The sequence below is a fragment of the Lolium perenne genome, chromosome 3 (genome assembly GCF_019359855.2).
Source record: "Lolium perenne isolate Kyuss_39 chromosome 3, Kyuss_2.0, whole genome shotgun sequence".
Lineage (NCBI taxonomy): Eukaryota > Viridiplantae > Streptophyta > Magnoliopsida > Poales > Poaceae > Lolium > Lolium perenne.
The window spans coordinates 277,429,040-277,499,897 of NC_067246.2; the positions used below are offsets into that span (position 1 = coordinate 277,429,040).

Below are 70,858 nucleotides of genomic sequence, written 5' to 3' on the forward strand. Positions count from 1 at the left end.
ACCCTGCAACCACAAAGCAAGAAGTCTCTTGTGTCCCCAACACACCTAATAGGTGCACTAGTTCGGCGAAGAGATAGTGAAATACAGGTGGTATGAATATATATGAGCAGTAGCAACGGTGCCAGAAAATAGCTTGCTGGCGTGTAGTTGAGGGTGGTAGTATTGCAGCAGTAGTAACGCAGTAAAACAGTAAACAAGCAGCGATAGCAGTATTTAGGAACAAGGCCTAGGGATTATACTTTCACTAGTGGACACTCTCAACATTGATCACATAACAGAATAGATAAATGCATACTCTACACTCTTGTTGGATGATGAACACATTGCGTAGGATTACACGAACCCTCAATGCCGGAGTTAACAAGCTCCACAATTCAATGTTCATATTTAAGTAACCTTAGAGTGCAAGATAGATCAATTCGACTAAACCAAGTACTAACATAGCATGCACACTGTCACCTTCATGCATATGTAGGAGGAATAGATCACATCAATACCATCATAGCAATAGTTAACTTCATAATCTACAAGAGATCATGATCATAGCATAAACCAAGTACTAACACGGATGCACACACTGCCACCATTACATCGTGCAGGAGGAATAAAACTACTTTAATAACATTGCTAGAGTAGCACATAGAATAGTAGTGATACAAAACTCATATGAATCTCAATCATGTAAAGCAGCTCATGAGATTATTGTATTGAGGTACATGGGGGAGAGATGAACCACATAGCTACAGCGGAGCCCTCAGCCTCGGGGAGAACTACTCCCTCCTCATGGGAGCAGCAGCGGTGATGAAGATGGCGGTGGAGATGGCAGCGGTGTCGATGGAGAAGCCTTGCGGGGGGACTTGCGCGGTCCGGCGGCGTGCCGGAACAGAGACTCCTGTCCCCCAGATCTTGGCTTCGCGATGGCGGCGGCTCTGGAAGGTTTCTGTGGTTTTCGTCGAACCTCTCAGGGTTTTCGCGACGGAGGCTTTAAATAGGCGAAGAGGCGGCGCAGGAGGGTCGAAGGGGTGCCCACACCATATGACGGCGCGGCCAGGGCCTGGGCTGCGCCGGCCTATGGTCTGGGGGCCCAGTGCCCCCCCTCTGGTCCTTCTCGTGTGTTTTGGATGCTTCCGGTGAAAATAGGAACCTGGGCGTTGATTTCGTCCGATTCCGAGAATATTTCGTTACTAGGATTTCTGAAACCAAAAACAGCAGAAAACAGGAACTGGCACTTCGGCATCTTGTTAATAGGTTAGTTCCAGAAAATGCACGAATATGACATAAAGTGTGCATAAAACATGTAGATAACATCAATAATGTGGCATGGAACATAAGAAATTATCGATACGTCGGAGACGTATCAGACTTCATCCTTAAAGATCTACAACAACTGGGCCGCCCGATGGGCCACATGCCACATCACCATCTGTGGGCCACCCGGGCTTGCCGGATCGAGGCCATGTCGTTGATATACCCATAAAGTATACCCACAACAGTAGCCACCGAAGTTCTTCGAGATTCATCATTCTTCTGTCTTCATTTGACTCAGATCCGAAGAGAATCTTGGTGAGCTTCCAAACTTTACCTGTTTCCGACATCGTCTTCTCGGAAAACATATGTTCTTCAGTAACGGCAAGGTAGCGGAGTTTCCCCTTATCCCGCGCGCAATTTCCTCTTTTCTTGCGCTAAATTTTCAAAGATCCAAATCCTTAGCCGGAAATTTCGGAAGCGCACAGTTAAGTTACCTCCACGTCATTTTACCGCTTTTGACCTAAGACACGTGTCAGCCATCCAACGGTGCGATCGTTCCGTTTCCACCATCGGATCCGAATCACGAATTTCCGCGTGAGGTCTATAAATACCCCCCGCGCGGTAACTTTCTCACTCTTTCACCGCAATCCTCACTTCATCTTCTTCCTCGCGCAGCGTCGCCCACCAGATCTGAACTCCGGCGACCCTCCGCACAGAGAGCTTCGGACACTGCCGTTCCAAGGTCTCCTTCGACCTGAGATTCGCGCATTTGATCGGCAAACCATCTCCGCCACCGATTCGTGGTCATCGGAGGCTCAGCGCTGCAAGTCCGGCGACCTCATCCTCGTCGGTTTCCCGTCGAACCACCGCGCCATTAACGGTAAGTGCGCCGGTCTTGTAGAAGATGAAGTAGATTAGTGTAGATTCCGACTACTCAAACTAGTTTGCATGGGTGCAGCCGGAAGCATGTTGCCTAGTTCGCCCAAATGCACTGGTAGTTCTCCGAATAGTCCGGAACCTAGCACATTAGAACCAAGTTGTCCGGAGCCCCTTGCATTCTTGCCACCATATGTTTCCGACATCAACTTAGCTCAACCATTCTCCGCCTCTTCCAGCACTGTACTAGGCCGGATCCCCACCTTCAAACAAATCCAAGAAGAACTTGAAGGACAAGCTAGGATGGCTAGCAGGAGGCGGAAGCGAAGAAGGCTTCCAAGGCCCGGATCCGAGAAGGCGAGAAGGGACAGTGGTGGCCCTGCGCAACGAAGGATGGGGAACTAAAGGACCTCCAAAACAAGGGCATGATCTCTTCGAATTGGAGCTTCATGCGAGACTCCGACGTCCCCAAACCAGACACGGACGAGAGGGTCCTGACCAAAGCCTGGGTTGAGCGCGGTCTGTCGCTCCCCTGTTCGGAATTCTTTCTCTCCATCCTCACCACTTACGGAATTCAACCTCATAATATCTGTCCAAACTCATATCTCCTCCTCTCCAATTTCGTAACGCTCTGCGAAGGGCACCTTGGAATTTGCCCGGACGTCCGATTATGGCAATTTTTCTTCCGGGTGAAGAAAGAGACGAAGGACAAGGCCATGGTGAACTGCGGGAGCATGACCTTTATGCTCCGACCTGTTCGCATGTATCCACCTCATGATTCCCACGAGTCCGTCCGGTACTGGAACACCGGATGGTTCTACGTGAAGAACATCACGGTTCCGGGTGTCTGATACGTCTCCGACGTATCGATAATTTCTTGTGTTCCATGCCACATTATTGATGCTATCTACATGTTTTATGCACACTTTATGTCATATTCGTGCATTTTCTGGAACTAACCTATTAACAAGATGCCGAAGTGCCAGTTCCTGTTTTCTGCTGTTTTTGGTTTCAGAAATCCTAGTAACGAAATATTCTCGGAATCGGACGAAATCAATGCCAAAGATCTTAGAATCCCATTAATCATCCAGAACACACGAGAGGGACCAGAGGGGGGGCACAGGCCCACCACACCATACCCTGGCGCGGCCTAGGGGGGCCCGCGCCCCCCTATGGTTTGGCCAGCCCTTCGACCCCCTGGCGCCGCCTCTTCGCCTATATAAAGCCCCTGACCTAAAAACCTCGATACGTTCGACGAAAACCACAGAAACCTTCCAGAGCCGCCGCCATCGCGACGCCAAGATCTGGGGGACAGGAGTCTCTGTTCCGGCACGCTGCCGGAGCGGGGAAGTGCCCCCGGAAGGCTTCTCCATCGACACCGCTGCCATCTCCACCGCCATCTTCATCACCGCTGCTACTCCCATGAGGAGGGAGTAGTTCTCCATCGAGGCTCAGGGCTGTACCGGTAGCTATGTGGTTAATCTCTCTCCATGTACTTCAATACAATGATCTCATGAGCTGCTTTACATGATTGAGATTCATATGAGTTTTGTATCACAATTCATCTATGTGCTACTCTAGTGATGTTATTAAAGTAGTTATATTCCTCCTGCACGTGTGTAAAGGTGACAGTGTGTGCACCGTGTTAGTACTTGGTTTATGCTATGATCATGATCTCTTGTAGATTGCGAAGTTAACTATTGCTATGATAATATTGATGTGATCTATTCCTCCTACATATGCATGAAGGTGACAGTGTGCATGCTATGTTAGTACTTGGTTTAGTCTATTGATCTATCTTACACTATAAAGTTACTAAAACATGAGCATTATTGTGGAGCTTGTTAACTCCGGCATTGAGGGTTCGTGTAATCCTACGCAATGTGTTCATCATCCAACAAGAGTGTAGAGTATGCATTTATCTATTCTGTTATGTGATCAATGTTGAGAGTGTCCACTAGTGAAAGTGTAATCCCTAGGCCTTGTTCCTAAATACTGCTATCGCTACTTGTTTACTACTGCTGCGTTACTACTGCTGCGTTACTACTGCTTGTTTACTTGTTTCTGCGTTACTATCGCTGCAATACTACCACCATCAACTACACGCCAACAAGCTATTTTCTGGCACCGTTGCTCTTGCTCATATATATTCATACCACCTGTATTTCAGTATGTCTTCGCCGTACGAGTGCACCTATTAGGTGTGTTGGGGACACAAGAGACTTCTTGCTTTGTGGTTGCGGTGGTTGCATGAGAGGGATATCTTTGACCTCTTCCTCCCCGAGTTCGATAAACCTTGGGTATCCACTTAAGGGAAAACTTGCTGCTGTTCTACAAACCTCTCGCTCTTGGAGGCCCAACACTGTCTACTGAGGAAAGGAGGGGGAACGTAGACATCAAGCACTTTTAAGGCGCCGTTGCGGGGAGGAAAGGTAAAAGGCACTCATACTCCGGTTCCTGTGTAAAGTACTTTTTCTCGGCGCCATTGTGTTTGTGCTCGAAGCTATTTCCTTTAGATCCTGCAATTGCATCTTTTTGTTTCTTGTTTACACTAGTAAGGCATAATGGACAACATCTGTGAGCTTTTTATTCTATTTCCTGAGTCAAGACATGAATGGTTTAATGCGAAAATTAAAAAACCCATGGAACATGTTAGCATGAATACTTTGAACACCATTGTTGCTAATGATATGGAAAATTCTAAGCTTGGGGAAGCTGGTTTTGATGAGCATGATCTTTTTAGTCCACCAAGCATTGAGGAGAAAATTTTCTTTGATGATACTTTGCCTCCCATATATGATGATTATAATGATAGTGGTCTTTTGGTGCCACCTACTATGGAGAGTAAATTTTGTTGTGATTATACTATGCCTCCTACACTTGATGAGAATAATAATGATAGCTACTTTGTTGAATTTGCTCCCACTACAACTAATAAAATTGATTATGCTTATGTGGAGAGTAATTATTTTATGCATGAGACTCATGATAAGAATGTTTCATTTGATAGTTATATTGTTGAGTTTGCTCATGATGCTACTGGATATTATTATGAGGGAGGAAAATATGGTTGTAGAAATTTTCATGTTACTAAAACACCTCTCTATGTGCTGAAATTTTTGAAGCTACACTTGTTTTATCTTTCTATGCTTGTTGCATTATGCTTCTTGAACTTGTTTACTTACAAGATTCCTTTTCATAGGAAGCATGTTAGACTTAAATGTGTTTTGAATTTGCCTCTTGATGCTCTCTTTTGCTTCAAATACTATTTCTTGCGAGTGCATCATTAAAACTGCTGAGCCCATCTTAATGGCTATAAAGAAAAGAACTTCTTGGGAGATAACCCATGTGTTATTTTGCTACAGTACTTTGTTTTATATTTGTGTCTTGGAAGTTGTTTACTACTGTAGCAACCTCTCCTTATCTTAGTTTTGTGTTTTATTGTGCCAAGTAAAGCCGTTGATAGAAAAGTAAGTACTAGATTTGGATTACTGCGCAGTTCCAGATTTCTTTGCTGTCACGAATCTGGGTCCACCTCCCTGTAGGTAGCTCAGAAAATTATGCCAATTTACGTGCATGATCCTCAGATATGTACGCAACTTTCATTCAATTTGAGCATTTTCATTTGAGCAAGTATGGTGCCATTTTAAAATTCGTCAATACGAACTGTTCTGTTTTGACAGATTCTGCCTTTTATTTCGCATTGCCTCTTTTGCTATGTTGGATGAATTTCTTTGATCCACTAATGTCCAGTAGCATTATGCAATGTCCAGAAGTGTTAAGAATGATTGTGTCACCTCTGAATATGTTAATTTTTATTGTGCACTAACCCTCTAATAAGTTGTTTCGAGTTTGGTGTGGAGGAAGTTTTCAAGGGTCAAGAGAGGAGGATGATATACTATGATCAAGAAGAGTGAAAGCTCTAAGCTTGGGGATGCCCCGGTGGTTCACCCCTGCATATATCAAGAAGACTCAAGCGTCTAAGCTTGGGGATGCCCAAGGCATCCCCTTCTTCATCGACAACATTATCAGGTTCCTCCCCTGAAACTATATTTTTATTCCATCACATCTTATGCACTTTACTTGGAGCGTCTGTATGTTTCTTGTTTTTGTTTTTGTTTGAATAAATGCTTGTGTGGGAGAGAGACACGCTCCGCTGGTTCGTATGAACACATGTGTTCTTAGCTCATAATATTCATGGCGAAGTTCTTCGTTAAATTGTTATATGGTTGGAATTGGAAAATGATACATGTAGTAATTGCTATAAATGTCTTGGGTAATGTGATACTTGGCAATTGTTGTGCTCATGTTTAAGCTCTTGCATCATATACTTTGCACCCATTAATGAAGAAATACATAGAGCAGGCTAAAATTTGGTTTGCATATTTGGTTTCTCTAAGGTCTAGATAATTTCTAGTATTGAGTTTGAACAACAAGGAAGACGGTGTAGAGTCTTATAATGTTTACAATATGTCTTTTATGTGAGTTTTGCTGTACTAGTTCGTGCTTGTGTTTGCTTCAAACAACCTTGCTAGCCTAAACCTTGTATCGAGAGGGAATACTTCTCATGCATCCAAATCCTTGAGCCAAACAACACTATGCCATTTGTGTCCACCATACCTACCTACTACATGGTATTTTCCGCCATTCCAAAGTAAATTGCTTGAGTGCTACCTTTAAAATTCCATCATTCACCTTTGCAATATATAGCTCATGGGACAAATAGCTTAAAAACTATTGTGGTATTGAATATGTAATTATGCACTTTATCTCTTATTAAGTTGCTTGTTGTGCGATAACCATGTTCACTGGGGACGCCATCAACTATTCATTGTTGAATTTCATGTGAGTTGCTATGCATGTCCGTCTTGTCTGAAGTAAGAGAGATCTACCACCCTATGGTTAAGCATGCATATTGTTAGAGAAGAACATTGGGCCGCTAACTAAAGCCATGATCCATGGTGGAAGTTTCAGTTTTGGACAAATATCCTCAATCTCATATGAGAAAATTATTAATTGTTGTTACATGCTTATGCATAAAAGAGGAGTCCATGATCTGTTGTCTATGTTGTCCCGGTATGGATGTCTAAGTTGAGAATAATCAATAGCGAGAAATCCAATGCGAGCTTTCTCCTTAGACCTTTGTACAGGCGGCATAGAGGTACCCCTTTGTGACACTTGGTTAAAACATGTGCATTGTGATGATCCGGTAGTCCAAGCTAATTAGGACAAGGTGCGGGCACTATTAGTATACTATGCATAAGGCTTGCAACTTGTAAGATATAATTTACATGATACATATGCTTTATTACTACCGTTGACAAAATTGTTTCATGTTTTCAAAATAAAAGCTCTAGCACAAATATAGCAATCGATGCTTTCCTCTTTGAAGGACCATTCTTTTACTTTTATTGTTGAGTCAGTTCACCTATCTCTCTCCACCTTAAGAAGCAAACACTTGTGTGAACTGTGCATTGATTCCTACATACTTGCTTATTGCATTTGTTATATTACTTTGCATTGACAACTATCCATGAGATATACATGTTACAAGTTGAAAGCAACCGCTGAAACTTAATCTTCCATTGTGTTGCTTCAATGCCATTACTTTGAATTATTGCTTTATGAGTTAACTCTTATGCAAGACTTATTGATGCTTGTCTCGAAGTACTATTCATGAAAAGTCTTTGCTATATGATTCACTTGTTTACTCATGTCATATACATTGTTTTGATCGCTGCATTCACTACATATGCTTTACAAATAGTATGATCAAAGTTATGATGGCATGTCACTCCAGAAATTATCTTTGTTATCGTTTTACCTGCTCTGGGACGACAGCGTAACTAAGCTTGGGGATGCTGATACGTCTCCGACGTATCGATAATTTCTTGTGTTCCATGCCACATTATTGATGCTATCTACATGTTTTATGCACACTTTATGTCATATTCGTGCATTTTCTGGAACTAACCTATTAACAAGATGCCGAAGTGCAGTTCTGTTTCTGCTGTTTTTGGTTTCAGAAATCCTAGTAACGAAATATTCTCGGAATCGGACGAAATCAATGCCAAAGATCTTAGAATCCCCGGAAGCATCCAGAACACACGAGAGGGACCAGAGGGGGGGCACAGGCCCACCACACCATACCCTGGCGCGGCCTAGGGGGGGCCCGCGCCCCCCTATGGTTTGGCCAGCCCTTCGACCCCCTGGCGCCGCCTCTTCGCCTATATAAAGCCCCTGACCTAAAAACCTCGATACGTTCGACGAAAACCACAGAAACCTTCCAGAGCCGCCGCCATCGCGACGCCAAGATCTGGGGGACAGGAGTCTCTGTTCCGGCACGCTGCCGGAGCGGGGAAGTGCCCCCGGAAGGCTTCTCCATCGACATCGCTGCCATCTCCACCGCCATCTTCATCACCGCTGCTACTCCCATGAGGAGGGAGTAGTTCTCCATCGAGGCTCGGGGCTGTACCGGTAGCTATGTGGTTAATCTCTCTCCATGTACTTCAATACAATGATCTCATGAGCTGCTTTACATGATTGAGATTCATATGAGTTTTGTATCACAATTCATCTATGTGCTACTCTAGTGATGTTATTAAAGTAGTTATATTCCTCCTGCACGTGTGTAAAGGTGACAGTGTGTGCACCGTGTTAGTACTTGGTTTATGCTATGATCATGATCTCTTGTAGATTGCGAAGTTAACTATTGCTATGATAATATTGATGTGATCTATTCCTCCTACATATGCATGAATGTGACAGTGTGCATGCTATGTTAGTACTTGGTTTAGTCTATTGATCTATCTTACACTATAAGGTTACTAAAACATGAGCATTATTGTGGAGCTTGTTAACTCCGGCATTGAGGGTTCGTGTAATCCTACGCAATGTGTTCATCATCCAACAAGAGTGTAGAGTATGCATTTATCTATTCTGTTATGTGATCAATGTTGAGAGTGTCCACTAGTGAAAGTGTAATCCCTAGGCCTTGTTCCTAAATACTGCTATCGCTACTTGTTTACTACTGCTGCGTTACTACTGCTGCGTTACTACTGCTTGTTTACTGTTTTACTGCGTTACTACTGCTGCAATACTACCACCATCAACTACACGCCAGCAAGCTATTTTCTGGCACCGTTGCTACTGCTCATATATATTCATACCACCTGTATTTCACTATCTCTTCACCGAACTAGTGCACCTATTAGGTGTGTTGGGGACACAAGAGACTTCTTGCTTTGTGGTTGCAGGGTTGCATGAGAGGGATATCTTTGACCTCTTCCTCCCTGAGTTCGATAAACCTTGGGTATCCACTTAAGGGAAAACTTGCTGCTGTTCTACAAACCTCTGCTCTTGGAGGCCCAACACTGTCTACAGGAAAGGAGGGGGAACATAGACATCAGTGTCCACGAAGGGCTGCCCAAGTTCATCAACAAGCCTCCGAAGAACGCGACAGCTGGAGCTTCGTCCCCACGCTTGCCCAATTTCCTATATTGGAGAAAGCTGCGCGAAGAATCTCTTGGTTAGTCCACGATGGGATAACCGGAACTCAGCTCACTTTAAGCTGGTTTACTCGGCGGATACAGCCACTGCAGTACAATGCGCGCTTGATCTGCGCATACACCGGGGCGGATGACCTTCTCCGAGTAACCCGCCACGACCTTCCTGCTGATTCTCTCAAGAGGAGAATCAAAACACTTGTGTCGCTTGACCCCAATCCGTGCCTGGTGTCGCAGGTCAAGCAATAATACGAGATCATATCGGATGACATGGAGTTATTGGATCCAACCGACATCAAGGACGCCAACCGAGGAGTCGATGGCGGAGACGAATTCATCGAGTCTGTTAAACCAGTCGACAGATCGATTGACGATGACACGATCGATCCTGCAGCCGATGATTTCCTTGCTGATCTGGGGACAGACGGCTCGATCAGCCGAAGGATCCCTTCCGTGTTGACGTTGCAATGAACGCTCCCGAATGTTACGCCCAAGTTTCCTTGCAGATCTGAAAAGTTTGAACGGGACGAATCACTGTACGGGGTGAACTCGAAGGAGCCAAATCGAATCGGACTCCCTGAGCTTGGCGAAGAAGGTGCCGACGGTGACGCTGGCGGTGTCGACGAAGCTACCGATGACATGGCCAAATTTGCCGATGACGGATCTTGTGCCAACAGGTTTCCCACAGACGGCGCCAATTGTCGAGGGTACTCCTCGGCAATGCCCTCCGTATGGGGCTTAGGGTAGATGGAATCATGTGGGCTGACACAAGACATCGGTTATCAAACAAGCGGGGAGAGCGATTTACCAAGGTTCGAGGCCCTCGATGAGGTAAAACCCTTACGTCCTGCCTGTCTGACCTTGATTATGAAATATCGGGTTACAATGGGGTGCCGAAGGTTTCGGCTATGATCTCATCGAGAGTCTAAGTTCTGTAGGGACCTAGCTCTAGACTTGTGGTGGCTACGATTGCTAAGATTATGGATGTCCTCGGCAGCCTCTCTCCTGGCCCTTATATTGGGAGCCAGGTCTCGAGAGGTATGTCCGGGTCGACTAGGTTTACAAAATTTCCTTGCTCTAAGCTTTCCTTGTATTCTTCGTCTCCTTGTCTTGTTCTTCCAGGATCCTTCTTCGGCACCGACGTAGTGGTCCACCTTGCCATCGAGTGCCTTCATGGACCCCTGGTTGGGTCGCAAGAGGTAGTGCAATGTCAGTTACCCGAAGGGTAATGCCCACATCACACGGGGAAGCGCCTGGACGCGCAGTAGCGGAGGAGCTACGCGCGCAGGGGTGCCGCAGGCACAAGGTGGCTCGAGCGGCGATGCTAGGTGGCGTGGTGGTGCCGGCGTGGGGAGGCAGTAGCCGTTGAGGTGGGGGAGGCTAGCTGTAGAGTTGGGTGGGGCGGAGGGAGAGAGGTGAAGAAAAAAAAGTTAAGTGGGACCCACCAGTCAACCAGTGAGCAGGGGAAGACAAGCTGTGGAGTTGGAGGGTGTTTTTGCAAAAAAAAATCTCAGGAGACTGGCCAACATAGATGAGTTTTCATCTAAGTTGCTGGCTTGCCGTAGAGTACCGTATTTAGCGAAAAGTGTCTTTGGCTTATGGACACCAGTGCTCCTGCTGTTTTAAAAAATTTAAAAATCATACATATTTGTTTCAAAAAAATCTGAAAATAAATCTAGACATAATAAATAACGTAACCTACAAGCGTGTAAAATTTTAATATAAAATTCTTTATATTATAGACTACACAAAAAAGACAAAATCTATCTAAATTTGGAGATTTGAAATATGCATACCCAGATCAACACATTTGTTATTTTTTATGTAGCCTATAATTTTTTATTTTTGAAATTGAAATTTTGCTCGTTTATGGGGCCTAGAGCACCAAATCTCTGTCCCATATTTAGTGACTACATATTCCTAAAGTTCGGTGACTTCGAGCTCAAAAAAAAAAAAAGTCGGTGACTATATGGATTTGGCTCTTTAGGTACCACCGATGAATTTTACTCCCGAAAAAACCCCTCGACGCCGACCTCAACTCTCCTTCTCTCGTCTCCCTGTTTATCTCGTTCTGGCGGCGCGGCGCCCGGGAGCAGAGGCGAGGCGGGCGACCTAAGCGGCGACGGAAGGCAGGCGCGCGGTGTGCGGCGGGAGGGAAGGCAAGCAGCGGCGGCGGGCAAGCGGAGCGCGGCGGGAGGGCAGGCAAGCGGCGCGCGGCGGGAGGGCAGGCAAGCAGCGGCGGCGGCGGGCACGAAGCCAGCACCGGCGAAGACAAGCAGGCAGGCAGCGGTTTCTCTGCAAGGTGAGATGAAATCCATCCTGTTTTGATTGCATCGATTCCAGCTCAGATCTGTGGTATATTTGCATCAATGCCTCTTGATTTTGTGAGAAAAAATCAATCTTGATTGAAATTAGAGTCTGTAGAAATTTGATATGGCAGTTGTTCTAAAACTCCTAGTAGCAGCCCACACATTTGCGCACGTCCATTCACCTATCTAGTCTCTGGTTAAACTGCTTGGAAGCTGCATTGTGTTTGGGTGAGAGTATCTGTGCTTTCTCTGTTTGTTTGTCTTTGCTGCGCTCTGTGAATTATTTATGTGTGCCTTTGTTTGGGTTTTGCTTCTTTTCTTCAGGGAGGGATCATCCTTTTTGAAGACATTGTTCTTATGATCCACTCCATAATGCTTGTATTTTCATGAGTGCCAGTGTCTTGGTTGAGATCACGGGGGTGGAATGCATGTAGACAGTTAGTGTCTTGCACTGGCGAGGTTTAGCTCAATATTGCAGTCAAAAAGGTTTAGCTAAACATATTTGGTTAGCTGACTTGTCCTTTTACATTGCCCCTAAGCTGGGTCCTTGATATGTAGTTTTAGTTTTGAACTTTTGATGTCTGCATGCTAGGAGCTCAAGTTTGTAGGTGTTGGAGGAGTGTTTTGGTGTGTGCACTCAACCCTGGGTAATGCTGGAAGCCACCCTCCTATCTACATGCAGCACCTGTACTTATAGGGACTAGTGTATCTATATCTGATACTATATGTATGGCGGAGCATCTGACAACATAGCAGTAAAAATAAATGATTTTAATTCATATGTGATTTGGATGCCTCGCTGATACCTGATGGACACTTACCCCCCTTGTTTGCCTTGTTTTGACTCTACTTCCTATTTTAGGATAATGGCTCATCGCGGACAATCAGATGGACGAACTCCAGGCCTAATGCGCCATGGTGCATTCTCTACAGCCAGCCTCTCTGCCCGCCAACCTTTAGAGCCTTCTCCTCCCACCATTTTGGATATTCTGGAGAACAAGCTTGCCGCGCTGACCGGAGAGGCAGAAAAGCTTATCAGAGAGAATCATCGATTGGCATCAAGCCATGTGGTTTTGAGACAGGATATTGTTGAAACTGAGCAAGAAATGCAAATGATTCGCAGCCACCTAGGTGATGTCCAGGTAGAGACTGATATGCACATAAGAGATTTGGTGGAGAGAATCAGATTAATGGAGGCAGACATACAGGCTGGTGATGCAGTGAAGAAAGAACTTCACCAAGTGCATATGGAGGTAAAGCGGCTTATTACTGAGAGGCAGATGCTTACTTCTGAGATAGAGATAGTGACTAAAGAGATGCCGAAGTTCCCTGTTGACAATAATAACCTTCCGGAATTGGTTGCGGAGCTAGATGGGCTACGGAAAGAGCATCACAGTCTAAGGTTTGCGGTAGTGTCTTTTTTTTTTTAACATTTTCCGTGCCAACCTGAGCTTTGGTATTCAATATGGCTTTAATAATATGATTTATTTCTACTCATGTTAAGGTCCGCGTTTGAGTATGAAAAAAATACAAACATCAAGCAGGTTGAGCAGATGCGGACAATGGAAATGAACTTGATAACCATGACTAAAGAGGCTGACAAGTTACGAGCTGATGTGGCAAATGCTACAAACCGAGCACATGGTATTTGATTTCTCCTCATTCCCTTAACGTCTATGGCATAGATTGAACTGGGCTGCTATGTTTTCATGGAGAGTCGGAACTCATCAGGGACTATGCTGCATTCTTGAGGCAGGGGAGGAAGGGTATATGTGTTGGGGGTGGGGGCCATTATGTAAATAGTAAATCCCACAAGTTCTAGACATCTTCCAACAGTTTGTGCCTATGTTGTTCCTCTGCATTTGGATCATTCCTACCCCTTACCCATCACCAACTTTGTCGTTTCCAACAGAAATGGCAGATTGGTACATGTGTTTTTTTTTACCTTTTTTATTACTTATTATGTCAAAGTAGTTGAGCCATTATGTACATAGTAGATCCCATTAGTTTTTTTGTGTCTCAATTCTTTGTACCTATGCTTTTCCTCTTCTTGGATCATGGGTATCCGTACCCATCACTAGTTTTCTGATTTTCTGCAGACGTCGCAGATTGGTATTATCATGCCTAGGTACATGTGTTTTCTGGTTCTTTCTTCCGTGTTACTTGTGTCAAAGTAGATGAGTTTATGAGTTATTATGAAACTTGCGCACCATAGAAATTGTTTGATGTAGCGCAACAAATTGGTTAACTTGCTTCTACTAGCTCGTGTGATTAAGTTAGGTGCCTTGTTATTAGACTTGTTCGAGGAACTACTAAGAATGGCCAAATATACTTTGCAGTTATCTTACCTGCATATTTCACAACACTAGCGCTAAACGGCTAATGCCATGAGAAGTTACACTGCATGAATTCATTAAGCGCATGGCATGCGAGATTGCAACATAATACTTGATATGCTTCTACTGGTGTTTATGATTGGCTTCTACATTTCTCTGCATCCACATATTGAGATGCATATGTATGCATACTTTGCTCCTTTCAAGTTCAGTGGCACTTTAATGCTTCAATTGCATCTGATTTTCCACAAAGCAGGAGCACATGTGACAGCTCCACAGCCTGGGACTGCACAAGCTGCTGCGGCGTCAGCAGTCACAAATCCGTATGCAAATGCATATGCCAATCACCCCTCCACATATCAGCAAGGGACTGCTCAAGCAGCAGCATATCAGCAAGGGACTCCTCAAGCAGCAGCATATCAGCAAGGGACACCTCAAGCAGCAGCATATCAGCAAGGGACTCCTCAAGCAGCAGCATATCAGCAAGGAACCCACCAAACGGCGGCGTATCAGCAAGGAACCCCCCAAGCTGCGGCATATCAGCAAGGAAATCCCCAAGCCGCAGGATATCAGCAAGGAAACCCCCAAGCTATGGCATACCAGCATGGAGCATATCAGCAAGGAACCCCACAAGCTGGAGCGTATCAGCAAGGAACCCAACAAGCTGGAGCATATCAGCAAGGAACCCCACAAGCTGGAGCATATCAGCAAGGAACCCCACAAGCCGGAGGATATGCTTACCCAACCGCTTATGACGCCAATGCTTACCAGATGCATGCTAACGCGTACGCCGCCTATTCTGGCTATCCAGTTGCAGGGTATGCACAACCCGGTTATCCTGGCACGTACGCCGCACCTCAGCATCCAACAACCAGTGGCGCGGCTACTGATGGCACAAACGTGTACGGTGCGGCTGCTAGCACGGGGTATCCTGCTCCGCCGGTTCAGGCAAGCAGTGGAGCTGCTAACCCGGGACAGGCACCACCAGCTCCCTATCCTGCAACGTATGACCCTACAAGTGGAGCCCCGAGGTGAAAGCCGGGGTTGTAACATGAATGATGGTCTCCGTGCCATTCACATTTTATCAGACAGTGTCATGGGTATTGTTTCCCTTGTGTACATTCAGTATCATAGCTTTATGGAAACTGTCTAGTCTTTAAGAAGTTGCACGGTGAATTGCAGTTTATAGTCTTGAGGCTAGAATTGATGGGCACAATTGTTGGTTAATGGCGAGTCAATCTGTTCCAGTGGTTGGAAATGTCGGTACGTTGATAGCGCAGATAGAGAAGCCAACCTTTTCTTTGTCTTGTGATGAAAATCAGAAACGTTGGCTTCTCACTTGTCGAAGGAACCTGGTCGATTTGGTGAAATCTGCTCACAGCGTTGCCATAGTGGAGAGTTGAAAGTCGAGAAGCTGTACAAGCCATGCGTATTTTTTTTTGAGAGTAACTACCACTTTATTGATCAACATTTAGAATTACAAGAATCGACATAGTATTATGGGGATGAAGCAGCCACAGGTGGCGCCCCTGATCTAACGATAAAGCAAAACGAGCTAAACTATGAGCTTCCATATTTGAGCTTCTGCCTTCAAACGTAAAAGATGCCTCCTGAAAATCTGATCTCTTAATATTTGTCTCTTGCACTATTGCAGCATATTGGCCTCCAGTTCCAGCAGCAATATCTAACACCACCTGTCTACAATCTACAATCACTCGCGATGACAAGATGATGAAGTGCAAGATCCGTAGCCAAGGCAAGAGCTTCACGGCACGTCAGAGCTTCCAGAGTAGGAGAATCAGATGCACCCTTAAAAACAACATTTGATGATTCCATGTACTGCCCATCACCTCTCCTCATCACCACTTCTAACGAGCCAGTAGACTTATCCCTGGAAACAACAGCGTCAACATTTGCCTTGATTAGACCCTCACCCGGAGGGGTCCATCCTTGATTACTCACATGGTGAACTCTAGCCACTGCACCGGATGAGGGTTTAGGGATTAATGACAGCTCATCCAAGAAACGCCTCACAAAACAGTGGGTTGATAACGGACTTTGGAACTCCCCTCCATGGATTGCCTTCCGTCGCGCCTTCCAAATAGCCCACAACGACACACCCATTAGAACAAAATGCTCCGAGGTGAGAGAATCCATCATGTTAAACAACCAACTCCTTGCGTTTGGCTCTGTGGTAGCATGCATGTGTTCAACCACTTCCTCATCAGTTAAGGCCCAAGCACTCCGCGCCATTGGACACTCCAAAAGAGAATGACGCCATGAATCCGTCCTTCCGCATAACAAGCACGAACTAGAAGTGGCAATATGTCGATGGTGCAGCAAATCACCAGTGGGAAGGGACTGCTTAGCTAGTCTCCAAAGAAAGACTCTTATCTTTGAAGTTACATTAACCTTCCAAAGATTAGTCCAGCTTTTGACTCTCATAACTAGAGGCCCTTCCTTCTAACCAAGCTTCTCTACGGTTCTTTATATTCACCAACAACCTATAAGTCGACGTGACCGTGAAAATACCACATTTGTCAAAATTCCATGACCAGAAATCGCTTATATTCCGGGTACATAAGGGCATACCCAAGATCACATCACAGTCAGCATGAACAAAACACTCTTGGATCCTATCTTGCTTCCACGATGCAGAGGATGCATCGATCAATTCACTAACAAATTGTGGTGGCTCATCTGATAAAGATGCAATCGGTCTCATCATCTCACTCCTTGGAAGCCAATTATGGGTTCAGACCTTAGTGGGTTTCCCATAACCAATCCTCCGAATCAGGCCTAGGGAAAGAGCTTGCTTCCCTTCAACAAGTGCACGCCAAATTTGAGATGGCTGAGACCCCAATTCTGCATCAAGGAACTCTGTACCCGGGAAGTATACAACCTTTAGAATTATGGCACTTAGGGTATATGGGTTCTGCAGAATCCTCCACGCCTGGCGAGCTAGGAGGCCTAGATTAAAGAGCCCCGTGTCCCTGAAGCCCAGCCCTCCCATGTACTTTGTCATCTCATCCCAAGAAACCATGCAGTCTTGCGCTCGCCTGCCTTTTTTTTTTGCGAAAATTCCACCGATCTATTAGTAATCATCAACAGTAGTACAAAGATGCCTAAAAGTAATAAAAATTACAAAAAGGTCATTGGACCACCTAGCGACGACTACAGACACTAGCACGAGCCGAAGGCGCGCCGCTGTCCTCGCCCCTCCATCACCGGAGCCAGGCAAAGCTTGTCGTAGTAGAGCTTGTTGTAGTAGACAGACGCCCTTCGCCGACGCTAGATGCACCACCGGAGCGAGGATAGGACAGGGAGGACCTTATTCTGACTTCAGGAAGTAGCCGCCGCCTCACCATCCTGAAGAAGACACCGAGAACAAACTAAACGAAGAACTGAAACCTTCCCGCCGGCGAGAGGCTGCGGTCCGCCACACCTCCAAGGCCCCAAGGCCACCGGAGGCTGAGCGGACCGGCAGTGCTCGCCTGCCTTGCTACCCCACCAAAATTTTCGAATGAGAGAGTCTATATGCTTGCACAAACCCCGGGGTAATTTGAAACATGCCATAGAGTAAATAGGGACAGCTTGAGCCACTGATTTGATTAAGACCTCTTTCCCACCAGCAGACAAGATCATCTCCATCCACCCTTGCACTTTACTCCAGACACGGTCCTTCAAATATTTGAAAGCACCATTCTTGGACTTACCAACATCAGAAGGCATGCCCAAATATTTATCATTTTCTTTAGCCTGCCCAAATATTTATCTTGTAGGCTCTCATTTGGGACATTAAGAATTCCTTTCACCTCATCCTTCAGGCCCACTGCTTTCAGAATTTCCTCTGCTCGCCCAGCCTACAAACATAACGGGCTGCAGGGCCTCTACCAGGATGCCTTCACCACCCAACCCAAAAACCCTAGCACTCCCTCAGCTCACGAGTTAAACAAACCCACAACCGCCTTGCCGCGCCCGTGCAGCCGCCGCGCGCGGCGACGGTGATGCCGCCGCCGGCGCAGCCCGACCACGAGCAGCCGCAGCCGCAGCCTCACCACGAGACGCTCCCCATCCACCGCCTTCTCGAGCTGATCAAGTCCGATCCCGACCCGGCCGCCGCGCTCGCCCACCTGGAGCGCCTCGTCGCCACCTGGCCGGCCTACACCCCGCCGCAGCCGCTCCTCTTCCACCTGCTCCGCCGCCTCGCCACCGCCTCCCCGTCCCGCCTGCCGCGCCTCCTCGGCCTCCTCCCCAACCTCCGCCACCGCCCGCGCTTCTCCGAGTCCGCCGCCCTCGTCGTCCTCTCCGCCTTCTCCCGCGCGCTCATGCCCGACGCCGCGCTCGCCGCCTTCCGCCGCCTCCCCGCCTTCCTCGGCTGCAACCCGGGTGTCCGCTCCCACAACGCGCTCCTCGACGCCTTCGTGCGGGCCCGCCGCTTCTCCGACGCGGACGCCTTCTTCGCGTCCCTCTCCCACGGCGCCTTCGGCCGCCGCATCGCCCCCAACCTCCAGACCTACAACATCATCCTCCGCTCCCTCTGCAGCCGCGGGGACCTCGACCGAGCTCTCACACTATTCGACTCCCTTCGCCGCCACCATGTACTCTCTCCCGACCGCGTCACCTACTCCACTCTCATGTCCGGCCTCGTCAAACACAATCGCGTGGACAATGCGCTCTACCTGCTCGACGAAATGCCGAGCTATCAAGTGCAGCCTGATGCCGTCTGTTACAATGCGGTGCTCGGAGGGTGTTTCAAGAGCCGTGAATCTGAGAAAGCGATGAGGGTGTGGGAGCAGCTGGTGAGAGACCCTGGTGCAAGTCCCAACCTGGCCACGTACAATGTCATGCTTGATGGCTTGTGTAAACTCGGCAAGTTTAAGGAGGTGGGCGAGGTATGGGAGAGGATGGTGGCCAATAATCACCAAGGGGATATGGTTACCCATGGGATCCTGATTCACGGTTTGTGCCAGTCAGGGGATGTGGATGGTGCGGCAAGGGTGTACTCAGAGATGATCAAGACTGGGCTTGTTCCTGATTCCGCCATATATAATTCGCTCATCAAGGGCTTCTGCCAAGCGGGCAGGGTAGATGCGGCTTGGAAATTCTGGGACTCGGCTAGTGTTTCTGGGATCCGTAATGTGTCAACCTATAATATAATGTTGAAGGGGCTTTTTGATGGTGGTATGGTCGATGAAGCTAGAGACTTGTGGGAGCGGTTGAAGAAAGACACTTCGTTCTCCCCTGACATGGTGACTTTTGGCACTATGATCCATGGGCTATGCGAGAAAGGCTTTGTTAACAAGGCACTTCAAATCTTGGACGAAGCGCAAATTAGTGGTAAAGAATTGGATGGATTCTCATATTCATCCATGATACGTGGATTGTGCAAGGATGGGAGGCTGGATGATGCAGTAAGGTTGTATGAGAAGATATCTATGGATGGCTGCAAACTTAGCTCTCATATTTACAACGCACTAATAAGTGGGTTCTGCCAAGCATCTAAGTTTACTGATGCTGTAAGAATATACAATGAGATGACGGACAGTGGGTGTCCTCCTACCATCATCACGTACAACACTCTAATAGATTGTCTGTGTAAGGCTGAAAAGTATCAAGAAGCTTCAAGCTTTACAAGGAAAATGATAGAGAAAGGTTGCACACTAGATGTCAAAACTTATGGTTCATTGATTCGTGGTCTATTTAGAGATAAAAAGATTGACGCTGCCCTTGCTCTCTGGAACCAAATTCTTGATAAGGGTATTCGGGCAGATGTTATGATGCATAATATCTTAATCCATGGTCTTTGTTCTGCTGGGAAAGTAGATGAAGCTTCACGTCTTCTTTCAGAGATGAAAGAGAAGAATAACTGTCGCCCAAATCTAGTGACCTATAACACACTAATGTATGGATTTTATGAAACGGGTTGTTTTGACAAAGCAGCATCTATTTGGACAGCTATTATAAAAAATGGTATGGTGCCAGATATAATTTCGTACAATACAAGAATTAAGGGTCTATGCTCTTGCCACCGAACACCCGAGGGAGTCCAGTTACTGGAGGAGTTAGTTGCACGAGGCATTATACCAACAGTCATTACATGGAATATACTGGTCAGAGCTGTGATCAAATATGGACCTATTCAAATATGAGGCCTTCTAATTGCTCATGGTAACGTCTTCTTTTCCTTAATTCGGCATGATAGACTTTGGTTTTCATGGCCTACACTTTTCCTTAATGTCTTTCTACAGTATGATTATTTTCGGTTCCTCTCATGCCAACCATGAATGCTTGCTTGAGGGTATCATAACCAAGGATTGCAGATTAAGGCTGATGTTAGGAATTTCAGTAATCCGACTAATTTCCTGTCTTAATCACCAGCGTCCAGCAGTATGCCCTCTAAGCAGAAATGAAAGCTTTTCTGTTTTCACTACGTGCATTTTACGAAAAAATGAAGGATGAAAGCACTGAAGTTTGCCAAATCCTGCTGCATAGCTGTATGCTGGTTATTTTGGCTTGTTGAGACTAAGCTGTCCTTAAGGTCTGAGTGCATATCTATTCTTGTTTTATCACCCATTTTTTCAGTAAACAAGGTCAAGCAGTAGTATCTGACAATCTAAGTGGGCTTACATTAATAATTTTCAGTTTAGTTTTCTCTTTCTTATTTTTGTGCCGTATAATAGTTAGGAAGTAACCATAGAGGTCAAACATACATAATTGCTATCAATTGTGAAACATGTGGTTTATATCTTAAATGAAAGCTATATCGTGTTCACAGGTGACCTGAGCAAGAAACCAAAATGTCGATTAAAATCTACTGCTACTTTTCAAGTTTTTATGTGTGTTTTAGTGCAAGTATACACCTATTTTCTTCTTGTCTTGTTTCTATTCTCAGCTTCTAGCAGTGTTGTATCCTGTTCACAGATGACCTGAGCAACCAGGGCAATGAATTCGACTCAGAGCAGCAACCTTTGTACATTCAACCTCAATCATCTCAATGACAGCATTTGCCATTGTAAGACCGAGTACTACCATCAGCCTTAGGTAAATGTTGAGCCAAATGTTTTCCATGTTTAAAGAAAAATGTTCACCATTTAATACTGTTCTCTAAATTTCAAGTTTTTCAAATCAAAACTAGTGAAACCGTTTACTTAACCCCCTAGACCCATCCACACCCGTTTTCATCCCCCCGGACACATGGTCACTAGCTAGAATAACTTGGGAAAAAATAAGTAAAATGAAACACTGTGATCCACATCTCATACCCCAAGCCTATCTAATCTTCTCTCCCCTCAGATTGCAATTCATCTCCTTCCATCCAAGTCACCTCCATCTACCATGCTCTGTTCCTTGACACAATAAGCATGATAATCATGAGATCTGCCTCTTCCTTGGGCCAGTTACCACCACTTTGATTCCATCTATTCCAACGAGTTTCTAATCTCAGCCTGGCCTTCTCTAGCATTACATAACCCCCTTAGATCCTTTCTCCTCTGTCATTTCAGTCTGTTATGTCGCCGGATTTGAAACATGTTTTTTTTTTAAGTGCATCTGGACTGTAACACCGTTACCTTGTTTTGGCTTTTGAAAGTTACAATTGCTGAAACATATCTCTGATGCAATAGTGAAAACAGCTTGAGTTTATCAGATCTCAGGTTTGAGAAACCTGTGGTTTATAGGCCAAGCTACATTGCAAATGTCATCTTCAATTATAAAAATAAAACCCTGCTAATTTTCTAGTTATAACACGGTTAAACCCTGCTGCTACTTTTAAACTTTCATTCTTTTGCTCCCAACTAGACAGTTTAGCCGTTCCTTTTCCCCCACTCGTCAGCTTCTGGTGGTAGTATATCCTGCTCACAAATAACCTGAGCAACCATGCCCATGAAAATTAGAGCAACATTCCTTCATTCCACCTCAGGCATTTCAAAACTGCATTCACATTTGTAGGACCAAATATTGGTGCTGGCCAAAATTAGATGTTCATTTGAGATTTTACCCTGCAGTCTATTTTGCAATCTCTTGGTTACTCGCTTTGAATTGGAGTCTGAGGAACATGATTTTTCTAGCACATCAGTGCCGTAACCTGTCTTTTGAAAATTGTATTGCTTAAGCATATCTTATCTTTTTCAGACTTGTTTTTTTCTTACCACATCAGGATTGTAGCCATGTTACCTTGTTTTTGCATTTGAAAGTTGTATTGCTGAAACATATGTTTGATGCAAGATTAAAGATGGCCTTATTTTTACTAGGTATCTGGTTTAAGAAACCCGTCGTTTATAGGCCAAGTACACCTTAACTATTATCTTTGATTAAAAAAAATATAATTCACTATTTATTTAGAGTGTTCAATTGTTCATTCCTACGAAAAGTGTTGATTAAACTCTATCGCTACCTTTTTTATGTTTTACCAAGTATACAGCTCTTTCATTCTTCTTTTATCAGCTTCTGGTGGTGATATACCCTGAATGAGCTGAGCAACCAGGTCAGTGGAAATTAGACCCGGAGCAGCAACCTTCCCCGAACTCCAGTGGAGGCGTTGCATAGATGGCATCCACAGTTATAAGACGGAGTGTTGCCATCAGCCCAAGGTAAATGGTGTTTCAGTCTTTCAGGAACTATGTCCAAGCACATTTTACATGTCAATACCTCACCAGCTCTTTAAATTCATCCAGCTCTTTGACTCTTTGCCTGCTATTATAAATGTGCTTCTCTTAGCCATCTTGTGAACCACATTCCTCTGTCTTGCATACATTACCGACCTCAACTAGTGTGAATGCATTGAACATGAGTGTTGATATGGGTCTTTTTTTGTGGAAGGGTTACTTCATTCCTGACCATGGCCTATTTTTATCTGTCCACAAGTACCAGAATCACCTCAAAGCACAGTAGGTTGATTTTTTCTAGGTTGGCAAATTGTCTTCCAGTTGACTAGACTCAGTAGCGAATGGGCTCCCCTGACTTCTTCCAGGCTTCTCCTTGACTAAGAAAAATTCTTCTATATTTTCTTCATTATCCATTGTTGAACCTGCACTTTTTATTTGTCAATATCCTTGATACCCACTTTGAACCATTGCATTGCGTCATGAATTCTTAGAGTGCATCTGGATTGTAACCCTGTTTTGGCATTTAAAAGTCGTAAGTGCCGAAACATACCTCTGATGTGACAGTGAGGACAGCTTGAGTTTATCAGATCTTAGGTTTGAGAAACCTGTGGTTTATATGCCAAGCTACACCACAAATGCATCTTCTATTACAAAAACTATAAATATTTATATTGATTTTATGTACTTTAAATTTAAATTGCTAGTGAAAGTATTTATTGAACTCCACTGATACTTAAAATTTATAGTGAGTATATGGTTCTTCATTCTTCTTTTTTTCTCTGCTTCTATAAATCCTGTTCATAGATGACCTGAGCAACCAGGCTATCGTGAAAACACACCCATGAAGTGTTGGGTGCATCAATATTGTAACGATTCACGGTGGGCAAAAAAACCGATGACCGAAGACCGAAACCGAAAAGACCGAGACCGAACCCGAAAAGACCGAGACCGAAATAACCGATAAAATATTGGGTAGAAAATTTTATAGACCGAATTAAGTTTGGTAAATTCGGTCATTTTGTTCTAAGTAACCGAATAGACCGAACTGACCGAATTTTACGTAAGACTGTCCCAATCTTTAGATTTTGTGATATGCATGAGATGTGATATTGTTGAATGTTCATAAACTTCTCTAGCGTTGTTACATTTTTGTTTAGATTGTTGAACATTTATTCGTGCCAATTGATAATAATATATGCAATGAAAAAAACATCCAAAATACATCTAAAATGTTGCCAACCTTTTACTAAAATAATGTCTAAGTTTTGCATTGACAACGTCGGCCACACTGTTCGGTCATGACCGAACCCGAATCCGAATTATTAGGTACCCGAATTTGTCGGGTAGTAAAAGTAACAAGTATATTTCGGTCTTCATTTTTTTCTGACCGAATTTAAAATAGACCGGAATACAAAAACCGAATTCTCGGTCATGACCGAACGCCCACCCCTAGTAACGATGTTGGGTTCATCAACATTGTAACGATGTTGGATCCATCAACATTGTAACGATGTTACATTGTTTTGGCATTTAAAAGTCGTAAGTGCTGAAACATACGTCTGATGCAACAGTGAGGACAGCTTGAGATCTCAGGTTTGAGAAAAATGTGGTTTATAGGCCAAGCTACATGCCTACATTGCAAATGTTATCTTTTTTTTGCGAATGTTATCTTTGATTATACTACCTCCGTTCCAACGAATAAGGCTTATATATTTTCCAAAAGTCAAAATAAGTAAAGCTTGACCAAGTTTTTAGAAAAAAACCAAGGTTGGAAAGCGCTAGGCGTAAGCGAGGCGGTTGGCATTCGCCTAGTGCCTAGGTGATGCTTAAGTGCCCTAGGCGCAGCCTAGGCGGGCATAGTTTATACCATGACGTGTGTATATGGGTTACTATATGTGAATAAACATTAATTTAGAGCATGCATATGCGTATATTTCTAATAGCTACCTCTAGAAGAATGTCCGTCTATCTCGTGAGTAAAGTATGCATGATTTCTTATTGAGGAAGACAATTTATTGGTTACCCTGCCTAGACTTCCGCTTATGCCCTAGGCGAGGCGTTTGTCAATCGCTAGTGCCTAAGCGTGCTTAAGTGTTGCCTAGGCATCGCCTTGTCCAACAAGAATTTTTTTTTTGTACAATCCAAAATCAACAGGGAAATACATCATGAAATATATTTTCATATGATATCTATATAATATCATAGTTCTTGATTTTTTTAAGGTTGGTCAAACTTCACTTAGCTTGATTTTTTTTAAAAAGGCCTCATTCATAGGAACGGAGGGAGTAAAAATTATGACCATCGATATTTATTTTATGCTGCTAATTTTCTACTTATAGCACGATTAAACCCCTCTGCTACTTCTGAACGTTTCATTGTTTTGCTTCAATTAGACAGTCTAGCTGTTCCTTTTCCCCCACTCGCCAGCTTCTGGTGGTGGTATATCCTGTTCACAAATGACATAGCAATCATGCCCATGAAAATTAGAGCAACATTCTGCACCTCAGGCATTTCAAAACAGCATCCACATTTGTAAGACCGAATATTGGTGCTGGCTAAAATTAGATCTTCATTTGAGTTTTTACCCTGCAGTCTATTTTGCAATCTCTTGGCTATTCGCTTTGAATTGGAATCTGAGAAACAGGATTTTTCGAGCACATTAGCGCTGTACCCTTTATTTTGAAAATTGTATTGCTTAACCATATCTTATCTTTTTAGATACATGATTATCTCTTAGTGCAACATGATTGTAGCCATGTTACCTTGTTTTTGCATTTTGAAAGTTTTGCTGAAACATATGTTTGGTGCAAGATTCAAGATGGCCTTTTTTTTCCGAAGTATCTGGTTTAAGAAACCTGTTGTTTATAGGCCAAGTACACTTTAAATAATATCTTCGGTTACAAAAGCTATACTCATCAATATTAATTTAGAGTGTTCAGTTATTCATTCCCAGTGAAAAGTATTGATTAAACTCTATTGCTACCTTTTTATGTTTTATTAAGTGTACAAGTACAACTCTTTCATTTTTCTCTTATCAGCTTCTGGTGGGGATATACCCTATTATTAATGAGATGAGCAACAAGGTCAGTGGAAATTAGACCCAGAGCAACAACCTTCCTCGACTCCAGCTGGAGGCGTTGCATAGATGGATCCGCAATTATAAGGTGGAGTGTTGCCATCAGCCCAAGGTAAATGGTGTTTCAGTTTTTCAGCAACTATGCCCAACCTACATTTTACATGTGTATACCTCACTAGCTCTTTAAATTCATCTAGCTCTTTGGTTCTTTGTCTGTTATTCTAAATGCACTTCTTTTCTTAGTCATCTTGAGAACCAGATCTCTGTCTTGCATACATTACCGACCTCAACTATTGTGGATGCATTGAACATGAGAGTGTTGATATGGGTCTTTCTTGTGGCAGGGTTACTTCATTCTTGACCATGGTCTATTTTTATCTGTCCACGACTACCATAACCACCTCAAAGCACACTAGGCTGGTAGTGTTTCTAGTTTGACAAATTTTCTTCCACTTGACTAGACTCGGTAGGGAATGGCCTCCTGACCTTTTCCTGTCTTCTCCTTGACTAAGAAAAATTCTACTCCCTCCTTCCCAAAATAACTTGCTCAATTTTGTCCTGATACGGAAGTATATATCTGTTATGGTCGGTCTGACCTATACACGTAGGAAGCCCACTAGTGGCTAGTTATGGGCTTAGCCCAAGTAAATTAGGGGCTTAGCCCAAGTAAATTAGGGTTTCGAGGAGGCCGTCCTCCTATATAAACACTTGTATCCCTTCAAGATTAATCAGACAATAATTCAGTATCATCGTCTTGTCTCGTCTCTGAAGGAGACGGGAGAACCCTAGCCCCCGCCGCACCAACCCTAGCCGCCTCCTTCTTCCTCCGCGACGGCGCCCAGCCGCCGGCGCCGAGCTTCCCAACCTCTCCGCCCTCACTTCCACCCTTACAACCTCCGCCCTAAACCCGGTAGAACCCTAGTCTCTACCACTTTGGTATCAGATTGCCTAGGTCTCATGGGTTCCAACAGCCCCCCCGTCGACACCATCGCCGCCACGTCCACCGCCGCCACCAACATCACTTCCGCCGCCATGACCGGCGCACTCGCTGCAGGGGGCCGCCGCCGCCGCCAACGGAGACCAGCCGCCGCCGTCCCCACGGGCCTCGACCTCTCGCCCGCTACTTTGGCGAACCTCGCCGACGCCTCCGCGCCATCCGCTTCGAGCTCGCGGAGATCGGGCCGGCCAAAGACCGCCGCCCCACCGTCCGCCGCTGCTCGCCGCCGCTTTCACCGCGAGTTCCGCCGCGCCGCCACCGGCCGCCGCTACGCCGCCGCCACCGACCGCCGCTACGCCGCCGCCTACCGCCGCCTCCGCTGCGCCAGGGCCGGCACGCGTGGTGGCCGCCGTCGCCTCGCCGATTCCCACGTGGACCGACGCGGCGCCCGTCTACACCCATCTTGCGCCGCGGACGACGGTCCAGCCCGCCCGCCCATCGCCCAAGCGGTCCCGGCGGGTTTGCGGGGCCCTTCGCCGCAAGCACGTCCGTCAACCCAAGCCGCGGGCGGACACCCCGAGGTCCCGCCCGTGGCACCGCAGCCGCCCGCTTCACGAAGGCGGAGTTCGCCACCTACGACGGCGCCACCGACCCCCGAATCGGCCGAACCGGTGTGAGCGCTTTTTCGGGGCGGCGGACGCTCGGCACCGACCGCACATGGATCGCCTCCTATCACCTACGGGCGCCGCGCAGACTTGGTACTACGCCCTCGAGCAGACGAGGGCGGGATGCCGCCTTGGGTGCGTTTCCGTGACTCGTGCCTCCGGCGTTTTGGGCCGACCCTCCGTGGCGGCCGCCTCGCCGAGCCGGGACGCTCGCCTTCACCACCACGGTCCAGGACTTCGCCGACCGCTTTCGAGCGCTCGCGTGCCATGCCCTCGGGCGTCTCGGCACGCCCGGCGCGCCGATCTCTTCGTCGGCGGCCTCCCCGAGCTACATCCGCGTCGACGTCGAGATACGCGAGCTGGCGGACTGCAGACGGCCATGTACTACGCACGAGCCTACGAGCAGCGCGCCCTCGCCATGCAAGAGTCTCACGCAGCGTGCGGCGCTCGTCCCGCGCCCCGCCCGCTCCGACGCCACCGCCCCGCCACGCCCCGCACCGGCGCCGCGCCCGCAGCCCTCTGCGCCAACTCGCCCTTCAAACGGCCGACGGTCGCGGAGCAGCTTGAGCGGCGCCGCCAGGGGCTGTGCTTCAACTGCGACGAGAAGTACGCGCCGGGCCACACGTGCGCTCGCCTCTTCTACTTGGAGACCGTCGACGACGCCGACGTTGAGGCCCTCACCGCCGAGCTCGCGGCCGCCACCGTCACTGAGGCCGGTGTCACGACCTACGCGCCGCCGACGCGTCCGCCTTCGTCGTGTCTCTCCATGCTATGGCGGGCATCAAACGGCAAAGACGATGCCGCTTCCGGTGACGATCAAGGGGAGCGTCTCACCGCGCGGTGGACACGGGCTCCACGCACAACTTCTGTCCAACACCGCCATGCGCCGCCTCGCTCTCCACCGGCGGGATCGGAGAAGTACGGCGTCACCGTCGCCAACGGGGATCGTCTTACGTGCCGGGCGTGGCGCGACAGTTCCCGTGCTCGTAGGCGACGAGCCGTTCTCCATCGATCGCGTCGGCATCGACTTGGGCTGCTACGACTTCATCCTCGGCCTCGACTTCCCGAGCACCTTAGGCCCCATCCCGTGGGACCTCGACGTGCTGTCCCTCATCTTCTCGGCGCGAGGGCGGCCGCCGTGTTCACCGGACGGGCGTGGGCAGCACCGGCACATCCCCGCAGCCTACACCCGATGGCCGCCGCGCTAGACGAGGCGCATCCGCTCCCGGCCGCCCTATCGCAGCAAAGACGGCGACCTCTTCGACGAGCCGCAGGGCCTCCCTCCCTCGCGACCACTGTGACCACCGCATCCACCGCCGCCGAACACGGCACCCGTAGCTATGCGGCCGCACCGGTACCCCCACCGCAGTAAGGACGAACTCGAGCGCCGGTGGCGGTCATGCTAGCTCAGGGCATCATACGGATCTCGACGTCACCATTCTGCGCCCCCGTGCTCCCCGGTGCGCAAGACCGACGGCACGTGGCGTTTCGCATCGACTTCCGCGCCCTCAACACCGTCACGTCCAAGGACAAGTTCCCCATCCCCGTCGTGGATGAGCTCTGGATGAGCCGCATGGCGCGCGCTTTTTCACCAAGCTCGACTTGCGCTCGGGCTATCATCGTGTGCGCATGCACCCGGACGACATCGCCAAGACGGCGTTCCGCACTCACCATGGCCACTACGAGTTTTTGGTGATGCCATTCGGCCTCTCCAATGCGCCGGCGACCTTCCGTGCTCGATGAACGACGTGCTCAGCCCCTACTTACGCCGCTTTGTGCTTGTTTTCTTTGATGATATTTTGATCTACGCGCATCCCGGGCGGAGCACCCTACAAGCACGTGGCCATCATCTTCAACGAGCTTCGAGCGCATCGTCTTCACCTCAAGCGTTCGAAGTGCTCGTTTGGCACGACCTCCGTCGCATACTTGGGCCACGTCATCTCCGCCGACGGTGTCGCGATGGACGCGGACAAGGTCGCCGCTGCCGCCGCCCGGCCAACGCCCTGGGGCCGCCACGAGCTCTTCGCGGATTTTTGGGCCTCGCCGGATACTACCGGCGCTACATCCAGGACTTCGGTCTCATCGCCGCACCCTCACGCGCCGCCGCCGCGACGCTTTCTCCTGGGATGAGGAGGCGGCCACGGCCTTCGCCGCCTGCGGCCGGGCACTTACGACGGGTCCCGTTCTTCGATGCCGGACTTGACGAGCCGTTCGTGGTGGACTGCGACGCCTCCGCATCGGCTTCGGCGCCGTCCTTCACCAGGGCGAGGGTCCACTCGCCTTCTTCGATCCGCTTCTTCGCCGCGCGCCACCACAAGCTTCGCCGCATATGAGCGCGAGCCGATCGGGCTGGTCCAGTGGTGCGCCATCGGCGGGCGTATCTTTGGGGCCGGACATTCCGTGTGCGCACGGACCACTACACTGAAGTTCTTGTCGGATCGCCGCCTTTCCACCGTGCCGCAACACCGGTGGATCGCCAAGCTCTTCGGCTTCGACTTCACCGTCGAGTACCGCCCCGGCCGCCTCAACACAGCCGCCGACGCCTGTCCCGCCGAGACGTTGACGATGCCGCGGACGCACCCACAAGCCGGTGCAGCCCTCTCGCATCCACTCCGGGCCATCTTTCGCCTTCATCGACGAGGTTCGCCGCGCTATCGCCACGGCTGCGGATGCGCAGCAGCCGCGCGCGCCGGCCGACGGCGAGCTGGCCGCGCCCGGCGCTCGGACGAGGGACTACTCTTCCATGGCCGCCGCATCTTCGTGCCGGATCATGGAGACTCGCGCCACCAGGCCTTGTCCTTGGCGCATTCTCGCAGTCACGAGGGCGCCCGAAGACCTGCACCGTCTCCGCGCTGATTTTTACATTCCAGGGGATGGCGCCCTGGTGCGAGATCGGGTGCGGGCGTGTGTCACATGCCGGCCGGAACAAGACGGAGACGCTCCGTCCGGCAGTTGCTACGACCATCGGACGTGCCGTCCCAGTGTGGGCGGACATCTCGATGGACTTCATTGAGGGGCTGCCGAAGGTTGGCGGCAAGTCCGTCATCCTCACGGTGGTTGACCGCTTCTCCAAGTACGCGCACTTCATCGCCCTCGGCCATCCCTATCCGGCGGCGTCCGTGGCACGCGCTTTCTTCGACGGCATCGTTCGCGTCCACGGGTTTCCATCCTCCATCGCCGGTGATCGTGATCCAGGTGTTCACGGGTCACGTCCGGAGGGACCTTTTGGGTTGGCGGGCGTGAAGCTCCGCATGAGTACGGCGTTTCATCCTCGACGGACGGCCGCCCGAGGTCGTCAACAAGATCATCGCCATGTACTGCGCCTGCATCACCGGGGATCGTCCACGAGCTTGGGTGGGTAGGCGGGCGTGGGCCGAAATCTTGCTACAACACGTCCTACCACTCCGCGCCGCACGGTACTCCCTTTGAGGTGGTCTACGGAGGCCACCACCGGCGATGCTTCCCTATACGGCCGGCACGGCCCGTGCATCGAGACGGCGGATGACTGCTGCGCACCCGCGACGAGATATCGGCCGAGGCGCGCCGGCCGACTTCTTCGTGCTCGGCGGCTGGCCAGGAAATACTATGATGCACACCATCGCGAGGCGGAGTTCGCGGTGGGCGATTGTGCAGCTACGCCTTCTTCACCGGACGACCCAGTCCTTGGACCCACGCTCCAGGCGCAAGTTGGGACCTCGTTACGCTGGTCCTTTCCGTGTGCTGGAGCGCATCGGCACGCTCGCCTACCGCCTTGAGTTGCCTGCAGGCTCGCGCCTCCACGACGTCTTCAACGTCGGCCTCCTGAAGGCCTACCAGGGCGACCCTCCTTCTGCACCACCAGCTCTTCCACCTACTTCGGATGGGCGTCTAGAGCCTGCCCCGACGAGTGTGGCTCGCGTGTTGAAGGCCCAGCAGCGCCGTGGTGTTTGGCACGTCTTGGTGCATTGGACCGGCCTGCCCGAGGACGAGGCGACTTGGGAGAAGCTTGAAGATCTCCGCCAGCAGTTTCCAGAAGTTCAGCTCGAGGACGAGCTGTTTGAGAAGGCGGGGAGAGATGTTATGGTCGGTCTGACCTATACACGTAGGAAGCCCACTAGTGGCTAGTTATGGGCTTAGCCCAAGTAAATTAGGGGCTTAGCCCAAGTAAATTAGGGTTTCGAGGAGGCCGTCCTCCTATATAAACACTTGTATCCCTTCAAGATTAATCAGACAATAATTCAGTATCATTACTGTCTCGTCTCCTGAAGGGAGACGGGAGAACCCTAGCCCCCGCCGCACCAACCCTAGCCGCCTCCTTCTTCCTCCGCGACGGCGCCCAGCCGCCGGCGCCGAGCTTCCCAACCTCTCCGCCCTCACTTCCACCCTTACAACCTCCGCCCTAAACCCGGTAGAACCCTAGTCTCTACCAATATCTTGCTCAATTTTGTCTAGATACGGAAGTATATAGACAGATTTTAGTTATAGAGACATCCGTATCTAGAAAAAGCTTAGTAAGTTATTTTGGGACAGAGGGAGTATATTTTCTTCATTATACATTGTTGAAACCTATACCTTTTAGTTATAGAGACATCCGTATCTAGAAAAAGCTTAGTAAGTTATTTTGGGACAGAGGGAGTATATTTTCTTCATTATGCATTGTTGAAGCCTACCTTTTATTTGACAATATCCTTTCTACCCACTTTGAACCATTGTGTGACATGAATTCTTAGAATGCATCTGGATTGTAACCCTGTTTTGGCATTTAAAAGTCGTAAGTGCTGAAACATACCTTTGATGCAACAGTGAGGACAGCTTGAGTTTATCAGATCTTAGGTTTGAGAAACCTGTGGTTTATATGCCAAGCTACACCACAAATGTATCTTCTATTATAAAAACTATAAATATTCATATTAATTTTCTGTACTTTAAATTCCTAGTGAAAATATTTATTGAACTCCACTGATGCTTCAAATTTCTAGTCTTGAGTATACAGATCTCCATTCTTCTTTTTTTCTCTGCGTCTGGTACCGATATATCCTGTTCATAGATGAATTGAGTAACCAGGCGGTTGTGAAAGCATACCCATGATGTGTTGGGTGCATCAGCATTGTAACGATGTTACATTGTTTTGGCATTTAAAAGTTGTAAGTGCTGAAACATACCTCTGATGCAAAAGTGAGTACAGCTTGAGCTTATCAGATCTTAGGTTTGAGAAACCTGTGGTTTATATGCCAAGCTACACCACAAATGGATCTTCTATTATAAAAACTATATAAATATTCATACTCCCTCTGATCCAAATTATTTGTTGCAGATTTAGGCAAAATGTTGCGTAAAATCTCTGTAAGTTCATTGAATATGCTACAAGTAGTTTGGATCAGAGGGGGTATTTGTTAGAGTACGTCATGGGCCTGGGCCCGTTAGTCTTATGGTTTGCTTAGGGGTCAAGTAAGCCTTGCTTGGGAGTCAAGTAAACCTCTCTATATAAGGAGAGGAGATGTATCAATCTAATCAAGCAAGAATTAAGAAGGAAATCCCGGCCCCCGGCCGGCCTTCTCGCGCCCTCGCAGCCCTCTCTCTCCCTCCCAAACCCTAGCAGCCACATAACAGTATTATTTTTATGTACTCCTCTATCCCAAAATAACTTGCTCAACTTTTCTAGAGACGGATGTATCTATAACTAAAATGCGTCTATATACTTCCGTATTTAGACAAAGTTGAGCAAGTTATGTTTGGACGGAGGGAGTACTTTATATTGCTAGTGCAATTTTTTTTTGAACTCCGCTGATATTTAACATAGATGACCTGAGCAACCAGGAGATCATGAAAACATACCCATGGTGTGTTGGGTGCATCAACATTGTAACGATGTTACATTGTTTTGGCATTTAAAAGTTAAGTGCTGAAACATACCTCTGATGCAACAGTGAGGACAGCTTGAGTTTATCAGATCTTAGGTTTGAGAAACCTGTGGTTTATATGCCAAGCTACACCACAAATGTATCTTTTATTAGAAAAACTATAAATATTCATATTATTTTATGTACTTTATATTGCTAGTTTTTTGTTGAACTTCACTGGTACTTAAAATTTACAGTCTTGAGTATATGGGTCTTCATTCTTCGTTTTCTTCCTCTGCTTCTGGTGCCGATATATCCTGTTCATAGATGGATGACCTGAGCAACCAGGCAATCGAGAAAACATACCCATGATGGGTTGGGTGCATCAACATTCTAACGATGTTACATTGCTGTGGCTTTGAAACTTGTATTGCCGAAACACGGAATATATCCTTGGTGCAAGATTGAAGACAGCTTGAGTTCATCAGATCTCATGTTTGAGAAACCTGTGGTTTATAGGCCAAGCTACACCTTAAATCACAATATCTTTTCATATTACTGATTTATACAGTTTACATCGCTAGTGAAAATACCGATACAGGTCTATTGCTACGATTTTTTTTTAATCTGAGTGCAGCATCTTTATTCATCTCTTTTTTCTTTCTTCTCAGCTTCTGGTGGTGACATATCCTGCTCATAGATGACCTGAGTAACCAGGCCAATGAAAATTAAACCCAGAGCAGCAACCTTCCTCCATTCCACCTCAGGTGTTGCAAATACAGCATTTGCAATTGTAAGACCGAGTATCGTCATCAGCGCAAGGTAAATATTCATCCGAGCTTTCGACCCTGCACTCTCCTTTGTAATCTCTCTGATCTTCTGCGCTTCGATCTTGGCCTTCACCTTGATTTCCTCCTTGTTCTTAGGCTTTTTCTTCCCAAGGCTTTTGAAGAACATTCCTTCGTTTTTCTCCACCTCGATCCAATCTTCAAAGTCTTCCAACACCCTCTCGTTCATTTCTATCTCCTGCCTTTCCATTTCAGCTGTCTCCTCGTAGGCCTGCATCTTGCTGTCCAGCCTCTCCATTATCTACCACATCAGAAATGCAATTCTTTGTCAGACATCGAAGAAGCAACATGCTGTTTAACCTTCCATCGCACGAGATGCTCACCTGGTCCCCAATTTGATCGAGCTCTTTCATGGCGTTCTGTCCAATCATATCGAACTCGCTGTCGGCATCCTTAGTGAACTTGGTCAAGTAAGCTGACCGCTCGTCCAAGAAGTTTGTGATCCGGACCTTCTGCGTCTGAAGCATGGCGATTTTGGCAAGCACCTCCTGCTGACGGCCATCTCCCCCGTGCGGTAGGGGAGTGTCCGATCCAGCATCTTCAGAGCTGCAGGCACAGATGGAAGATCTTCTCCTGCTTGGAAGCGCGTGTTGGCGGTGCCGCGAGGATCTTCGCGGCGAGGGAAGAAGGGATGTCCGAACGGTGTGAAGAGTAAGCATCTCCTCTTGGTTGCTGTAATCTTTGGTATGCTGCTTTTGGTCTGCAGAGTAATCGTGCAGGGGTTTGTTTCTGCGCCCCTCGTTGCCGGAGCCTGAGAACGATATCCATGCTGTAGCTAGGTGACAAGACCAAGTTGCCCCTTGCGTGCCGTGTGTTCACTCAGGTCCATTTCAACCCATGCCACTTTCCCTGGGAATGGGACCCCACTGTCTCAACCAGTGCCTATCCATTGCACCTGTAGCGCTTTGTGCAGTAAACCGTGCAATCAACGGAGGGAGAGAGACCCCCACCCGCTGCCGTGCAATCATGAACTGGGCCAAAATAAGTGCGCTAGCTGGGCTGAGTCTACCTCTGTTGGGTACAGATAGAGCCGGGCTACAATGAATGGACACCTACAGCGAATCATTCGCCCTACAAGGCTGCGATCATGTCTGCAGATGCGAATTAGGCTCAGTTTTTTTGGCGGCTTCTCGGAGAAGCTGTTCTCCCCTAGCTTCCTGGGGAAGCCGGTTCTAAAATATTCCGAAACTTCTAGAATAGCTGAGGCTAAACTAATTTGGAAGCCTCACAAAATTTTGTCATCGGCTTCACCAGTAAGCTGGGGGTAGGGCAGCCTCTCGGAGAAGCCGCCAAAAGAATTGGGCCAGCAGGTTGTCGACAAGTACCGTGGCCATTGGGAGTTCACTATATTTCTTTTGAGGGTGGGAGTTCAATATTTGACTTAGCTAAGACGTGATTTCCTTTCGTATTTGTCGTCCTGAAAGTGATTTTGTCGTTTAACTGGCAGGAACACACTTGTCTGTCACTTTTGCTTCATCTTCTGTGAAATGGAAATGGGATCTGCCGCTTGATACTTCTTGTTAATCTGTCTGTTAAGCTTTGAGGCTTCTGCACACTTGTTACAGCTATTCCACATCCATCCTCGCATAATTATTAGGCTAGAAAAGGTCTCAGCGCTTAGTGATGTGTGTTTGCAATAGAAAGGGCAATTCAGAACTGCAAAAGGTGCTGTCAGTTCTAAATGCAGACACTTTCTCTCTGCACAAACCACATCATGAAGTTATTTCCCCTTGCAAATTCTCAGAGTGCACATGACTAGTTGAGTAGGATCCTTCCGTCTGACACACCATACCCGCTGGGTACTCGAAAGAGCAGAAATGGCCTGCACGATCATGAGACCCTCGTCCTTTGGCCCATACCTATCTCTATCTGCCAACAGGAGTAATGACGCAAGGCAATGGAACATGCAGATGCCGGCAGCTCAAGCTGCAACTAGGCCCTTACTTAATCTTATCGCAAACACTTTCGGTACACCTCCAAATCCTCCTGTTGCGTCGCTAAAAGATTTCAGTTTTTCTTGGGTCGCTCCATGCGTCGCTGTCCCCTGCACTGGACTCCGGACCGCGTCGTCGTCGACGATGGAGCCGCCCGGCAACGCACATACATCTTCTGCAACTTGCTTGCAGGCTGCCTTGCAAGTCGTGGACGGCAGGGTTAGTTAATTCGGTTCCTCATCTGCGAAGTCTCGTCATCTGCCTCCCCAGGAGCGGTGCGAGTTGCATCACGCGTACCGATCTTATCGCTTCGCCGTTCCACGGTAATGGAACCGTGCTACATGTGCACTGCTCTCGGGAGTGCGAGCGCAAGTCACATGACATTTTGATGCCGTGGTATGGAATACTTCTGCTAAACTCGAGCGGTCACGATACTCCAAGGACTTGAAAACCTAGCCCATTACTCATCGTTGCCAGGGAACGGTCGACGAGCACATGCATCTCCCATGTCTAGTTGTTCTTCTTTTTTTTTTTTCTTTTTTTTTTAAAAAAAAAAAATTCTCCCATGTCTAGTTGGGCACGGACACTTCTATGGTAATCACGTTGGTAGATACTTCCCCGGTTTTTATTTACCTTGCCTTTTGACATTAGTCAAAGTCAAGTTTCGTAAAGTTTGATGAACCATTTATCAAAAATCCATAAATATAAAAATACATTTCAAGATGATTCTAATAGTACATTACTAATTTTATATTTCAACTATTAATAGTTTTTCCTAATTTTTTAGTCAAAATTGGCAAAATTTGACTTTGACTAGACCTAGAACGTAAGGTAATTGTGAATAACGTAATTGTGAATAAAGGTAATTGTGAACCTAGAACATTTGTTCAAATGGGCTCGTTACAAAAAATGGGGCTGTGGGCTGTATTTGCCCCCCCCCCCCCCCTCCCCCAAAAAAAATCGGGTCCCTGTGTGAGGTACACTAGTCGTACATTTATCCGTCCAAGTTTGCTATTGGGATACTAGGATTGCGAGCCTCCTCCTTCTCTTCATCCATGTCTCAAGCTCAACTGGGAGCCATTCTAGAGTTACCTCCTCCTTGTCCGCCTTGGCCATGTGGGCGAGATATCCTAGGTTGTCGTCCCTATCATCGTCATCTCGGGCTCGCCAAAGAAGAGGTTCCTCTTGGGGTCTGGTGGCTTCTCCGTGGCACAAGGATGCGGCTACACACGCATTTGTGTGGCTTCTTCGGATTTGTCAATGAGGCCTGGCCTCGTCGTCGTTCTTCTTCGGCTTTTTCCATGGAAACTCCTTTTTGCCCATGGTGTCTTGTGGAAGTTGCCGATGAACTGGTGATACCTGGCTGATTTGTCAATGGGACGACGACATGAGCGTTGTCGATGATCTGAAAAAGGACGGCTGAGTGGTGACCTTCAATTTCCAGCGTGGGTCTTGACGCGGCGGTGGAGTCGAAGCGCGTTAGGCGTGCCCAAAGCAGCAGGGAGCGAACAAGCTGATCACTATGCATCGAGTGGTTGGTCTGAACTTTTACCCATTTTCTGTCTATTTTGTTCCCATCGGGCCACTGGAGGGCCTAAGACACTTGTAGGTCACTATCTTGTTCGACGATGGTGGTTCTAGAATGTCAACATTGGGGAAGGTCTACAAGTACGGACAAGAGAAGTACGGACGCGCAACTCTGCGTAGACTTTCCGCAATGCAAAAAAAAAGTTCGTAGCTAAACACGCAATTACAAGCTACCAGGCGGAATACACTGCATGAAGGCCGCATCTGGGAGAAGAAGCAAGCGTGTCGCTTGCGCGCGCATTGTCAACAACCTTAAATTCACCTCTATCTTCCGAATCACAAGACCAGGTCGCCTCGAGCATGTTTCTGAATGAAGACCGCGACCAAATCCCAGTATCATTATCCCTTTAAATTCACGCAAAAACCGTCTGATAATCCGAATTTATGTAGCGGCCATTGTCTCGGAGTATGGGAGTATGGAAGATGCGAATGTCTCGCTCGCTGCGTGGGGCCGTACATGAATTTACTCAGTGTGGTACCCGTATCTCTCGCGAAATTCATTACAGTACGTTCGGCAGAGCTCTCTGACGGACAGCGGAGCCCGGTCCACATGTCAGAGGGCGTGGACGAAACACATCCGACATGTGGGCCCGTCTGCGGCGACAGTAGCGGGGACCTCGCCAGGTGGACGGTGCAGAGAAGAAGTGCGCTGGATTCGCTCGGTCGAGATCCGGCACACCGCGCACTGCACAAGATTTTTGTTCCCGCTCCGAGATTCGCGCAGGGAAAAGATTGCGTCACCGCCCTTTTTCTTAGTCACCACTAATAAGAGAATAAAATTCAGTAAATATCGGAGCTCCATTTTTTACAGCATATCTGAGCTCCTGTGCAGGTCTCGATGGACGTGCTGCTGGCTGCTGCGATCTCTTTGTCTGTCCAGCCGTGGCCACATGTAAAAAAAAACTTCGATGAAGAATCTACTCTCATAAGATTACATGAACCTCTGCGAGCACAATTATATTTAGATCTTGGAACCCAGAAAAGTCAGTGATGCTCCCTGGCTGTACCGGCCACTGTCCACTAATTTAGAGCTCTTGCTGTTAAATTATCGCGATGCTGATGCAACATGATTTTGATAGGGGTGGTGCCGGTACGAACGTCCTCATTGAAGTAGGCATCTCGGCTTCGCCCTCTCCGGTACGTAGGATGATGGATGCAGCTACGAACAGGTGTCGCCGTCACGACCCGTCTGGGTGGGCAGTCACGAGCTCAACTGCCTCGCCCTTCATTGGCCCTAGCTAGCTCAACTGACATTATTTTCTCTCGGTTAGATTTGGAGGCTGATAGGCTGAGATTTGAAAAGTACTCCAGTTTGGAATCAATCGAAATAATGTTAGAATCTGGCAGAGCTAACAGAATCAAGGCATTCTTTTTTCTTCTTCTTTGGAGTAAGAACTTCATGTAATTTCACGTCAATTCATTTCGCACAATCTTTATTTATTTTTTACTTATTGGGAACCAAAGGAATTTGTCTTCACTTCGAAACCACGACTAAGTGCACACAAGTCATGAGGAATTCCAATGAACAAATAGACATGGCATGCCACCTAACCATTCCCGTCGACATCCAGCGTCTTCTTCGAGCATGTCTACCGCCCGACGCCCTGCTTCTTATCCTGTACGGAGGCATAACCCTCATCCTCATCCTCTCCCGCGCTTTATAATCGCCCTTCTAGTTTAGAACATTGCAATTGTTCTACCAGATCAAGCTAGGCAAGTTGATCACATGTCCAACTATGGTGTGCCATCACATGGTCATGGACAAGCTTGTCTCTCTCGGTATCGCTCCTTCGCCTCTTTCCACTCTTCTCTTCTGGCCACTCGCTTCATGCTCCGATTCTTTCGCTGTTGCGCGACAATGTTCGCAGTTTAGATCAATTTATGAACGCTCACACATTAAATTTGTTGCTACTTTTTCTATGTATGCTACTATTTCAGGATTGGAACTGGTCCTAATGTTCGACCAAGTTGTGGCATGATTTGATCCAAAGCCGGGTTAGCAAGTATGCGGCACACATTGGATAATCATGTTCCCACACAACACCTCTTCTTTGAGAGGTGTTGCTTGGCAACACATAGACGATCAATGCTGAAGGCGCTTCTGTCGTGTTAGATGAAGATGGAAGTTGAAGAGCTCCTCCAATTTGGTTGAGTCGACGATATTTCTTTCTTACTTTTTGTGTGTGTAGTCCCCTATGGTTCTCCTCCCTATTCTCATGTTGAAATTTCAATTGTTTCTTCTTTCTTTCTCAGTCGTGGATCACATGTATTCACACTATTCTTGTATTCTTCTTCACCCAATTTAAATGGTTGAAATCACGATTGGCACCTTTTGTACCCCCTTCAATGCATATTAACCGTCACCGATTTAGTACAAAATCAGCAGAACCCAGAGGGAGTAAAGAAACCTAATTAAATACTTGTTCATTATCCACACATATATATTTCTCGACACGAAAGCATGGCAAGACAAGAGCCACCTTGCAAGCATGGTTAGCAATTAAGCAACCGCGTTCTAGTGTATTGGCACACATCATGCTACCAACTGCCGTCTCTTTATACATGTCCCTGCCTTTTCCGTGTACACCCTGCTAATCCTAGCTTTGCAATAGACCGGTCTTATCCGATTTTGTAATGCCATTTTGAGCCAATTTGGTGGCCCAGTGAAAAAGACTAGGAGTACATCCGTATAAGAGCATGTCTAACAGGCCCCGTATTTCGCTGCCCCGTATAACTCTCTTATTTCGCCCCGTATCGAAAAACTGCTCCATTTCGAGCCATTCCGTCTAGCAGACCCCGTATTTCGCCCCGTATTTTCAAAAATAAAAACCCCGGGAAGTTCATCTTCATTGATCATACTACGGATCATACATACATTCCGATCATACTACGGATCATACTACATCTAACTACGGATCAACCTACGTCTACTCGTCAAGGATGACGTAGGGGATGAAGGCGATGGAGGCCGCCTCCTCCTGCGCCTGCCGCGCCTCCCGCGCCTGCCGCGCCTCGAACTCCTGGACGGCGGCGATGGCCGCCGCCTGCTCCTCTGCCTCCGCCCGAGCTTTCTCGGCGGCATCCGCCTCGGATTCGGCCACCGCACGGCGAAGGCCGCCTCCTCCTCTGCCGCCTCCTCTTCCTCCTCGCCGCCTCCGCTTCCTCCGCCGGCAGTGCCGCCGATGGTCGCCCTCCATGCCGCCATCGCCGCGCGGTCGCGCGCCATCGCGCGCGCCACTTCTCGAAGGCTTCGCCGCTCATCGCTTGAGCGGCGGGTCCGCCGTACCACCGCCCACCCGCGGCGTACTCCCGGAGCGGCTCCGGCACGTACAGCGCGCCGGCGTACTTGCAGGCCGCGCGACGGCTGCCGGCGGCGGAAAGCTTGCACTTGAGCCGCCAGGCTTCCTCCACGGTGTCCGGCGAGCGGGATCGCTTCGATCCGCTCGCCGGAGAGGCTCTACTGCGGCGGCGGGAGTCCATGCAGGATCTGGGGTGGAATGCGGCGCGGGGGAGCGACTAATTGCTCGCCGGAGCAGGATGAGGAGGCGGCGGCGCACGGCGGAGCTAGGGTTGCGAGTGAGGGGTTAACCCCTCACTCGCACCTGCGCCCACTATATGTACGGGGCGACGGGGCCGATTTCCTGGGCCCCGTATTCCGCCGAAACGGGGCGGCCCGAATACGGGGCCTGCTAGACGGCCCAAACCGCGCCTGCCCCGTATGTCGCCGGAATTTTACGGGGTGGGCGGGTTATACGGAGCCTGTTAGACATGCTCTAAATAAAGGTAGATGGGCAGGCAGGCAGCCACAAGCCCGCAATAATGCTGTCCACAAGACTATACGCAACTATGCAGCAACGCGATCTTGCACAGGATCGAGGGTGATTATCCACTAGTTGTATAAAATCCACTCGCCGCTATATACGACCACATGAGCAGCTGCCGTGACCACACTATCTTTTCAATTGATTTGCACTTTCTTTTTGGAGGAAAAACTACGGATTACTCCATTTCCTACGACTGCTTCCTTGGCTGATAATGTGTCAAGTGGGATTATGTCAAATTCCGACTTATAGTTCGTTTGAAGATTTACAATTTAAATTTGGCCCAAATTTTGGCCAATAAATCTCTAAATGAGCTACTATCTTTTTTTTATATTAGTTATCGCTGATTTGCATGTATCTAGACACATTTTATGTGTAGATCCATCAGAATCTGTGGCAATTAATATGAAACAAGGGAGTATATAAGTGGGATTTTGACGGGAGGCTGCAAATGGAGGCGGAGCTAATGTAGTTTTTTACATTTATAAATTCAGAAATCATATTTTAACTTTTTTTTAGATTTTTCAAAACTAAAAATATAATTTCTGATTTTTTTAAAATAAAGTGCTATATGTAGCTCGGCTTCCATTTGTCCGTCCGATTTTATTACTTGCATCTCTATTCGCTGGCGCAAGTAAATTCAAATAAATGCTTTTCTGGAAAAGAAAAAAAAAGTCATGTAATCCGTGGAGATGAGGATCGGCAGCCGGCTCATCATCAGAGTAGAGCGGTACAGGCTAGTGAGCTAGGAGCAGTAGAGTGGTAGGGGTAGTGTGTTGTACCCGGTGGGCGAAGCCATTTGTCGCCTCCACCGGCGGGGCTTACGTGGCGCCGCACCACCGGACGAACCGCGCAGCTAAAAACAAGTAAACGCTCGCTGCCTCCTCTTCCTCCAAAAGCCCCTCTTCTGCTTCCTATCCCTCCAATAATTCCCTTCCCCTCCTCGCCCACACCGGAACACAAGGAAAGCCGCCTCCCCAGGAATCTCCATGCTCCCTCCTCCCGCCGGACTCCCCCCAGATCCCCGCCGCCCGCCGCACTAGCACCCGCCCCCGACCCGTCCGATGGGCGGGGAGGTGCCGTCGCCGCGCCGCCTCACCCGCGCGCTCAGCTCCGACAGCTCCTCCTACCTCCCCGACGAGATGCTGCACCTCGTCCTATCCCACGTCGACGCCCCGCGCGACCGCGCGGCCGCCTCGCTCGTCTGCCGCCGCTGGCACCGCATCGACGCGCTCACCCGCAAGCACGTCACCGTCGGCTTCTGCTACGCCGCGCGCCCCGCCCGCCTCCTCGCGCGCTTCCCGGCCCTCGAGTCGCTCGCGCTCAAGGGCAAGCCCCGCGCCGCCATGTACGGCCTCATCCCCGACGACTGGGGCGCCTACGCCGCGCCCTGGGTCGCCGCCCTCGCCGCCCCGCTCGACTGCCTCAAGGCCCTCAAGCTGCGCCGCATGGCCGTGTCAGATGATGATGTGGCGGCCCTCGTGCGCGCGCGCGGGCATATGCTGCAGGAGCTCCGGCTCGACAAGTGCTCCGGATTCTCCACCGACGCGCTCCGCCTCGTCGCTCGCTCATGCAGGTACGGACTCTCCTCGACCGCTGAGCCTTCTCGTGCTGCTGCATCTCTGTGCTGTGCCCCCCTGTTTTCTCCCTCTTGCATGTTGATGCGTGCATGCGTAGTTGGTAAATTGGGCAGTTCATCTGCTCTGCCTTATCTTCCTACTGCTACAAGAAGAACCAGGATTGGTGATCTGGTGAAACTGTGGAAGCGATTACCGGTGTTAGCTGGTTTCGCCAAATCGAGTAGTAATGGATAAGGACGAGCGACGTGTCAGCTCCTACAGTTAGATATTTGTTCTCTTCTACCATGGACTGTTATAAATACACAGCCATGTGTCGCTCACTCACTTTCTAGGTTCATCGGAGGCAGGGAGGTGTCAAGTTGCCTTCCACACACACACAATTTGTCATGACATTTCTAGTTTTCTACCAAAAAATACATACGATCGTTTTATGAAGATGGCTGCCGGTGGGAGATTTAGGAGATCTGGTGCAATTCTATTGCTTACCTCTCTTCTGCTCCTAACATATGCCTGATCCGGTTGTGTGTGAAGAGTCTAGTTTGTAGCTATCCATTCAAAGCAGCTCCAAAGTCACAACCCAAGTCAGCGGTTTAAGAAAACTATATTTCGAGGCTGTACCAGGCAGGTGATCTATCTTCCCCAGGAGTGCTATCGAGCAACTCCGATGGCAAGTTGCAAGCTGGTGGTTTCAGTTAACAATCACTCAATCAGTTCTATCATGATCAGATTAATGTGGCACTATGTCATGCTGTCATGTCTTTCAAGCATCATCTTCTCCTTCATTCTTCTCTTCTGGTACAAGCCTTTCCCACGGACCAATCAATTCTGCAACTATGTAGCTGTGTCAGGGAAATTATTTTCCCCTAGAATGCAAGTATGATGTGTGCAGAACATACAGATCTATTTTCAACGTTTAAGCTTGTCAAGTTCACATTTGGAGGTGGGCGACTAAATTTTAGCACTATACAAAGGAAGTAATGGGTTAGGCAGAATTGATGTGCAGCATGCTCTTATATGGCTGGAAATGCCTCATAATGCAACCATGAATTGATAAAACAAACTGGCTTGGTTTTTTATGGTTTTTGCTGCCCTCTCCTACTAATACTATTAATGAAAGAGGACATAACATGGGCACATGTTCATTAGGTTTGCACGTATTTCCTGGTTCATCATCAGTCCACTTTTCGACTGCTCTGGTCATATATCGCTTCTTACTTTCCCTTCTCCCTTTGTTCGTAGCAAGTCATTTGTGTGTGGTTATACATTATTTCACAGCGATTCCATTATCATCACTGTTATGATTGCGAGCTATCACTGCATTAACATGTTATTCTAAATTATCTTGGCAGATCCTTGAGAACTTTATTTCTCGAAGAATGCTCGATAACTGATAAAGGTGGTGAATGGCTTCATGAACTTGCTGCCAACAATTCTGTTCTGGTGACACTGAACTTCTACATGACTGAGCTCAAAGTGGCGCCGGCTGATCTGGAGCTTCTAGCAAAGAACTGCAAATCATTACTCTCTTTGAAGATGAGTGAGTGTGATCTTTCAGATCTGGTTGGTTTTTTCAAAGCAGCCAATGCATTGGAAGATTTTGCTGGAGGGGCGTTCTATGAGGTAGGAGAGCTCACAAAGTATGAAAAGGTCAAGTTTCCACCAAGAGTATGCTTCTTGGGGCTTACGTACATGGGGACAAATGAGATGCCTGTTATCTTTCCATTTTCTGCTTCACTTAAGAAACTGGACTTGCAGTACACTTTTCTCACCACCGAGGATCATTGCCAGCTTATCTCAAAATGTCCGAACCTATTTGTTCTTGAGGTAATGTTTCTCATATACTGCTGTATTTTGGGTGTGTGAAATTTGTGGTACTCTCATTTTATTGACAGTAGGTTCTGTCTACAGGTGAGGAATGTAATAGGAGACAGAGGGCTGCAGGTTGTTGGTGATACATGCAAGAAGCTACGAAGACTTCGAATTGAGCGGGGGGACGATGATCCTGGTCTAGAAGAAGAGCAAGGAGTTTCTCAGTTAGGTCTGACAGCTGTAGCTGTTGGTTGCCGTGATCTGGAGTACATAGCTGCCTATGTATCTGATATCACAAATGGGGCTCTGGAATCTATTGGGACTTTCTGCCAAAATCTCTATGACTTCCGGCTTGTCCTACTTGACAGACAAAAGCAGGTAACTGATCTGCCACTTGACAATGGTGTCCGTGCTCTGTTAAGGAGCTGCACCAAGCTCCGGAGATTTGCTTTCTACCTGAGACCTGGAGGTCTCTCAGACACGGGCCTTGAATACATCGGGCAGTACAGTGGAAATATCCAGTACATGCTGCTGGGCAATGTTGGTGAATCTGATCTCGGATTGATTCGGTTTGCAATAGGGTGCACCAACCTGCGTAAGCTTGAACTGAGGAGCTGCTGCTTCAGCGAGCGAGCTCTGTCCCTCGCTGTGCTCCAGATGCCCTCACTGAGGTACATTTGGGTGCAAGGCTATAAAGCCTCTGCAACAGGCCTCGAGCTCCTCCACATGGCGAGGCCCTTCTGGAACATCGAGTTTACGCCTCCCAGTCCGGAGAGCATGCTACGCATGGCAGTTGATCGAGAACCGTGTGTGGATGCTCAAGCCCAGGTTCTTGCCTACCGCTCCCTTGCTGGACAGAGGTCGGACTGCCCTGATTGGGTGACCCCATTGCATCCAGCTGCATGATTGTAAATACATCCAAGTTGTGTACCTTATGTTCCCTTGGGTAACAACCTTGTCCAGTATGGTAATTTGTACGGATATAGATAATTTTAGCTACTCTAGCTGTTTTGTGCCGTAATAAGATAGTATAGTGCTGCTGTAGCTGAGGTGTATTGCAATAAGTTGCTGTTGTTACTTTGTACCACTATGTAATCCTGGGAATGTGTATGTAAACTAAGTTGCTCTGTGCTTCGAGCGTTTGAACTTGCCACTTCGTGCTACACTATGTAAATATGTAATCCTGGAAGGCCACAAAGGTGTGTTTACTAAGCTGCTCTGTGCTTTGATCCTTGATGAGAGGTGTGCTCCATCCCATGTCTCTCAAATCATGATATATGGCTTTAGGGTCTGTTCGGTTTCAGAACCGGATGAAACAGAATGGAATCAAGTCGTTCCTCAGGGCGATTCCTGTGTTCGGTTATGGGATGGAACGGAACCAACGCGTTCCTCAAAAGCGAATATTCGTTGTAGATCCGGAACGAGGCCGTCCGGCCGAATCGGTCGAACGAAGTGGAACGGGCTCCGTCATCGGGCTAATCGTGTCTTCCCCGCGTATCGCTCTCCCCTCGACCTCCCCTCTCTCTCGACCGGAACAAGGCGGACGGAGCACGAGCATGGCGCGGAGGCGGATGGAGCAGGGCGGCCGCGAACGAGCATGGCGCGGAGGCGGCCTCCCCTCTCTCCCCTCGACCGGCCCGAGGCGGACGGAGCGGCGCGGCCGCGCCGGGCGAGCAACGCCGGTGGACGGAGCAGCGCGGCGGACGGAGCAACGCCGGCGGCGGACGGAGCAACGCCGACGGATGGAGCAGCGCGGCCGCGGATGGAGCAGCGCAGGCGAGCAACGCCGACGGACCAGGGCAGGCGCGGACGGGGAGGAGAAGGGCGGCCCTCCGTGCTCGCGGCCAGGACGGTGGGAGCCAGCGGCGCGGCGGCCGGCGAGGTCCCCCTCATCCAGGCCATGGTGGAGACGAAGCCTAAATTAGGCCAATTATTGCTAATCCCTCTAAATTAGGCTAATTATTTACATGTTTAGATTAATTACATTTGATTCCATTCTATGCTTTCTCAGATCAACCAAACAGGAGGATGGATGAGATGGGATGGGATGGGATGGGATGGGATGGGATGGAATGGAACCATTCCATTCCATTCCACCTTGTCCCAAAAACGAACACATCCTTACTGATTATGCATGTGCTTAAACTTTGAGCCCGCTGCTCTGTGCTCTCCTTGTCGTTGACAACTGAGAAGAGAAGGTGCAACTAAGAATGGCTGCATTTCTTCCATGGCCTATCAACACGGCCTGGGAATAGGACGGCCACCGATAGCGAAATAAATAGCCGCTTAGCATCTGGATTTTCCGACGTGGACTGGGTTATGAGTACCTGGTCTCGGACCTCTCGCCCTCTCGGTGGCTAGCAGGCGGATGAACAAGTGGCCGATCGCCCCGGTGATTAGTGCTACGTCGTGAGGAAGGCGACAAGGTTGCGTGGTCAGCTTAACAGACGGACAAGAATGTACGAGTATAAAACCCACCTGTTTGGTGGTGAGTAGGTAGGCTAGAAAACAAAATGCGTAGATTCGAGGCCAGCCACTGAATTGGCAAGTGAAGAGAGTGATGTTTTCTGTCGGCTTGTTCAGAAAATGTACCGTAGTTGAGTACATATGAGCGAGGTCTTTGATCTAAATGGGCTCTTTTCAAACTTTTAACTATTTTTGGCCCCTTCTCGAACTTTAAAACTTCCATGGCCCATTTTCATCATAGTATCCTTGATGGCTTAACTGAAGTATATGACCTGGCTGAACCTTCCCACCAGGGGCAGCCGCCTCACCCTCAGCCGCCTCCATGCCTTCGACGGCTCCTGCCTTGGCGCTCGGCGCCCCTGCAGCACTTGTGGTTGCCGGCCAGCAGCCGCTCGCAGCTTCTCGCTTTCCCGATGGATATCTGTGTGACACTGTTGTGTTAGGATTGATCTCCACCGCACCAGAGCCCAACGGCTCTGGCACGACCCCTTGACCTCGTCCGCGCCCTGATCGGGGGCGCCCAACCGTTCGCTGGTTGGTGGGCCCCTATCGCCTGCACTATATAGAGTGGTGGGGGCCAGTGGCACTCGGTACGAGGTTGCCCTGAGCTGCCACTCGCCCCACCAGACGACCCACCGATTAGGGTTAGTGCAGTGCCGACGGGAAGCTCCGCCGCCACCACTCCCTCACCTATCCGCCGCCGTCACCATGTCAACGTCGACGGGTTCGTCCTCCTCCAAGTGACAAGGTAAATGCTCGCAGTCCCTCTCCTGCCCGGCAATGATCTACACTAGTCGATCTAGCACATATAACATTGGTATCAGAGCCACTAATGTGTAGATCTTTGTGGTGACCCTGCATACCACTGCATGTTGTAGTATGCCAGTCGTTGATATAACATTCACGAAGTACCATTCCGCAAATATTACATCCCTCAGAGTAGTACAACAGAACATAGCAGGTCCATAACTCATTCATTTAATATTACAATAATCATACATATATCGTCTCGGAGCTCCTCTTGGGTCCTAAGAGGAGTACTCCTGGGTTCGAGGCGAACCCAACTTAGCTTACAATATAGATGTCTCATTAAGTTGTACATTTATTCTCTCGAGCAGCTAAATACTAAGAGTTCGGGCTGCTCGGCTACTACTATTACTTGATGTTCTAGGCTTGATCTCCTCCGGAAGCCTCCCCGGTTCCGTAGACTATGAGATAGTCTACGCCTTCGATACCTCCAGAGAGGTCTGGTTCTTCATAGCCGATGATCTCGGCTCCTTCATTGTTGTCGTAGTCCTCCTCCAGACGATTCAGACAATCTAAGCAAGGGATTTAAGATTGGGATGAGTACGAGCGTACTCAACAAGTTCATTATAGATAAGAGGTGTTTAATGCACTAGCTACGATATTAGACCAGAAAGTCTAATACCAATGCAAGTTTTGATAAACATTTCTTCAAGTGATTGCTTTTATTTCCAAGAGCTATGTCCGTCAGCCTTCACCGGTTTACTAGAACTTCATGGAGCTCCTTTCCGGCCGCGTTCGCAGTTCCTTATCCCGGAACAGGGAGTGACAGGTCACAGTTCTTTACACTCTGCAGAGGTGTGTTGCTTTACCCATAAGAGATCTTAACCTTGGTGCCAACCGGGGCAGCTTTCCCGTCCACACTTCCTTCGGTGTGAGGCCCGGTATAAGGTCATAGCCAATCATATTCCTCCGCTACCTCGCACACCCACCCTTTGTTGCAAACCCCGACCCTGGGTCCTCGTCGGTCCACTTACACCATTTAAGGACGGACCCCGACCACGACAACAGTCTGGGATCGAACCAAACTCCTTCGCCGTAGTCGCAACCCATCATAGACCACATTACCGTGGGGAATTAGAGTGGGATCCCCACCCTCAAGTTGTTCCGCAAGCCGCAACCGCTACGGTATGCACAGCATAACCGTGGGGACTTAGAATGGGTTCCCCACCCACAAGTTGCTCCGCAAGATACAACTGCTACGGTAAGCGCATCCGTTGATGTACAAGAGGTGGAAATACGATTGACTAGTCCGTCCCATTTCAGATCTTATGGTTAACACGGTTACTACGGCACAAGAATCACTGGCGACATTTGTTGTTTAATCCTAGATGGATATAAACCCTTGCAATGGAACCTCCACCATATCAACACAATCCATGGTTCCATTGCCCACCACATAGTCATATTCATAGTTATGAAAGTAGTGGTTTTGGTTTTTATGCAATAGTGATAACCATAGTACTTTGCAAGTAATTTGATAGAAATACACAAATGACATGAGCAAGTGATGAACTTGCCTGAACACTGCAAAGTTTTGCAGTTGGAAGGTGTGGACTGACCCTTGTCCTCTGTCTCTGAAAAATAGCATCATTGTCCGATAAGGGCAATGGTTAAAAAGCAGTTATGCATGATTCCAGTTTTAGGGTTTGTTCCCCCCTTCCGATGTCGTTATTATTTCATGTAAGAGGTTGATACTAAGAATAATTTGAGGATACTTGATTTAAAGTAAAATACAACCTTGAAATGTTGTCAAGGTGTTTTTTAAAGTCCAAATACATTAATGGACTTATTTTTATTATTGAAAATAATATGTGTGATTTAAATCATTATTTAAATCCTTAAAATAGGACTTATTCTTAATTGTCTTCAAAAATTCTCTTTGATATTTTATTTAAATAGAGAATTTTATGCTGATCCTTTTTCATATTTTTAAGTTATTTTTAAGAGCTTTTAATAATTTTCTATTGAATTTCAAAATTTCATGTTTTTATTGAATTGTGAAAAGTCCTTTTTGCCCCTGGGCCCACCTGTCAGGGTGGCCCAGTGGGTTGGGCTAAACCAGCTCGGGTCCAACCGACCCGAGCGGTCGCTCACTCGCCCACCACCTCGCGTCGCTTCGACCTAACCCTAATCCCCAATCTCGCTCTGGCGACCTGCGTCGCCCGCATCGTCGCCGGCCGATTCCGGCGATCCCCGGCCGCCATGGCCCTCGCCATGGGTGCATCTGCACCGCCACGCGACGGCGCACCAGATCCACGGCATCGATCTGGTTCTTAGCCGCCCCTTCGCTGATTCCCCTCTCGTTTGTCCGCACGGTGGTGCGGAGCTCACCGGCGCCTCAGGCGTGATGGCGCCGCCGGGCCTTCGCCGCCGTGATGCGGAGCGCTGCGGCGCTAGTCGGGCCTGGCATGGCACGGCCAGTGCCGCCGTGCCTTCGGCGCACGCCGCCGTGGCCGCCACGGCCACGCCTGCCGTCTGCTCGCTCCAGGTACATGCGCCGCCTCTCTATTACCCTCTGTGCTTGTTCTTCCTTCTCTTCTATGTGCTCTGGCCATGGCTTTCCTCCTTGTGGAGGTCTGCCATGCTGTTGCTGCTGCTCTGCTGCGCTTAGCTCGCTGTGTGTGCGTATGTTGCTCTGCTGCTGCCTTGATGCTTATGCTGCTGTGCTGTGCATACGGCTCTCTGCTCTAGCTAATGCTTGTCTTGCTAAGCCTATGCTCATATTCATGCTCGTTCTTCTTCCGTGCCGCCTCCATACTTGCTCATGAGCCATTGTGATGCTCATGGCTTGCCATGTTGCTCCAAATTTGTTGTTCTGGATTTGGATAATCATGTTTGGCCCTGGGTTCTTGCCCCTGGCTTGATTGTTGTGATTAATCCTTGCATATTTGCAAGTGCCAGTGCCTCTGGCTAATTTATTGTGTTCAAATTCATGATTATGCTCAAGTGAGCATTACTGTTGGCTTATCAGTGTGATTCAGTGATGAATTGATATGTGCTTTTCTTGTGTATTATGATCCTTTGGTTCATCAAGCCTTTGATGTGCTTCTGGATACAATTATAAAGTCATTAATTCAGTTATCTAATTATTCAGTTATGACTTGGTTGGATTTCTTCAGTAGCTGGTTAATTCCTGTTGTGGTACTAGGCTATGGCAATCTGTAGCAAGAGCTAGCAAGCTCTGATGATCATCTGATCATCATATGCTTGATAGTTAGCTATTTGTGTTCCTTTCTGTGACTCTCTGGGCTCACTCTATGCTGTGTATGCATCACACAGGCTTGGCCTGATGTGTGTTGTTGCTTGCTTAAGCATCAATTGATGCCTGCCATGATCTATTTGATCATTTGCAAGACCTTGGTGCATCAATTGCTTGTCTGTTTCATTTATCTGTTTATCCTTGCTTGATTAGATGGATAAATGATGTGAACTGTGATTCAGTGATGATCATTTCAATGAATTTGTTAGGGCTAGCTGGATGCCAACCACTGGTTGGGTACCCTAGCCCACTACTGAACCTTTTTGGTGATGATGTGGTGGTTCTAAGTGTTGGCTTGTGGGTTGAGGTAGCCCTGGCAGCACTGTGATGCTGTCAAAGGTAGCTCCCCCTTTCTATGGCTTGCTGTGTATGGACAAATGCTTTCTGGCTGATCATGTTTGACTGCCAGAAGCCTTTTGATGTTGACAATACTGGTAGAAACTTGTATTTCTACCATTTTGATGGTGTAGCTAGACTGTTAGGTGCTTGGTGACTTGGAATGGCTAATTAGGATCAAATCCATGATGGATTTCTCTGGTTGTGTCACTGTTTTGACACAACCAGTGTTCCCTTAGTTGTTTTCCTTCTAGCCTTTGCTTTATTTACTGGCACCAAATGGTTTTGCAACCAAGTGATGATACATCCAGGGTTTCCTACCCTTATTTGATTCTGTGATGCATGTGTATGCTTGTTGATGAGCAAAGCATGTGTTTGCTCAGGTTCTTTTGTGTATACCTCACTCCAGCTCCTAGAAAATGAGTGTTGGTGTAGAGGATTGCTTCTGTGTTGTTCTTGTGGTTGATTTACTTGCCCTGCTCCTCCTGGTGATCTTGTGGGGCTTGATTCAGTGCTGTGGTGAGTTAGCAGATTGAACAGCAGTGGCTGTTCTTGTGTTCTTGTGTTCTTGTGTTCTTACCAGTGAAGCCTGTTGATGGATATGGCTTAGGGTTTGCTTCTGAAAAGCTTATATGTGGTGCTCCCTTGCTCTCCCTGGTCGACAGCTTGGGTCTGCACACTTGGTGACTCACTGATGATGTGTGTGTGTGTTATGCTACATGCACACTCAGTGGCTTGGTGTTGAGCATGCACACATGCTGTGTGTGCTGCTTGTGTGTATGTGTGTACCAGATCCTTTGAACTTGGCTTGGAGAGGATCAGCTCGGCAGAGCTGTGATATTATCCACCATATTCACTTCTTTTCTAATCTGCCAAGTGGCTTTGCCACTTGGCATAATTTGTTCTTCTTCTTTGTGTGTGATTTTGTGCAGGGATCAACAATTGATCAAAATGGACATGGAGGTCATCAAATCCAAGATCAAGTGAAGATGATCTTGTAGTATTTAGACTAGGATACATCCTTGTACTTTTCTTTTTATTTTCTTTTATTTTTCAATTTCACCAATTCTTGTAATGTGTTGTAATATTCATTTATTTCCATTATGAATATTGTAAAGACAATGTATCTTGTGTGTTAATCAATAAAACTCAAAGTTTTCCCTAATGAGCTTTACTTTATTATAATTATTCATATTGTTTATTATTGATTATATACTTAATGAATTTCCTCACAATTGAATTATTTAGGTTAAGTATTTAATGTTTGAATTTGAAATTCAAATTCAACATTGGTTTGAATTAAACCATGTCACTTTATAAATAATTCAATCATGCAAACTCTCCCCTCTCTTCTCCAAACCCTAAACTAGTTGAGTGAGATGCAAGTTTGTCGCACTCTCGAAACCCTAACCCTGTAAGGTGTCGAGAGAGAAACTTGTCCCCCTTCGATGCAGTTTTGTTTTAAAAACGCGAAATTTCCCCGGAATTTACAATGCAATGCACATCCCTTTCTAAAATCTACCCCTCGATCGTCTCTAAACCTGGGACATTACAGCCTTTCCCCCTTAAAGAAAACTTCATCCCGAAGTTGTGGTTGTAATACCTGAAGAGTTCGGGGTATGTTTTCCTCATGTCTTGCTCCTTTTCCCAGGTGGCTTCCCTCTCGGGATGATGCTTCCATTGTATCTTGCAATACTTTATAGCTCGATTCCTGAGTTGTTTCCAGTTTTCCTCGAGAATCTTCGCTGGCTTCTCGATGTATGTCAAATCTGGTTGTAACTCAAGCTCTTCATGTGATACTGGCTCATCTGGGGTCTTTAAACACTTTCTGAGTTGTGACACATGGAATACGTTGTGAACCTGAGATAACCTTCCCGGTAGTTCCAATTCAAAGGCTAACCCTCGGTTTTGACTCAAAATCTTGAAAGGTCCGATGTACCTAGGGCTTAGCTTTCCTTTTACTCCAAACCTCTGAAGTCCTTTCATCGGGCTCACCTTAAGATATACCATGTCTCCAACTCGTGGCTCCCAAGTTCTCCTCTTTTGATCGGCATAACTCTTCTGTCGGCTTTGGGCTATCTTGAGCCTATCCCTGATAATGTCAATGATTTGTTGCTTTTCCTTAACATAATCAGGGTTGAACTCTTTGCTTGCTCCGGCTTCATACCAACATATCGGTGATCTACACTTTCTTCCATACAGAGCTTCAAACGGTGCCATCTTGATGCTGCTTTGATAGCTATTATTGTATGAAAACTCTGCTAGTGGTAAGTGCTCCTCCCATGATCCTCCGAAGTCTAGGGCACAAGCCCTAAGCATATCCTCTAAGATCTGGTTGGTTCTCTCGGTTTGTCCCCCTGTCTGGGGATGATAGGCGGTGCTATAGTCCAACTTAGATCCTAAAGCTTCGTGTAGTTGCTTCCAAAATGCTGACGTGAACACGGATCCTCGATCTGACACGATCTTCTTGGGTACTCCATGTTTACTCACGATCTCTTTGATATAAAGATCGATGAGTTTCTCTCCTTTATCTTGCTGGTTCACCGCTAAGAAATGTGCACTTTTCGTCAACCAGTCCACGATTACCCATATCATGTCCTTCTTTTTATTGGTCATGGGTAGTCCGGTGATGAAATCCATTCCTATCTCCTCCCATTTCCATTCTGGAATGGGTAAAGGTTGTAATTTCCCTGCCGGACTCTGATGTTCAGCCTTCACTCTTTGGCAGGTATGGCATTCCGCCACGTATTGTGCGATTTCTCTCTTCATGTTATTCCACCAGAATAGCTCCTTTAGGTCCATGTACATCTTTGTACTACCCGGATGAATGGATTATGGTGTTTGATGGGCTTCCCGGAGTATTACTTCCTTGATTTCAGCAATATCCGGAACACAAATTCTCTTCTGGAACCATAATGATCCCGATTCTCCGCGGTGAAATTCTGATGGTCTTCCCTCATCTATTCTTCTCATCTCCTCCACGATGAATGGATCGTCCAGCTGACCCATCATTATCTCATTCTTCAGGTTAACATTTAGCTCATCGGCTACTTGCAAAGCCGATAATCCTTCATGAGCTTCCTTCTCCCAAAGTTGTATTTGAGCTTGACTTATTTCCTTCCTCAACTCCGGTGATATTTCTTGTTCCACTCCTCCGGTGCTCTTCCTACTCAAGGCATCTGCTACAACATTGGCCTTTCCTGGAGTATAATTGATTGTCAAATCATAATCCTTGATCAGTTCAAGCCATCTTTTCTGCCTCATATTGAGCTCCTTCTGAGTGAAGAAGTATTTGAGACTTTTATGATCCGTATAGAGCTCACACTTGGCTCCATAGAGAAAATGTCTCCAAGTTTTGAGTGCAAATACAACTGCTGCTAATTCCAAGTCATGTGTTGGATAGTTTACTTCATGAGGTCTGAGTTGCCTCGATCCATAAGATATCACTTTCCGATCTTGCATGAGTACGCAGCCCAAGCCATGCTTGGATGCGTCACAGTACACGGTGTAATCCTTACCAACTTCAGGAACTGCTAACACCGGTGCTGTGGTGAGTTTCTCCTTCAGAGTTTGAAAACTCTTCTCACACTCCTCTGACCACACGAATGGTGTGTTCTTTCTTAACAGCTTTGTCATTGGTCCTGCTATCTTGGAGAATCCTTCAATGAATCTCCGATAGTATCCTGCCATTCCTAGAAATCCTCGGATTTCCTTGACAGTCTTGGGTGCTTCCCATTCTAGAACTGCCGCTACCTTGCTCGGGTTAACAGCTATTCCATCTTTACTAATGACATGACCAAGAAATTCTACTTGATCTAGCCAAAATTCACATTTGCTAAACTTGGCATAGAGTTGATGTTCCCTTAGTGTTTGCAACACTAACCTCAGATGTTCAGCATGTTCGGCCTTGTTCTTGGAATAGATCAAGATATCATCAATGAATACGATGACAAACTTGTCTAGTTATGGCATGAAAATCTTATTCATGAGATTCATGAAAATTGCTGGGGCATTGGTTAATCGAAAAGGCACTACAAGGTATTCATGATGTCCATACCTTGAAACAAAGGCAGTTTTAGGAACATCTTCCTTCTTGATCTTTATCTGGTGATAACCGGATCTTAGATCAATTTTGGAAAAGACTCCCGCGCCTCTAACTTGATCGAATAGATCTTGTATTCTTGGAAGTGGATACTTGTTCTTGATTGTGACGTTGTTCAGATTCCTGTAGTCTCCACACATCCTTCTTCCTCCATCTCTTTTATCCATGAAGATCACAGGTGATCCCCATGGTGAAACACTTTCTTGTATAAATCCTTTCTGTTCCAAGTCATCCAATTGCTCCTTGAGTTATTTCAATTCCTTAGGCCCCATCTTATATGGTGCTTTAGCAATCGGAGCTGTTCCTGGAATTAGGTCGATAGTGAATTCTATCTCCCTATCTGGTGGCATACCTGGTAATTCCGCAGGAAACACATCCTGGAATTCATTCACTACAGGTATATCCTCTAATTTCACCTCCTTCATGCTGTTCAGCTGTAGCTCAACATCTATCTGTGTATGTTTGTCGCCTTGGTAGATCATTCTACTTCCATCGGGGCTTTTCAAAGATACGGTCTTGTTCACACAGTCGATCAATGCTCCGTTAGCTTCTAACCAGTTCATACCAAGAATGACATCAATGTCCTTCATCGGTAAAATGAACAGGTCCGCGTCAAACGCGCACTTATTGATCATGATGACTTGTTTTTGTTTAGTATGGGTTACTACTATCGTTCCCCCCGCAGAGAGTATGGTTATGGGTGTATCTAACTTAGTGCAGCTAATCCCATGTTTGATGATGAATTGCTGGGAAATGAATGATGTAGTTGCACCAGTATCAAAAAGTACTTTGCCAGGATGAGTGAGTATCTGGAGCGTACCTATCACAGCCTGATCGGAGTTGACCACCTCCTCCAGACTAGTGCAGTTCAGCTTGCCGAAGGGCTTCTTATTCTTCCAGTTCCCTCCATTATTTCCTCCTCGGTTTCCTCCTCCTCCAGATTGACCTCCTCCATTCTTCTTATTGGGGCAATCCTTCATCATGTGCCCCTCCTGACGGCACCCGAAGCAAATGATTCTGGGTTTACGACAATCCTTTGAAGCATGTCCTTTAAACCCGCAGATGCGACAAACTATTTGATTTGCAGTTTGAAACGCTTGGTTCTTCCTACTATCGTAGTAGTTGCTGTTGTTGTTGCTGTTGTTGTATCTTGGCTTGAAATTCAAGCTGGTGTTGGGCTTGTTACTGGAAAACCTTTTAGGCTCAAACTTGGCCTTCTTCCTCTTTTCCTCCTGCAGTTGTTTGAAATCATCTTCCAGAGTGATGGCGGCATCCACCAACTCTTGAAACTCCGTCGCTCTCATCATCCGGAGCTGTACCTTGAACTGGGGACTTAACCCCCTCAAAAATCTCTTCTTTTTCTTGTCCTCGGTGTTGACTTCTTCAACAGCATACCGGGACAGCTTTGAGAATTCCCTGACATAAGTCAGGATGGCCTTGTCCTTCTGCTCGAGACTTTCGAATTCTCGCCGCTTCAGTTCCACAATACTTTCAGGGACATTGGATTCACTGAACTTCCTCGCGAACTCCTCCCAGGTGAATACCTTTCCAGCCGGATAAACGGCTACGATATTATCCCACCATGATGCGGCGGGTCCACACAATAAGTGTGTAGCATAACGGACCTTCTCCTGGTCATTGCAACCAACCATGTTGAGCTTTCGCTCAGTGTCCATAAGCCAATCTTCCGCGTCCATTGGCTCGGGCGCGTATGCGAAAGATATAGGCTTGGTATTCTGGAAGTCTGCTAGGGTGACTCCCGGATTCTCGGGTCTCTCCACCCTGTTCTGTTGCAGCAATTCTTGGAAGAATTTGTTCTGCTGCTCCAACGTTACACGTTGTCTTTCCTCCACCAGCTGCATGTACTGGATGAAGTTCTGCTGCGTCATGGGTGGTGGTGGTGGAAACTGATTCCTGGCTGCTTCATCAGCCTCTTCCTTTTGCTTTGCTTCGCGCTCCATGCGCTGCGCTTCGGTCTCCTCTCCTAACGCTCCCGACATAACCCCCTAGTTCTGCAACACAAGATGATACTCATAATTACTCCATGCGCAAGTTTTCTGAGCTCAACTTTGTGCACAGAACTAGTCACGCAATGGAAATCAAGAAGCAAATCCAAATCATACAAAACATATACCGTGTATATACATACTTAAGTGGTCTTATTACAATACTCAAGTCGATGTGAGTATGCAAACTCACTTATTAAAGTATATGTACAAATTTCTACATATATTACACACTACAATACACGTGGTACTTGTGTATTGTAGTCCTGCCTTCCTTGGTGGACTCTAGTCGATCTTCACTCCCGGTACATTCCAGGCTTCCATCCGGTCGAACGTGTCGTCCTCCTGATAGACCCTGGAACATAAGGTCTCCCCGTCGGCTGGTAATCAGAATCGGACGATGATCCTAGGGAGAAATCAGTGTTCACAAACTGGTCGTTAAGTGCATCATAGTCCACCCATCGGGTATACTCCCCTGTAGCTCCACCATAGGTGTTTCCAACATTTGTATCCGACTCAATCTGTGTCGGATACCCTCCATCAACTCCTCCATTACTGGGATGACTTTGGTTCTGGGTTGTGGCGTCATCATTCATCTCTCCGTCATAATACACTGAAGTACTATGAGTTCCCGTATCAGATCCCCAACGCCAACCCGTGGAGTTTTCTATAGGAGTCACGGAACGCTGATTGTTTCCGGATTCCTCTCCACCCTCATATCCCCCATAGGAACTACCCAGATAGTTCCCAGGTGTAACAGGTGTAGGTTCACGCTCAAGAGGATCAATACTAATGTAGTCACCAGCTGAGTAAACTGGTGTGTGCACCACATTCTCCATAGGTTCTTTCCCCCTAATCTCCTCCTTGGGTTCAGTAAACTCCTCTAGCATCGTATCAATTGCTCCCGTCAGATGATGGTTCAACTGAAAGAGCAATGATATTAAGTTGCGGCTATTATCCATGTATTTTGCAGCTGCTATTGGTTTGCGTTTTGCATATTTGTAGTGGTTAAGCATGGGATCTTCTTCCTCCTGATTATGAGGAATATGAGAAAACTCGGAATCCGTAAGCTCTTTTGTCTTATGTTCCCGTATGTCGGTTATGGCTCTCATAACAGCTATATGGTAGGCTGTGTTGGTTGTCCTAGCTTCCCCAGCTGGCATGACTACGCTCATTCCCAAAGATTCGGGAAGTCGCAGTCCTACCCTGCACTTGGCCAATACCGGACCATCATAGAACATGTATTTCTTTACTGGAATCTGGGGATCGCACCCAAATTCCAGTAACATGGCTCGTAAGATGTCTGCAAGTCCTCCTTGGTATTCGTTCAGTGTGGAATCCATAACTTTCATGTTTCTTCCCGGTCGTGAACTTGCCATGTTGGCTGTAGAAATAGAAAGATTATAAGATTAGTAATAATGCATCATAATAGAGATAATAAAGAATTATCGCACTAAAAGATATGATTGTTGTATTCTCAAGTGAATATACACCATATTTTTAGAGAATTCTTTACTAGTCCTATTTGACTCCTAACGTTTGGTCCCATTTACTAGGTTCCAACCTAAGGTCAAAGCTTTTGCTCTGATACCAACTGTGGTGACCCTGCATACCACTGCATGTTGTAGTATGCCAGTCATTGATATAACATTCACAAAGTACCATTCCGCAAATATTACATCCCTCAGAGTAGTACAACAGAACATAGCAGGTCCATAACTCATTCATTTAATATTACAATAATCATACATATATCGTCTCGGAGCTCCTCTTGGGTCCTAAGAGGAGTACTCCTGGGTTCGAGGCGAACCCAACTTAGCTTACAATATAGATGTCTCATTAAGTTGTACATTTATTCTCTCGAGCAGCTAAATACTAAGAGTTCGGGCTGCTCGGCTACTACTACTACTTGATGTTCTAGGCTTGATCTCCTCCGGAAGCCTCCCTGGTTCCGTAGACTATGAGATAGTCTACGCCTTCGATACCTCCAGAGAGGTCTGGTTCTTCATAGCCGATGATCTCGGCTCCTTCATTGTTGTCGTAGTCCTCCTCCAGACGATTCAGACAATCTAAGCAAGGGATTTAAGATTGGGATGAGTACGAGCGTACTCAACAAGTTCATTATAGATAAGAGGTGTTTAATGCACTAGCTACGATATTAGACCAGAAAGTCTAATACCAATGCAAGTTTTGATAAAAATTTCTTCAAGAGATTGCTTTTATTTCCAAGAGCTATGTCCGTCAGCCTTCACCGGTTTACTAGAACTTCATGGAGCTCCTTTCCGGCCGCGTTCAGCGATTCCTTATCCCGAACGAGGAGTGACAGGTCACAGTTCTTTACACTCTGCAGAGGTGTGTTGCTTTACCCATAAGAGATCTTAACCTTGGTGCCAACCGGGCAGCTTTCCCGTCCACACTTCCTTCGGTGTGAGGCCCGGTATAAGGTCATAGCCAATCATATTCCTCCGCTACCTCGCACACCCACCCTTTGTTGCAAACCCCGACCCTGGGTCCTCGTCGGTCCACTTACACCATTTAAGGACGGACCCCGACCACGACAACAGTCTGGGATCGAACCAAACTCCTTCGCCGGTAGCTGCAACCCATCATAGACCACATTACCGTGGGGAATTAGAGTGGGATCCCCACCCTCAAGTTGTTCCGCAAGCCGCAACCGCTACGGTATGCACAGCATAACCGTGGGGACTTAGAATGGGTTCCCCACCCACAAGTTGCTCCGCAAGATACAACTGCTACGGTAAGCGCATCCGTTGATGTACAAGAGGTGGAAATACGATTGACTAGTCCGTCCCATTTCAGATCTTATGGTTAACACGGTTACTACGGCACAAGAATCACTGGCGACATTTGTTGTTTAATCCTAGATGGATATAAACCCTTGCAATGGAACCTCCACCATATCAACACAATCCATGGTTCCATTGCCCACCACATAGTCATATTCATAGTTATGAAAGTAGTGGTTTTGGTTTTTATGCAATAGTGATAACCATAGTACTTTGCAAGTAATTTGATAGAAATACACAAATGACATGAGCAAGTGATGAACTTGCCTGAACACTGCAAAGTTTTGCAGTTGGAAGGTGTGGACTGACCCTTGTCCTCTGTCTCTGAAAAATAGCATCATTGTCCGATAAGGGCAATGGTTAAAGAAGCAGTTATGCATGATTCCAGTTTTAGGGTTTGTTCCCCCCTTCCGATGTCGTTATTATTTCATGTAAGAGGTTGATACTAAGAATAATTTGAGGATACTTGATTTAAAGTAAAATACAACCTTGAAATGTTGTCAAGGTGTTTTTTAAAGTCCAAATACATTAATGGACTTATTTTTATTATTGAAAATAATATGTGTGATTTAAATCATTATTTAAATCCTTAAAATAGGACTTATTCTTAATTGTCTTCAAAAATTCTCTTTGATATTTTATTTAAATAGAGAATTTTATGCTGATCCTTTTTCATATTTTTAAGTTATTTTTAAGAGCTTTTAATAATTTTCTATTGAATTTCAAAATTTCATGTTTTTATTGAATTGTGAAAAGTCCTTTTTGCCCCTGGGCCCACCTGTCAGGGTGGCCCAGTGGGTTGGGCTAAACCAGCTCGGGTCCAACCGACCCGAGCGGTCGCTCACTCGCCCACCACCTCGCGCCGCTTCGACCTAACCCTAATCCCCAATCTCGCTCTGGCGACCTGCGTCGCCCGCATCGTCGCCGGCCGATTCCGGCGATCCCCGGCCGCCATGGCCCTCGCCATGGGTGCATCTGCACCGCCACGTGACGGTGCACCAGATCCACGGCATCGATCTGGTTCTTAGCCGCCCCTTCGCTGATTCCCCTCTCGTTTGTCCGCACGGTGGTGCGGAGCTCACCGGCGCCTCAGGCGTGATGGCGCCGTCGGGCCTTCGCCGCCGTGATGCGGAGCGCTGCGGCGCTAGTCGGGCCTGGCATGGCCTGGCCAGGTGCCGCCGTGCCTTCGGCGCGCGCCGCCGTGGCCGCCACGGCCACGCCTGCCGTCTGCTCGCTCTAGGTACATGCGCCGCCTCTCTATTACCCTCTGTTCTTGTTCTTCCTTCTCTTCTATGTGCTCTGGCCATGGCTTTCCTCCTTGTGGAGGTCTGCCATGCTGTTGCTGCTGCTCTGCTGCGCTTAGCTCGCTGTGTGTGCGTATGTTGCTCTGCTGCTGCCTTGATGCTTATGCTGCTGTGCTGTGCATACGGCTCTCTGCTCTAGCTAATGCTTGTGCTGCTAAGCCTATGCTCATATTCATGCTCGTTCTTCTTCTGTGCCGCCTCCATACTTGCTCATGAGCCAGCTGTGATGCTCATGGCTTGCCATGTTGCTCCAGCTGTTGTTCCGTATTTGGATAATCATGTTTGGCCCTGGGTTCTTGCCCCTGGCTTGATTGTTGTGATTAATCCTTGCATATTTGCAAGTGCCAGTGCCTCTGGCTAATTTATTGTGTTCAAATTCATGATTATGCTCAAGTGAGCATTACTGTTGGCTTATCAGTGTGATTCAGTGATGAATTGATATGTGCTTTTCTTGTGTATTATGATCCTTTGGTTCATCAAGCCTTTGATGTGCTTCTGGATACAATTATAAAGTCCTTAATTCAGTTATCTAATTATTCAGTTATGACTTGGTTGGATTTCTTCAGTAGCTGGTTAATTCCTGTTGTGGTACTAGGCTATGGCAATCTGTAGCAAGAGCTAGCAAGCTCTGATGATCATCTGATCATCATATGCTTGATAGTTAACTGCTGTGTTCCTTTCTGTGACTCTCTGGGCTCACTCTGTGCTGTGTATGCATCACACAGGCTTGGCCTGATGTGTGTTGTTGCTTGCTTAAGCATCAATTGATGCCTGCCATGATCTATTTGATCATTTGCAAGACCCTGGTGCATCAATTGCTTGTCTGTTTCATTTATCTGTTTATCCTTGCTTGATTAGATGGATAAATGATGTGAACTGTGATTCAGTGATGATCATTTCAATGAATTTGTTAGGGCTAGCTGGATGCCAACCACTGGTTGGGTACCCTAGCCCACTACTGAACCTTTTTGGTGATGATGTGGTGGTTCTAAGTGTTGGCTTGTGGGTTGAGGTAGCCCTGGCAGCACTGTGATGCTGTCAAAGGTAGCTCCCCCTTTCTATGGCTTGCTGTGTATGGACAAATGCTTTCTGGCTGATCATGTTTGACTGCCAGAAGCCTTTTGATGTTGACAATACTGGTAGAAACTTGTATTTCTACCATTTTGATGGTGTAGCTAGACTATTAGGTGCTTGGTGACTTGGAATGGCTAATTAGGATCAAATCCATGATGGATTTCTCTGGTTGTGTCACTGTTTTGACACAACCAGTGTTCCCTTGGTTGTTTTCCTTCTAGCCTTTGCTTTATTTACTGGCACCAAATGGTTTTGCAACCAAGTGATGATACATCCAGGGTTTCCTACCCTTATTTGATTCTGTGATGCATGTGTATGCTTGTTGATGAGCAAAGCATGTGTTTGCTCAGGTTCTTTTGTGTATACCTCACTCCAGCTCCAAGAAAATGAGTGTTGGTGTAGAGGATTGCTTCTGTGTTGTTCTTGTGGTTGATTTACTTGCCCTGCTCCTCCTGGTGATCTTGTGGGGCTTGATTCAGTGCTGTGGTGAGTTAGCAGATTGAACAGCAGTGGCTGTTCTTGTGTTCTTGTGTTCTTGTGTTCTTGTGTTCTTACCAGTGAAGCCTGTCGATGGATATGGCTTAGGGTTTGCTTCTGAAAAGCTTATATGTGGTGCTCCCTTGCTCTCCCTGGTCGACAGCTTGGGTCTGCACACTTGGTGACTCACTGATGATGTGTGTGTGTGTTGTGCTACATGCACACTCAGTGGCTTGGTGTTGAGCATGCACACATGCTGTGTGTGTGCTGCTTGTGTGTATGTGTGTACCAGATCCTTTGAACTTGGCTTGGAGAGGATCAGCTCGGCAGAGCTGTGATATTATCCACCATATTCACTTCTTTTCTAATCTGCCACTTGGCATAATTTGTTCTTCTTCTTTGTGTGTGATTTTGTGCAGGGATCAACAATTGATCAAAATGGACATGGAGGTCATCAAATCCAAGATCAAGTGAAGATGATCTTGTAGTATTTAGACTAGGATACATCCTTGTACTTTTCTTTTTATTTTCTTTTATTTTTCAATTTCACCAATTCTTGTAATGTGTTGTAATATTCATTTATTTCCATTATGAATATTGTAAAGACAATGTATCTTGTGTGTTAATCAATAAAACTCAAAGTTTTCCCTAATGAGCTTTACTTTATTATAATTATTCATATTGTTTATTATTGATTATATACTTAATGAATTTCCTCACAATTGAATTATTTAGGTTAAGTATTTAATGTTTGAATTTGAAATTCAAATTCAACATTGGTTTGAATTAAACCATGTCACTTTATAAATAATTCAATCATGCAAACTCTCCCCTCTCTTCTCCAAACCCTAAACTAGTTGAGTGAGATGCAAGTTTGTCGCACTCTCGAAACCCTAACCCTGTAAGGTGTCGAGAGAGAAACTTGTCCCCCTTCGATGCAGTTTTGTTTTAAAAACGCGAAATTTCCCCGGAATTTACAATGCAATGCACATCCCTTTCTAAAATCTACCCCTCGATCGTCTCTAAACCTGGGACATTACAATCTTGTGTGTTTCCGGGTAGAATAGATGAATACCTATCCTAACCCTAGATCCCCACCGCATAGAAACCCTAGATTGAAAAGGGAAAAGAAAGTTTCTTAAAGGCCCGGGCCTTGGGCTCGCAGGCGAGAAAGTACAGGGGCAGTGGGGCCACCACGCCGCCACCTCGACAGTCACCGGCTGCTGCTACTCTAAATGGCGCCGGCAAAGTGTAGGGCACCACCACTGAGCCGTTTGACGCCGGTGCGTCCACCCTCGGGTGCACGCACGCGACGGCAAACGGGCCAGAGTGGTGCCGGCTGCTGCTTCTTCTCCCCTGGAGGCCATCGTTTTTGGGTGGAGAATGAGCAGAGAAAGAAAGAAAAGGACAGAAAGGTAAAGGAGAGGAAGGGCAGAGCGACGCCGGCACACTGCTGCGTGCTCGCGCGAGCAGCTGCTGGGCAGCGCCGCTGCCTCCTCGCCGCTACACAGAAGCGCGGGGGAGCCTCGCGGGAGGGGTCACGGGCGAGCATGCCGGGCCGCGGGCGCGAGCGGGAAGTGGAGCCTCCACGCCGCCGCCGTCGTGCGAGAACTACAGAGATGGAGGTGGGGAGGACAGCCGGGGTGCGCTCGCCGTCGTCGGCGGGAGGCACCGGCCGCTCTTCTCCAGCCGCCGGACACAAGACAGAGAGGGGGCAAGGGGAAAAAATGAGCTAGGGTTAGGGTTTCGGCCGGTTGGCCATCCTCTTATACCGGCCGAAATCGACGGTGGACCGTCGGATTCAATCCGACGGCCAGAAAGCTCTGCCGCGTGGGCGCCGCGGCTGGGCCGCGTGATCGGGCCGCAGCGTGTGCGGCGCGTTGCCATGCGCAGCACAGTGCGTACGGGCCGCGTGGGCCAGCAAGCCGTAAAGTAACGCGCCCGAGCGGCGCGCAGAGAAACTCCGCTCACGTGGGCTGTGGACCGCGGGAGTGAGTTTGGGCCCTGCACAGTTTTTCTGTTTATTATTTCCAGAGGCTTTTTTGGCAGTTTTGGGCAGTTTTAGGCCCAATTTTATCTAGTTTTTTCTGAATAAATAGGACCAATGAAATATTTATTCATAAATTAAAAGGTGAAAGATATGCTTCTGAAAAGTTTAAAGTTTGACTTCAAAGTTTCCGCTGCAAATAGTTAAGATGCATTTTCAATTTGGAAAAAATGCAAAAGTGATGATTAAAATTTAAAAAGTTGCTTAAAAGTGATTGTTGAAACAATTATGATATGTCATTTTATGACCAACGTTATTGATGACATGATCATGTTTTGTTGTAATAACATGTGCAAAAGTGATAATCAAAGTGATTATTGTGACAATTATGGTTATGTTAATTTTAACCAACGTTATTAATGACATGATCATGATTTGTTGCAATAAGGTGTGCATTTATCTCTATTTTCTGCCCAACGGTGATATAGATTTAATTGCACAAACAATTATATGTTCTAATTTTGACCAACGTTGGATTATTGCATGCAATTGTTGTTATGATCTCATTTCATTATGGTTTAAAGGAGGGTACTACTTGATGAGCTGCATCAAGGATGTTCCAACCCTCAAAGGTGACAACTACACTGAATGGAGAAAAGAAGGTCGATTTGTACTAAGGTGGACTGGGTTCCCATAGCCGGTCAGACCAAAAGATCCAGTCAGAAATGACAAGGATGATGATGCTGCATGGCAGTATAAAAGGTGGCTAAGTGCCATTTATAAAGAATACAATTGAGAACGCTATTGTGAGCTCAATTGCAGAGTGTGCTTCCATAAGGGAGTATCTTGAAAGAATAAAGAGCCAGTTCACTGGTTCTTCAAAGATATGTGCGACCCAGCTGCTGAAGCAACTGGTGACAGAAAAGTACACATGGACATGAAGGACATGGAGAGTGTGCCATATGGTTGTAATAATGCTTATGTGGAGTTTGCTTTACTCCATGATGAGCTTTATTTGTTGTCCTTGCGTGAAAAAGGTGATGTTTGTGTGTAATGTGAATGAGAAGGTATCCGTGTCGGAAAAAGAACAAAAGAAAAGAAAAAGAACTGATGAATCATCGAAATTATGGCATTGTCACTCAGGCCATATTTCGAGGGGGAGAATAGAAAGAATCATCGTTAAAAATGATATTCTTCCTCCATTAGAATTCTCAGACATAGAACAGTGCATCGATTGCATTAAAGGAAAATTTGTAAAGCAAATTAAAAAGGGTGCAAATCGAAGCACAACAACACTAGAAATAATTCACACCGATGTATGTGGATGGTTTCCTGTGAAAAGTGTGGATGGCTATGATTCGTTCGTAGCATTCATGGATGATTACTCCCGATATGGTTATATTTATCCAATAAAAGAAAGAACATAAGTGTTGGATAAATTCAAAATATTCAAAGCTGAAGTTGAAAATCAGCATGATAAAAGAATAAAGATAGTTAGGTCTGATCGTGGAGGGGAGTACTACGGTCGACATACTCCATATGGCCAAGTCCCTGGACCTTTCGCAAGGTTCCTACAGGAGACTGGAATAGTCGCCCAGTACTCGATGCCGGGCGAACCTCAGCAGAATGGGGTAGCTGAAAGGCGCAACCGTACCCTTATGGATATGGTGCGCAGTATGATGAGCTATTCCACCCTACCATTGGGATTGTGGATTGAGGCGTTAAAAACCGCTATTCACATTCTAAACAGAGTACCAAGCAAATCGGTGCCCAAAATGCCGTATGAGCTATGGACAGGGAGAGTGCCTTCTCTAAACCACCTGAAAGTGTGGGGGAGCCCTGCTGAGGCCAACGTATTTAATCCAAACATCGCAAAGTTAGATACCAAAACACTCAGCTGCCATTTTATTGGCTATCCTGAAAAGTCAAAAGGTTATCGTTTCTACTACCCAGAGAAATACACAAAGTTTGTGGAAATGATACATGTTGTCTTCTTAGAGGACGAAATGATGAGGGGGAGCATGGTAGCTCGGAAAATTGATCTTGAGGAGAAGAGGGTGCATGCACCTAATCTGATGACTCAGGAGCCATTTTTTTTTGCGCTACCATGTGCACCTATACCGACGATCCCTGCGATTGTGGTGCAAGCGCCTGTTGTAACTCCACCCATGACAACGATGAGTAAAATTCGGAACCTGTCCGTCAGGAGCCGAATGAACCATTTGTTGAGCATGAAAGGGAGCAACAACAGCCACCTCTAGAGGCAAAAGGATTTACACAAAGAGAAGGGATATTACAATGAGACATTTTCTCCGGTCTCATGTAAGGATTCCTTCATAATCATAATGGCACTAGTTGCACATTTTGATCTAGAGTTGCATCAAATGGATGTAAAGACGGCATTTCTAAACGGGGTTTTAAAATAAAATGTCTACATGAAAGAATCTAAGGGTTTTATCATGGAAGGTAAGGAAGAAATGGGATGCCGCCTAAAGAAATCCATTTATGGATTAAAGCAAGCCTCCAGACAGTGCTATCTAAAGTTTAATGAAACAATTAAGAGTTTTGGATTTAAAGAAAATATTGAGGACAATTGCGTTTATGCAAAGTTTAAAAGTGGGAAATATATTTTCCTAATCTTGTATGTGGATGATATTCTGCTTGCCAGCAGTGATGTTAGTCTACTGCAAGAAACAAAGAAGTTCTTGTCCTTGAATTTTTTATATGAAAGATCTTGGTGAAGTGTCATATGTTTTGGGCATAGAAATTCACCGAGATAGGAATAATGGACTATTAGGACTATCACAAAAGGCTTATTTAGAAAAGATACTAAGTAAGTATAATATGCATAAGTGCAGTGCCACACCTGCCCCTATAGTCAAGGGCGACAGTTTTGGGAACCATCAAAGTACCCAAAATCAATACGAGCTCGATCAAATGAAAGCGGTTCCATATGCTTCGGCTATTGGAAGCCTACAGTATGCACAAGTGTGCACTCACCCTGAATTAGCATTTATCATCGGAGTACTCGGTAGATATCAAGAAAATCCAGGTTTTGAACACTGGAAAATGGTAAAGAAGGCATTGCGTTATGTAAAAGGCACAAAGAACTACATGCTAACATACAGAAGATCTGATTCCCTAGAAATAAGAGGGTATTCAGATGCAGATTTTGCGGGGGATAAAGATGATAGAAAATCCACATCTGGATATGTATTCACCCTCGCAGGGGGGAGCTATTTCGTGGAGAAGCTCCAAACAGACCATAGTTTCATCATCCACGATGTATGCAAAATTTATAGCATGTTATGAAGCCACGGGGCAGGCATTATGGTTAAAGAAATTTATACCCGACTTGAAAGTGGTAGATTGTATTGACAAACCACTAAAGATGTACTGCGACAATGAGCCTGCAGTATTTTATGCTCACAACAACAAGTCGAGTAATGCTACGAAACCGATTGAGGTTAAGTATTATGTTGTGAAACACAAGGTCCAGGATCAAACAATAAGTCTTGAGCATATAAGGACAAAAAATATGCTTGCGGATCCGCTAACGAAAGGCTTACCATCTAGCGTGTTCAAGGAGCACATAGCCGGCATGGGTTTAAGGGAAAGTCTTACATATCCTGGATCATAAGAGGCCCAAAAGTAAAAGAATTTGTTTCAAAACAGAGAAGTGTATTGTGGCTGTCTGATTCTATCAGCAATAGAGCTGTGACGATGAAACATGCCCTATGGACTGATCCAAAATGAAACGAATAAAGTGAAAGTATAAAGTTAAAAGAAAAGTTGAGATCAAGGGGGAGAATGTTAGGATTGATCTCCACCGCACCAGAGCCCAACGGCTCTGGCACGACCCCTTGACCTCGTCCGCGCCCTGATCGGGGGCGCCCAACCGTTCGCTGGTTGGTGGGCCCCTGTCGCCTGCACTATATAGAGTGGTGGGGGCCAGTGGCACTCGGTACGAGGTTGCCCTGAGCTACCACTCACCCCACCAGACGACCCACCGATTAGGGTTAGTGCAGTGCCGACGGGAAGCTCCGCCGCCACCACTCCCTCACCGATCCGCCGCCGTCACCATGTCAACGTCGACGGGTTCGTCCTCCTCCAAGTGACAAGGTAAATGCTCACAGTCCCTCTCCTTCCCGGCAATGATCTACACTAGTCGATCTAGCACATATAACATGTTGTTGTAGTGGAGGGGCTCGGGTCCTTGTAGCTGCCACCTGCTGCCTCGGGGGGGGGGGGGGGGCTGTCTCCAAGGTGGCTCTTCCTGCTGGTGCAACGCTTGTTGATGATGGCAAGGATTCCATTGAGGTGCTAGCCACTGGGACCTTCAAGACCCACGTTGCAGTTGCCGTTGCTGAAGAGGAGAATGTTCTTGGCTCGGCCCGCGGCAACGCTGACGTGTGTAATGTTGTTGAGGCGCGAGCGAAGTCCTACGGCGGCATCTCTGCTGGTGTTGATGCTCTTGGAGATAAGGCTGACTGGGTACATGTGGGTCGGAGTGGCTGCCCCGGCCGCGAGCCGTCATCATCTTTGCTTTGGAATGAATGCCTCGAGCGTAGTCTTGCATTCAAGCGTTGGGCTCGTGGGAGATGCTTTCGGTGCCTCGAGCGTGACCACCAGGTCAACACATGCAGTGCACCCTTCATTTGCATTCGGTGTCGTCGTCCTGGTCATCGGGAGCGTTTCTTCCGTGCGTGCTTTCCCAGCGCTCGTTCTCGCTCTCCGGACACCGTGCTCGTTCTCCAGATGCATGTGCGCCATACGGGCAGAGCCTCTCTCCGCCTGCTCTGCCTTGTAGACTCTCGGCTGATACGTCTCAAACGTATCTATAATTTCTTATGTTCCATGCTACTTTTATGATGATACTCACATGTTTTATACACATTATATGTCATTATTATGCATTTTCCGGCACTAACCTATTAACGAGATGCCGAAGAGCCAGTTGCTGTTTTCTGCTGTTTTTGGTTTCAGAAATCCTAGTAAGGAAATATTCTCGGAATTGGACGAAATCAAAGCACAGGGTCCTATTTTTGCACGAAGCTTCCAGAAGACCGAGGGGGAAAGGAAGTGGGGCCACGAGGCGCCGCCACAACAGGGCGGCGCGGCCTAGGTCTTGGCCGCGCGGCCCTGGCGTGTGGGGCCCTCGTGTGGCCCCCCGCGTTGCCCTTCCGCCTACTTAAAGCCTCCGTCGCGAAACCCCCAGTACCGAGAGCCACGATACGGAAAACCTTACTGAGACGCCGCCGCCGCCAATCCCATCTC

The 70,858-nt window shown here is 47.2% G+C and overlaps 4 protein-coding genes and 1 long non-coding RNA gene across 9 annotated transcripts; 4 read left to right on the forward strand and 1 right to left on the reverse strand.

Moving 5' to 3' along the window:
• The first annotated feature begins 11,633 nt into the window (after window positions 1–11,633).
• On the forward strand, window positions 11,634–15,501 carry LOC127344422 (uncharacterized). Of its 2 annotated transcripts, none has more exons than XM_051370689.2 (4): window positions 11,634–11,931; window positions 12,801–13,340; window positions 13,443–13,582; window positions 14,528–15,501. In XM_051370689.2, the coding sequence occupies exons 2-4, from the start codon at window positions 12,805–12,807 to the stop codon at window positions 15,307–15,309; spliced, it is 1,458 nt and encodes a 485-aa protein (XP_051226649.1). In that variant the 5' UTR covers window positions 11,634–11,931; window positions 12,801–12,804; the 3' UTR covers window positions 15,310–15,501. The 2 variants fall into 2 exon arrangements, with proteins under 2 accessions (XP_051226649.1, XP_051226650.1); XM_051370690.2 differs by having other exon boundaries at window positions 11,635–11,931; window positions 14,531–15,501.
• A 2,689-nt stretch (window positions 15,502–18,190) lies between these two features.
• LOC127344420 (uncharacterized) lies at window positions 18,191–26,705 on the forward strand. Of its 4 annotated transcripts, none has more exons than XR_011756040.1 (5): window positions 18,191–20,445; window positions 21,180–21,318; window positions 22,720–22,865; window positions 25,919–26,068; window positions 26,301–26,705. XR_011756040.1 is itself a non-coding variant. In XM_071828505.1 (2 exons), exon 1 carries the CDS (start codon window positions 18,282–18,284, stop codon window positions 20,424–20,426), a length of 2,145 nt encoding a protein of 714 aa, XP_071684606.1. In that variant the 5' UTR covers window positions 18,191–18,281; the 3' UTR covers window positions 20,427–20,445; window positions 20,656–20,822. The 4 variants fall into 4 exon arrangements, 1 of the variants encoding a protein (XP_071684606.1); XR_011756041.1 differs by having other exon boundaries at window positions 21,199–21,318; XR_011756042.1 differs by lacking the exon at window positions 21,180–21,318.
• Window positions 26,706–33,903: 7,198 nt separating this feature from the next.
• LOC127344419 (uncharacterized) lies at window positions 33,904–34,997 on the reverse strand. Its single transcript, XM_051370682.1, has 2 exons — window positions 34,549–34,997; window positions 33,904–34,466 (listed from the first exon to the last, which is right to left on the reverse strand). The coding sequence occupies exons 1-2, from the start codon at window positions 34,882–34,884 to the stop codon at window positions 34,020–34,022; spliced, it is 783 nt and encodes a 260-aa protein (XP_051226642.1). The 5' UTR covers window positions 34,885–34,997; the 3' UTR covers window positions 33,904–34,019.
• Window positions 34,998–35,073: 76 nt separating this feature from the next.
• Window positions 35,074–35,749, forward strand: LOC139838602 (uncharacterized). The gene is made up of 2 exons (XR_011756043.1): window positions 35,074–35,333; window positions 35,533–35,749. It is a non-coding gene; the product is annotated as an uncharacterized lncRNA (long non-coding RNA).
• A 6,746-nt stretch (window positions 35,750–42,495) lies between these two features.
• On the forward strand, window positions 42,496–46,168 carry LOC127344418 (coronatine-insensitive protein homolog 1a). Its single transcript, XM_051370681.2, has 3 exons — window positions 42,496–43,143; window positions 44,497–44,971; window positions 45,056–46,168. Exons 1-3 carry the CDS (start codon window positions 42,632–42,634, stop codon window positions 45,860–45,862), a joined length of 1,794 nt encoding a protein of 597 aa, XP_051226641.1. The 5' UTR covers window positions 42,496–42,631; the 3' UTR covers window positions 45,863–46,168.
• Window positions 46,169–70,858: the final 24,690 nt, after the last annotated feature.

Bases quoted from the DNA above. Each gene is read 5' to 3' on its own strand.
- LOC127344422 (XM_051370689.2), top strand. From the start codon at position 12,805: ATGGCTCATCGCGGACAATCAGATGGACGAACTCCAGGCCTAATGCGC. The intron at 13,341-13,442 runs GTTTGCGGTAGT...ACTCATGTTAAG, and splicing joins AAAGAGCATCACAGTCTAAG to GTCCGCGTTTGAGTATGAAA. The intron at 13,583-14,527 runs GTATTTGATTTC...TTTTCCACAAAG, and splicing joins TGCTACAAACCGAGCACATG to CAGGAGCACATGTGACAGCT.
- LOC127344420 (XM_071828505.1), top strand. From the start codon at position 18,282: ATGCCGCCGCCGGCGCAGCCCGACCACGAGCAGCCGCAGCCGCAGCCT.
- LOC127344419 (XM_051370682.1), bottom strand. From the start codon at position 34,884: ATGCTTACTCTTCACACCGTTCGGACATCCCTTCTTCCCTCGCCGCGA. The intron at 34,467-34,548 runs GTGAGCATCTCG...CTGATGTGGTAG, and splicing joins TCGATCAAATTGGGGACCAG to ATAATGGAGAGGCTGGACAG.
- LOC127344418 (XM_051370681.2), top strand. From the start codon at position 42,632: ATGGGCGGGGAGGTGCCGTCGCCGCGCCGCCTCACCCGCGCGCTCAGC. The intron at 43,144-44,496 runs GTACGGACTCTC...TTATCTTGGCAG, and splicing joins CTCGTCGCTCGCTCATGCAG to ATCCTTGAGAACTTTATTTC. The intron at 44,972-45,055 runs GTAATGTTTCTC...TTCTGTCTACAG, and splicing joins CGAACCTATTTGTTCTTGAG to GTGAGGAATGTAATAGGAGA.